This window comes from Amblyomma americanum, chromosome 3, assembly GCF_052857255.1.
Source record: "Amblyomma americanum isolate KBUSLIRL-KWMA chromosome 3, ASM5285725v1, whole genome shotgun sequence".
NCBI classification, from domain to species: Eukaryota; Metazoa; Arthropoda; class Arachnida; order Ixodida; family Ixodidae; genus Amblyomma; species Amblyomma americanum.
In genome coordinates, this window is record NC_135499.1 from 201,615,336 (window position 1) to 201,676,581 (window position 61,246).

At 48.6% G+C, this 61,246-nt stretch overlaps 2 protein-coding genes across 2 annotated transcripts; both read left to right on the top strand.

Moving 5' to 3' along the window:
- The first annotated feature begins 14,075 nt into the window (after window positions 1–14,075).
- On the top strand, window positions 14,076–25,353 carry LOC144123581 (uncharacterized). The gene is made up of 3 exons (XM_077656393.1): window positions 14,076–14,412; window positions 21,513–21,817; window positions 25,145–25,353. The coding sequence occupies exons 1-3, from the start codon at window positions 14,149–14,151 to the stop codon at window positions 25,254–25,256; spliced, it is 681 nt and encodes a 226-aa protein (XP_077512519.1). The 5' UTR covers window positions 14,076–14,148; the 3' UTR covers window positions 25,257–25,353.
- Window positions 25,354–28,147: 2,794 nt separating this feature from the next.
- On the top strand, window positions 28,148–45,896 carry LOC144124341 (cholinesterase-like). The gene is made up of 10 exons (XM_077656975.1): window positions 28,148–28,312; window positions 30,555–30,709; window positions 32,139–32,524; window positions 33,526–33,659; window positions 35,782–36,121; window positions 37,886–38,098; window positions 39,809–39,986; window positions 41,822–41,934; window positions 44,744–44,919; window positions 45,698–45,896. The coding sequence occupies exons 1-10, from the start codon at window positions 28,248–28,250 to the stop codon at window positions 45,870–45,872; spliced, it is 1,935 nt and encodes a 644-aa protein (XP_077513101.1). The 5' UTR covers window positions 28,148–28,247; the 3' UTR covers window positions 45,873–45,896.
- Window positions 45,897–61,246: the final 15,350 nt, after the last annotated feature.

Sequence of the window (61,246 nt, forward strand, 5' to 3'; positions counted from 1 at the left end):
AGAGTCTAATGTTTACCTAGATTTGTAAATACCTTAGGCCAGCAGGCACAATGTCGCAATAAAAAAAAAGAGTGTGTGTAGCAGTTTAACACTAGGCGTGATTGGCTGCGGCGATAGCATAGTGCTCTCCTGCAGTGGCCAGGGAAGCTGATCTGTTCCAGCCGCCACGGATTGGAATTTGCAGTCACGGCCCTATTTATTTATTCAAGGTTAAGGTCAAGGCTTCAGCGATGGCCCGGCTTTTGCAGCATTGGTCCTAAAGCTGAGCTTCTGCTCTTAAAATGAAAGGTACTTGCAGAGGTGGCGTCGTGGATATGCATTCTGAGACTCACCCAATTCGATTCCGTGTTACGAGACCGCGAGTTCGATTCCGGTCGCAGCGGCCGCGTTTCGATGGAAGTGAAAAGGAAAAATATTCTTGTATTGCAATTACGTGCACTGGGATAGAACCACGAGTGGCCCAAAGTTTTCTTGATCTATAAACTGCGGGACCCCTCAAGGGCGGCCTTATGCTTTGGGACCTAATATACAAATAGTGAATCGCAAGAACAAAGTGCCTGCAAAGACGCATCCGCCGATTACGCTTGCGCACTTAGCAAAATGTCGAAGTCTTTTCCCCTCTCCCTGAACCAGGGACTGGTGCGGCACCTGACTTGGATGTTTAAGAGCGACAGCTCTACTAGGTTCAAAAGTCGATCTCCGTATCGGTGCGATCCTTGGCATTGACTTACGTTGATAAGCCAGCATAGCAACAGGATCACTTTAACTACGCATAACAGGCGGGTATACCATGGCCATTACCATTCACCAGAATGGCCATGTCCACTATGGTGGCATCACCTTTGATCTTGACCTTAGGCCTTTGACTTTGATTATATGCTTGCAGTCACTGTTAGTAAAATTGTGCAATAAAGAGTTTAACCCTTCAAAACTGTGCCTAGCCAGGCCAGAGCTATTGCTCGACCTTTGGGTGTAACCGTGGTTAAACCGCTGCTACTTTTTGCAGACAACGGGAGACTGTCTCGTGCACCGAGAGCAGGTGACTCAGCAGTTTCAGACGTCGAATGAAGGGCACAGGTGTGATTGTCCTCCCGCATCCGCGGACTGTTGCGCAGGCAGTGCTGTCGGCCTGAGGGATGAGAAAGAAATGGGCCTGACAGAAAACGCGCCCGATAAATCGTCACGGTAAAGAAAGCGACAGCCAATATTTTGACTGCGCTCTGCCAGGAGCCCTGATGGAAACCATGCCGTAGCAGACGCCTGCGCAGGAGACACGAACTAGGGGCGCTCAGACAACGCTTGCGAGCGAAGGCTCTCCGGCCGCATTGTCCCCACGCAGTCCCACTGAAGTGAATTCCAGGTCATACTGGGACCTCAGAGGGCGAAGTTGGCCGTTGCCCCCGCAAGAAGAAGGAACAGATATTAATTTGGTGTGACGTCAGAGGATCTGTCCACACCCTTTTCGTTCCTGCTGGTAAATTTGTCATAATCGCCTACTTCGCGTTTTGCGTCAATCAACCTCAACACACTTCTCATCCTGCCTGTTCCTTACTTACTCTTTCTGTCTCCGCCATATCCTCACTGCCCCCCCCCCCCCCCCCCCCCCCCCACCGGGAAAAAAAAAAACTATGCACATTTTCTGGAGGATTCCTTTTCTCTTATTGTCCCGTTGTTCTTCACCTTTCCATTATCCTTCTATGTGCAACCACTGGCCCAAAAAAAAAAGCAGCTCTGTTGAACCTTTTCATTTAAATGTTTTATGTTTTAAATGTTTTAAAAGTTTTATGCGATTGTACAAGAGCCTCATTGCAGCGGAAAGCCAGTGTCGTCCAGTAACCGGTGTAACACCTGGGGAAAAAATAAAGAAATGAAAGCTTCATAGCCCGGGGGAGCGGGACTGCAACCTGCGGAGGAGTGAGCAGATTAGTTCCGCTGGCCAGTACTTCAGACCACTACGCCATCGCCGCTTTTTATTCTTTATTGCCAAAGCGGGAAACGAAAGACAGAACGACATATCGAAAAGACGCTTAGACCCAAAGCGTTACGCAACCTTTGTAAGAGAAATTAAAATTTGTGTTACGTCTATAAGGCTTCCATTCTTGAACGCCATTCTGCTTGAGGTCGCTGTATCTTAAACAACTCGATAACGTTGCTGATGGATTTTTAAAAATATAATTTTAAAGACCTGGCTCCCTCATCAGCGTATCTAGCTCATATACTACATCGCCAAATGCTGTAAAGGCCCCGCAAAGTCACCATTTCTAGGCCCATGCCATCATCATATTCAACTGGCAAAAACCTGATTCCATAGCGCCTGTTGGAGAGTTTTTAAAAACATGCTCAATAATTTCAGGCTTCCGGCAAATAAAACAGCGCGTTCCCCACGGTAAAAAAAAAAGCTCTTTGCTTCGAGATAATTAGTCTTCACTTATAACGAATTTGTGTGTAACTTAAAGAAAAAACTTTTGATTCCACCTGAAACACACATATTTTTCATGCATTTTAGAAAATTCTGGCTTGGGCCTTCACACCACCGATACCCGTACAACGGTACTGGCAGAACAACATCACACAGACCTTTTTTTCCTAGAGACACCGCTAAGATACTAAGATACTGAAGAGAGAAGCGGGCTTCAAGGAAATGGCAGACTGAATACAGTTCTCTGGAGTAACCAAAACAGCCACTTGACATTTGCGTTGTTGATCCAATCTAGTTGAGACATCTGCAGAGCCGCCGCGGTGGCTCAGTGGTTATGGCGCTTGGCTGCTGACCCGAAAGACGCGGGTTGGATTCCGGCCGCAGCGGTCGAACTTCGATGGAGGCGAAACTCTAGAGGCCCGTGTGCTGTGCGATGTCAGTGCACGTTAAAGAACCTCAGGTGGTCGAAATATCCGGAGCCCTTTACTACGGTGTCAATCATAGCCTAAGTTTCTTTGGGACGTTAAATTCCCATAAACCAAACCGAAACATCTGCCCATCCTGGATTCACATGCAGTTCACAAGAAGGGGTCCGAAACGTCTCGGAAGCAGAAATATCTGCTTAACAACTGTCGCAAGTACAAGTGAGCCAAACTCAGTCCAGCACAGCGGACTCGCAGAAAAAAGCCTCGTTCTCTGCACTAGCTCTTTCTCATGCAGACCCCCAAACGAATACTGCAAGTATGAGCTGTAGTTTCTCCACGTTAACTCGCCACCAGTGAATGACCTGAAACACTTACCACAGCTTGCTGAGCAGGAAAAGGCGAGCTTAAATCTAGCGTGTTAAACTGTAAGTATCTTGCGCTGTGTTTTGGAAGCCGTCGCCTTGATCACCTTCCATCCGTGCGCGTGGAAGCGCCATCATACGAGCATGCTGCAAGTCGCACCAAACGGCGGAAGATTAGAAGCATTGAAATTCAGCTAAGTGCTGTCGCAATGTCATCGGACAGTTGTAATTAAGCGACAAAATTAAGAAAATCTGGTGTCGGCGTCGGCGCTGTGAGCGAGAAATCACGAGCATAACTCAGGCAGGTGGTGCCCAGAGTACAAGCTAGGAAGCATGTGGGCCACCAAGTCACGTGACCTTGCTGCGTCATCACAACCTGCACACCGTATAGTGAGCAAACTGCCCACAGTGGCAAGTGGCAGTTAGATTAATGGTTGGTCGCTCGGGAAGAGCAACCTGTAACCTGGGCAGCACAAGGCCCACCGCTGGGAGCACCTGCCATCGCAGGGCAGTGGCGCATCGCTTAACCGCCGCACCAGTGCGTCAGGAGGCGTGTGATTACTCCCAGTGATTTGTGAATGTAAAGTAGAAAATGAGCTTCTGGCTATATGGGACGCATTACGCTATCGTGTCATACCCTTAAGGTGGAGCTTAAGTGTCCGCTCCAATTTTTGCCGCATATTTAAATCTTCCATTTCCTTTAGAGCAACCGGAATTGGAAACTTACTGCGAAGCATGAACTAAACTCCCATAGAGCATACCTCGTTTTTTGCTTTCCTGAGCCATTCTTCTGTTTCTCTGCCGCTGGTCACACCCACCTTCGAAGCCAAGCCCGGCGATTCGCGTTGTTTGCGCACGAACAGCTTTCACGTCACAGGCGGGCGTTGTTGCAAAATATCGAACTTGGAAAAGAACTGATGAGAATACAAGCCTCGCGGAGGGACCGCCTTTTGGAACTTTTTATGCGAGGATTTTACATACTAAAACCACAGTACCAAGAACGCTTCGACACTAAGGCATTACCATAAGAACTTTCCGAGAAAGAAAAACATAGGTTCTTTGATGTCAACTTTTCATTCAACAAAAGTCGCCTGCGTTGTATGCTCCCGCCATGAAACGAGAAACAATTGTTGGTTCTCATTCGAGCACAAGCTGGGTATGCGAAACGCAGCATTGTGAAATTGTGTTTCGTGAGCGCGCTGAGGAAATTCTGCCCACTCAAGAGTGATGAAAGCTTCGCGAACCGTCGGTGTGGTTGGCAGGTGCTGGCCAACTTTTGAGCTATTTACAGTTACCGACGCCTCGCTGAAAAAAAAACGGTGTGGAAGGAAGTCTGAGTGCCTAGCGTCGTTGCCGCCAACTTTCCTAAGCTCTTAAGAAGGTTGCACCATGGGGAGTTGTCAGAGCTATATTACACCTGTTGTTTAAGAGACTTTCTTCTTTTGGACACCATTTTGGACATCATCCTAATATACTCTCACTGGCTGGAGGAAAGTGGCGTCACCAAATCAGAAATAATGTCAGTTCCGGTAAAGGAATGAAAAATCTTCTAATGCTGTCTTATTGTTGAAACATAAGGTAAGTATCCCTCTGATTTTTTTTTCCTCCTGGCTACGAACAGGTTGGGTATAGCCATGTGAAATGACTGAGTCGGGACAAGCCAAGAAGCAGCGTGCGCGAAAAACATGCAGGAGCCATTTTCTCATGTGCAAAGATGTATACCGTATGCTACTTTCGGGCGGTAAACACGTTATAGGGCAAATAGAGCACTGTATCGGAATTCCACTCCTGGAATACAATGTTATTCAGGGTTGGTTTTTCAGCTCACTGCAATACCTGCGGCCGTTTCGGTTTGTTAAAGGTGCATATCATGGTGACCAGATAACGCAGTCATTTAATGCTCGAAATAAAAATGGCAAAAGAAAAACTGCCGGCATTGGTGATGTGTGGGTCAGCAAAAACGTTCTTTGTGGTTTTTCCAGAAAAGGTTCAACTATTCTCAATTTTAACGCCAATAAATCATATTTTTCAGCGCATGTTAGTTGTACTCTGCATGGTAGACAAAGTTATGTACTGGGTGCACATTTAAAAGTACATGTCGGATGCCCTTCTATTAGGTTGCCTTTGGCACATGAGCAACTCGTCTCAAGATGAAAAAATAAAAGACCGACAAGCGAAATCATCTATACCCCCTGCTTAAATCTTACGCTGGTTACGCGTTCGTCTGCGATATCTCCAAAGATAAAAGTGAGCAACTTTTTCTTCGTTTCATGCGGCAAGGAGTAGTCGGGGGCATTTTCACGCCTCAAAGTTTGTTACTTGTACAAGCAAATTAGTCAGAAAGTCAGCGACTGGAAATGGGAGGTATTGCGAAATCAAGCAAGGCTCGCGGCTAGAAAACAAAAACAGACAATGAGAGCGTGACAGAAGGCACAGCGAACAAAGAGAGTCAGATAGACAGAGGGGACAAAAAACGTAAAAACAAACAGGCGCTAGTGTTCGCAGCGACCGAGTAGGTCGCCTTCTTCAGGAACAGCGACCAAGCGCCGGAGCAGGTGCAGAGAGCGAGCGATGCGCACGCACAATGGGGACGCGGAGGCCCGGGAGACAGAATCTCGCAGGGGAAAGAGGCACAGCCATTGTGCGGCCGGGCCGGAATTGGTTTCGGAAGCACCTGTCGACAGCACGAGTCGTTGGAGAGAGCACAAGCGCCCCCTCTCGGTGGCCGGGCGAAAAGGAGTGCGCAATGAGTCGCACTTGGGGCCGTTTGCACACATGCAGCGACTGCCGCTCCTGTTTGCAGGATGCCTGTTCACGCACGCATCGCCCTTCAGCAGGCGATGGCACACGTGATGCAAAGCATTGGGTGCATAGGCAACAGCATTCGCTTTTCAAACCTGGAAGGCAAATGGGCGCTGAAGAGTCTCTCTTGATTCCAATAGATTGCTGCACTCCCTGTCTGTGCTAAATGACGCCCTGCAGCCGCGTCTATTGAGAGGCCACTGAACGGTTCATGCGCTGCGCTCGCCATTTTGGCGAGAAATATCCGCAGCTTTGGCAACAGGCATATGTTCGTTCCAGTAACGACGCATGGTTTTCGGTGCTGAGGAAATGGCAGATTGCGCCGGAGTTGCAACATGAGACGTTCGGAGCGTCGACGCGGTGCCATTGAATCGGGTGGATTGCTCTCTTTTGTAGCTATCTGTATGCAGTGTTCAGTACGACCGATGGACTCATGGCGCGAAATTAACAGAATGGGGCGGGCGTACATAGCCGCTGTTTCTGACTCCGTCAAGCAATCGCGGCGCAGAGGCAGTGCGCTCTTTTCTGACGTGCATTTACGTAAAATAGAAATGAAAACAGTCGTCTTTCCTTTTCACTTTTAAAGATGACATTAATGATTTGGAAGCGTTGCGTTTCGAAAAACAGTGTGGAGGCCAATACCTAATACTAAAGGACCATGACTATTTCACTGCTTTTGATACCGATTTTGGTATAAAGGCAGTGAACATAAGTTCCTGGCACTCTTGTTGGCTTTGTTAGTTTGTAAATCAGAAAGAACATGTTATGTTCCGAGAAAAATGTGCCGGTCGCCGTTTCCCACGTAACCGTTCTGAACTGAATTTTAGCCAGGTTACTTCCCCCTTGTTTTTTTCATCACTCAGCACCGCACTTACGAACAGTCTTTCTGTACCGTTTAAGACAAGTTATCAAGGCGTACTGGAAGAAAATTGGGTTAAATTGAAACACTTAAATATATTTTAGTGTAAAACGCGCCCCATGCAGACGAAACAAGTTCAGCAATGCCATGGACGAGGCTTCTTCATGACTTTTGTTTTGCTATTCCCCCAACAAAAAGGCCTCGAGCCTCCATTTCTAAATAAACAGCTCATTCATTCATTCATTCATTCATTTCTCAGTTAGAAATGTTTTTAGGCGTAACGATCAGCGAAGGCACGCACAAAAAGAAGGCTACGTTTGGCACAGAAATTAACGTGGAAAAAGTTATGAGACAGAAACAGATCAATAGCGCCGTTACGACTGACGTGCTTTGGTGTCTTTTCATCTCATCGAGTTATGTATGTATGCAGTTTTCCAAGGGCTAGGAAGGAAGAGCAAATCCGGCGTATCAACTTTCGCTTTCCCGATAATCGTCATTACACTTCTGAATGAGACATTCCCGCAGAAGACGCTGCCAAAAGAGACAAGAAAGCGTAACCTTATGCTTGTACCTTCTGACCTTTCAGTCTTCAGAATCGGTAACCAGAGATTTTCTTGCATTGCTCTATAGCTTGCTGTCTGCAAAATTATCTTTGGCTCACATAAAATTTTGCATCATTGTTGTTATTGGCCTCTGTTGGATTGTAGTTGCTATATATTAGCCTTTCCTTTCTATAACGTCTCTTCTTTTCTTCTCCAGATTAGGTTGCGCTGTAGCTGCTTCAATTTTCAGAAATGATTTTCTACTCACGGTCTGCCTTTTGCCCCCTGTATAAAATGAGATAGCTTAAAGCCTAGCCCAATGCTCTTCCTCTTTTTATGCGCGCACTCTACGAAGAAAAATCTTTTACGGATAGGTCATCACCGTCGATGCTGGGTTTCTTTTTTTCCTTCATAAAAATTGACAAATAGTTGTTTATTCGCATCCTGTACCATTTTCTCCTGTTATCACGCGAAAACAGTAAGAGTGCTAGAATTTTTCTTATTTACGTCTTGAGCAAGGTGGCGCTAGCGTAGGCGTCATAATCCGGTGGCGCCACAGCTCAGAAGACCGCTTTAATCATCAGCATCTCCCAACATTTTGACTTTTTTTTTATCATGTCCAACTCGGAGTATTGCCACGATGCGGCGCAGGCGGAGGCGGCACAGGAAATGGCGAGACATGAACGCTATGGAAAATTGACGCCGAATTCCGAACGAGGGTGAACTGAGTGAATGGACTTCATTCCGTCAAGACATGCTTACGGGGTGAAGTGAGATTTAAATTCAAAGCCCGCTACTGCTTTGCAGTTATTCCATTTATCGCTTCATAGAACTGCTGTGTCATTGCCAACACGTATCGTGGCTCGGGACGCCGCACATGGTTAATTGGAGATATATGGGAAAACTTTTGTCCTGCTGCAGACGTTGTTAGGCTAATGATGATGATCACTAATCTCCGACAACAGATCCAAAGAGTGTGGGGTAATTGTGCGGCACAGATAGAAATAATGAAATAAAAGAACGGACACACCGGATTGACCTTGGAATACGCATTTTCTTTACCCATCACCCAACATCGCCCAGCATTCCTGGCCTCGAAGACTGTCTCCGTATTCCCTTTCCTACTGCTATGCTGCCGACGTTCACCGGGTAAAGATGACTGCAGCAAACATTTTTGCTTCCTTTTTTTCTAAATTTAGGCCTGTGTCTCAACTTATTTTTCCTTCTGCGTATACTCAGTGTTCTAAGAACAATTTACCCGTACCTCCACTGGTTCAGCTATACTTTGTGGGACACTATCATCATTCTTCCTTTCTTCGTCTCGTCTCGGCTATACTCCAGCAAGCCAAAGGTCTTCACTCCTTAGCAAAGAACGAAGCGGTCGTCGAGGAGACCTTACTGCGTTGTTCAGTCCACTGAGCCCACGTTTTTCCACTGCCCTGAAAGACAGTACCGACGCCGTGATGACGAAGACTGCGACTTCCCCGGTGTCCTCCTCTCCCTCGACGTCGGACGCGGTGAGCAGGCGCCTTCTGGAGCTGCTGTCCCGCGTCAGGCCACGACGACCGCAAGGCGACGCGGCGGCGAGGCGCGGCTCCGCAGGGGGTCGCCTGAGCGGCGGCTGTCGCTGGCACCTGTTCGCCATCATGGCCACGGGCGCCGGCTGCATGGTCATCGTGGCCATCCTCATGTACCAGGAGGCCCAGAAGGCCCACTGGCTGGCCGGCTCCCTGGCTATCCAGAACTGAGTCTGACACGAAGCCGAAAATCCACTCCGTTTTCGCCTGCGGTTAGCCAGAGACGAAGCCTTCACCACGACGGAGAGCCGTAGGACATCGTTCGGTCGGTCTTCTGACAACCCGATTGGGAGCTACGCACATTGCTGAACGTGTGAACACTGCCTGCGTGATGAACGGCTTCAAGAAAGACGGCAGCTGAGTGTAAATGCGACAAAACTTTATTAAACGGCGATATTCTGGATGACAGTGTGCGTGAAAATCCCTGCATATGGTCGCAATGATGGTATCCCTGAGGTGTTCTGAAGTGCTTGGCGCATGAACTTTGTGTGAATGCCCCGTTCCTTGATAGCCCCAGTTAAGTTGTATTGCACTCTGGCACAGATCTGCCCGCTCGAAATCCTAAATAGAAATGTTTAAAAACTAGCGTGAGCATACTGTTAGGTGCCGGTGCATTTTGGGGTTAAGTCTAAGCTACCGTGTGAGCCTGACACGACTGTAATTTGCTCGGCGTCTTCATAAATTCAGCTGATTGTCACAATCAATCCATATTCGACGTTGCAGGAGGGTATGGGTGTTACTCATTTTATTTTCCAGCTTGCTGAAAAATCGGAACGTACCTTCTGCAATAATTTTTTCCTGAATCGATGAATTCGGCGTTTGGTTCTAAGTGCTAAACCGACAATTTATGTTGAAAACGTCAGAAACAAGTGGAGAGGGCAGATAGCAAGATGCCTTAGCATGCCTTTTTTCCTGCACCATATTTTTTTTTTTTTTTGCAGCGATAGCTACATTACGGTAGCATTTCGAGCCTTCAGCGTGGCGACGCGCCGCCCTGTGGCTGCGCCGCCACGCTGTCACGTGGTTGGTCACGTGGTGCGGAGCAGCTGCCGGCGCCGCGGCTGATCCCGTGGTTCGTCACGTGGTTGGTCACGTGACCAAGTTCCACTCTGCCAGCTGTAGCTATTGCGTCACTCCAGGTTTAACCAGAGCTAAACCCCCGCCGATTTTCTTCTTATTAGTGTAAGTTTATATTTTCTCCCATGCAGAATAGCCGACCAGTGGGGATAATTATCGCTTGATCCAGTGTTCCATCAAAAGTGAAAAAAGGATATGTATCTGAAAAAGGGTACACCGGCGAGTTCCATGGAATTGAATGATCAGAAAACTGTAGCCTTTTGGTCTTTAGAAGTTATTGCCCGTACTTAAAAAAGCCTTTCGAACCGCACCTCAAACCGCAGTATATGCCCATGCATGCCTGCTTGAAACTGGCAAGGAGGGCGTCTCGGAGGCGTTATTTAGCGCTTACCTTAAGGTGTACCATTTCAGACGTCAATGTTTAGATGATTTGCATATTTCGTTAGTTTTTACCAGCGCCTTGCAATTGCAGGCATTACTACCAGACATTTCAATACAAACGCACAGAAACAGTTTGTTTCTTTCATTCTGGAGTAACGTGGCACCGAAAAAAAAATTACTTGACCAAAGACATTTCCTGTCGAGAGCATGGAGGCGCCACAAACTACGCTCTGTGGGTTTCTTTCATTTCGAACAAGTTTTGCCTGCGAATATTTATCACTGCTATTCGTCTATAACCAGCACACTGTTTATCACCCTCCTTTTTTTCGTTTACGGCACGGTTCAGGTGTCTATCCTTAGTGACACAGTTACCACGCATTTCCTCATAACCTCTTCTCCTCCTCCTTGTGAAACCTGAAAGCCGGGTGCCTAGCTGTAATGCTTTTCGCCAAACGGTGCTCGGCTACTGAGTCGGAGTGGCAGGGTTCAAACCCGACCGCGGCGGCTGCGTTTCGATGGAGGCGAAACGAAAAAGGCGCCCGTGTGCTGTGCGATGTCAGTGCACGTTAAAGATCCCCAGGTGGTAGAAATTATATCGGAGCCTTCCACTACGGCACCCCGTTCTCTCTTCCTTCTTTCCATCCCCCCCCCCCCTTCACCCACGGCGCGGTTGATGTGTCGATCAAGAAGTGAGCCAGATACTGCACCATTTCCTTTCCTGAGCATCTTTAACGTACACAGACATCGCACAGCACAGAGTGCCTTTGTATTTCGCATCCATCGAAACGCGGCGTCTGCGTTTGCGTTTCGATGAAGGCGAATATATAACGCGAAGGCGCCCGAGTGCTGTGCGATGTCAGTGGACGTTAGAGATGAAATGAAAAAAAATGAAAATTGGTTTTTGGGGAAAGGAAATGGCGCAGTATCTGTCGCATATATCGACGGACACCTGAACCACGCCGTAAGGGAAGGAATAAAGGACGGACTGAAAGAAGAAAGGAAGAAAGAGGTGCCGTAGTGGAGGGCTGCGGAATAATTTCGAGCATCTGGGGATCTTTAACGTGCACTGACATCGCACAGCACACGGACGCGTTAGCGTTTCGCCTCCATCGAAACGTGGCCGCCGCGGTCGGGTTCGAACCCGGGTACTCTTGATCAGCAGCCGAGCGCCCTAACCACTGAGCCACCGCAGCGGGGTGGTCGAAATAATTCCGGCGCCCTCCACTACGGTAGCTCTTTCTTCCTTTCTTCTTTCACTCCCTCCTTTATCCCTTGTCTTACGGCGCGGTTCAGATGTCAGCCGAGATGCGAGACAGATACTGCGCCATTTCCTTTCCTCAACAACCAATTTACGCCATTTCCTTTCCTCTAATATCACTTATTATTGTTGTATTACCAAGCGGCGCTGCACGACTCAGATGTTTGTGCTTCATTACGGTAACGCTGTTCAACATATCGTTACGCAGAGGACAGACGCCGTCACTAAACGGTACTGACAAAGAGACCGAACTTACGTTAGCGGAGTTCTTGCTTCTAAGGAAGTAATAATAGACTTGCATGTTACACATTTGGGGCTCTTTATGAGAGTTCTGAAGAAAGCGCCTAATTGCACGTGGGAACTTTTTACTAAGATGCGCCTAAAGTGCTAGCATAACAGGTAGCGGCACTTTTCATAGCCCACTCTGCACGCAAGTGTTTAAACGATAGCCGCACACCGCAGTCTTGTCAGACAGAGACAGATGAGCCATGCATTTTACGACGTTCCGTCATCCACAATGGGGCTCGAACAACGTACGTATCTGCATGCCTGCTGTACCGTGTTAGGCAAGGAGCTAATTCACTAAAGGAGGGCACTGACGCCAACAAGTCAGCTGTTCAAAAAACAGTGAAACACATTAAAACACTTCTAATCAACCGACGAGGCATCGCATGCGAATATGTTAACCTTTCAGTATGCACTTAAGTACTGGAGGCCTGCAGTCTTCGATAATCAGATATTCGAGTGTGAGTAACCTTTGAGCATATTGGTCATACTAGGCGAGGCGCTATCAGGCGGAGTCCAGATGGCGGCATGACCTTTCGCACAGTGTAACAGTGATGTGACGAAACTGCCTGTCTGGCGTTTGGGAAACAATGCGAGTCGGGTTATCGTCGGACGTCCCCAATATTGTGGGGTAACAAAAATTTCGTCCTTACTATTATTAGCACTGAGCAGAGTCCACCCCTCATCCCGTCGCTCACGGTTGAGAGCCTCTTGGCGGTTATGCCGTATTTACTATAGGTACTCTTGCCTGCAATCGTGTACGCGCACGTGGTGAAATTGAACGAACTGTACCAAAACCGTACGAGAAAAAAAGAATCTGCTCTTCGGGCTTGACTCGAACGATGACTTCCATTCGCAGCCACTGCTTTCAACCGCTCAAAACACACCTTCCTATTTTATTAACATAAAAAAAAAAACACTGCTCATTTAACCATTAAACTGGATGTGCTCGTATAATGTCGATGCTGCTGCAAATATTCTTCAATATAGCCTGTACATCAGCGCCAGCTCATCTTGAAGGCCATGATTGCTGTCTCTCAGTGGAATGTTTTCGCATCACGCATGACAGAGTCCGCCAGAAGTAACTTTAGGTGTGAAATGTCTAGTACATTAACGTAAACAAACCTGAAAATAGAAATGATTGCTGCGAGAAGGAATTATAGCCTATTGGCTTGCCAAAATTATTCCATAACCTACTGTGTACAGTCTTCAGGGAGAAAGACGTGCCTGAGCCCTTCCTCGTCGTCCAATCTCTGAGGCCATGTGTGAGGATTAAGAACATCGCCACGCGAATGGATCGCACCCTGGCGCTGAACCCTCCATAAAGCGGCGTGTACGGTCCCTGTTTTCGGAATAGTCATGGGAAAAAAAAAATCGGCAGGCCTTGTTCGAACATCGCACCAATTATAGGAAAAGTATTATAAAACTGTAAGGTATATTCCCCTTATGGCGCGGTTCAGGTGTCCAAAGATATATGAGACAGATACTGCGCCATTTCCTTTCCCCCAAAACCAATTATTATTAAGGTATATTCCATTCGTTTCGATTCATGTTTAACATATGCTATTCGAATCGTTCGAATAATCAAATACGAGGATATTGGTTCAGTATTCGAAATTTCAGAATATTCGCGCATCCCTACTAAAAGCTAAATAGAACCAATGTGCTCAATTTTTTTTCTAAAATATTATGGTATTTATAGGGTGCGTAATATGCTCATTTGTATATCGTGTTATTTGTCCAGCCTTGCTGTTTGTCCAGCTCCAGTCCTGTTCTTTGCCAGACAGAACACGTTGGTCATTTTATTATGTGAACAAGCCTAAGCATGGCGACGCAGGGAACAGGCGTAATCATATGGCCGTTTACCTTTTTTTTTTTACCTTGTAAAGATGGGATGGTATCCCCAACACGTCTGTTACGTAAGCGCTCCTGTGATTGCGTCGGCCTTGTTGGCTCTTATAACTAAGCCATCGCTCCGTCGGCTGTCGGTGGACGGCCCTTGATTAGCGGTGTACGGTTGCATCCTTTCAAAGACGAGGACGAGGATAACGGCCGCCAGGTGGCCAACCGCAGCGACGCGCGCCCAGCCATCGCCCACGTCAGTCGCCGCGTGCCAGCGTTCTCCTCGACGACCAACAACAGCCCGACCTGTGGCTTCGCGATGGTGGCAGGCCTTCCGAGCAGCGACAAGAAGCCGGCAGCGGCGGTGGCATACGCGGCGCCAGCCGCCCACAGGCCGGCCGCGGCTCCCGCGGCGGCGGCGCCTGTTCCGAGCAGGCCGCCAGCCGCTGTGGCACCGGCGGCGATGGCCAGGGCTCCTGCGCCGGCACCCGTGGCGGCGGCTCCCGTGTCAGCATTGACCTACGCGGCACCCTCGAAGACGGCGCCGAACCAGGAAATGTCCAAGATGTACAGCGACACACAGGTGCGCCGCGCGAAAACGCTGCAGTGGCCCGCTGCAGTTGCCAATGGTCCGTTGCATGAAACAAGCGCCAACGTGAACCAGCGGAGAAGTAGCTACTTTCAGCCAGTTGTTTGATGCTTGCACCTCTTCCAAATTGCGCGCTGTACCGTCGGCTCTGTCACGACTTCTCTTTTGAAACAGCGTTGCTTTGGCGGAATTTCAAAGGGAGGGACCCTGATGAAAATTCTATCGATTTTTGCTGCGTTATCACAAAAGTCTGCACTCGCCGATGTTTTCGATCTTTGTATGAAACCTGCTTGACCGTGAAGAAACATAGGTGGGCCACCTAAGTGGCGCCCCTAGGTGGCGGGAGGACCGCCTAGGTCACGTGACCTTGCGACATCATCACACAAGTCGGCTCACAGGATTATGAGCAAACTGCTCACTGTAGCAGGTTGCAGTTTGCTGACTGTTGCGAGAGGTTGCAGGGGGAGAGCAACCTGGGTCTCACGAGCCCCACCGGGGACAGCAGCTGCCATCGTAGGGCAGTGGCACATCGCTTAATTTCTGCACCGCTCCACCTTTCATCTTTTCTTCTTTCTTTAGTGCGAGAGCTCTCACACGCTCACCTACACCGACCAACTATCTTGTCACAGTACGTAGTACGTGCGTAGGTAGGATCTTGTGCCGTTGCCTAGCAACCCGAGTTGCTCCGATCTTACCCGAGTGACTCGGGTAAGTTCGGACGAGCGTCGCGCCAGTTGCGTGAGAGGTTGCTCGGGAATAGCGCGCAACGTGTGTTGCACAATCCCTATCGGTGGCTTTGATAGAAACAGCCAGCTGCCACAACAGTGGTGCATCGCTTAACCGCTGCGCCACTGCGCTGTTAGTAGTACGAGTACTCCCAGGGATCTATGAATGTTAAGTAGAAAATGACCAATTCCGCATATATGGGCACTAACCCACCAAAGGTAACGCGTCGTACCATTAAGACACAGCTTAAGAGTTCCCTCCAATTGAAGAATGAACGCCTGCTTCCGCGCGTCTACTCGGTTTAACTACGTTAAATCCCTACCATTTTTCCTTTCCTCTTCCATCTTCTTCACCCTTTTCCTTCCGCTCATCTAGTGTAGCACGCCAGGATAACTACCGGGTACACCTCTCCTGTAATAATTGTCTCTCTCTCGCACTCCACCAGGGGTGGTATGAGGACTCCTTGGGATTTATGAATGCAAAGTAGAGAATGACCACTTTCTCATACATGGGCATTATCCTATAAACGCTATCGCATCATAAACACCCTTTAGATGGAGCTTACGAGTCCTCTCCCGTTTTAGTGCGCTTGCATTAAGGCCCCTACTCGCCTATTTCGCCTATCTTTGTCTGAAGCCTACTTGACCTTTAAAAGTGAACCTCGAACCAAAACCGCTGTGAAAACCAAACTGCTAGCATACCAAATTCTCACCGCCTAGCCAAGTTAAATCTTCCGTCACTTTTTCTTCGTAAAATTTGATTACGTAGATCTTGATGTTTTATTGCCTATAAAATTGAAGTTAAATATTTTACCGCCATTGGATTAAAGTTAATTCGGTTTAACTTGAACTTGGATCTAGCGGCTGCGAAATTTTTAAATTGAATAAGAGGTACAAACTGAAGGTGGTACAGGACTACGCGCCTACATGCAGCAATGGTATCCAGTTCGCCATAAGCTTTTATGGAGACGCGGAATCGGCAATGAACAAAGTAAAATCAGAGTTCACTGTGCTGATGGGCGACTTCAGTGCCAAGGTAAGCCGGAAGCAGGCTGAAGACCATGCGGTGGGCGACTATGGCATAGGCTCCAGGAATAGCACGGGTAGTTATTAGCAGAGTTCGCGGAGAGGAATAATTTATGAATTTTGAGCACCTTCTTACGCCAAGGAGAAAACAGAGTGTACCCGGAAAAGCCTTAATGGCGAGACTAGAACTGAAATCGATTACGTACTTTGTGCGCTGGGGTGAAATTGAGAGGAACGGAAACGAGGCTCACTGGTCGAGGGGAACGATGAACAACATTTATTTCACGAGGACACACTACATATACTAACTGGTCACATGAAACTTAGTAACCAATTACAAAGTACACATGAGCAAATCTATACTAAACTGAAACCAGAACAAAACATTTATACAACACTGTGCTGTTGCGTTGTGTCTGCTCCGTTAGCGGACCCAACGGGTAGCGAAGAGCCGATCGTCAGAAGTCGGGCAGCAGGCACTCGGGCATCGCGTTTGACGACGATGCAGAGACGAGTCGAGCAATAGAGAAAACTAACAGAGATTTATTTACATGGTGATCGAAGTGATTTCGGTCCCACACTGAGCACTGCGGCTCGTTTTAAAGGGTCCCGTCTCCCCAGGTCCCTAGTTGGGGAACTTGGTTTAATGAAAAGCGTCCAATCACTACCCTTTTGGGTCACGTGCACTTTCTTCGGGAACCACCCACCGAGACGTCCCCGACACACCCTCGCCACTTCCTGCAGCAGCGATGACAAACACGAAAGGCGACCCAGGTGGAAGGAGCGAAAACAAGGCACAAGTCGAAGCAGCACTTGCGAACAGAGTTCCGCACAATGGAAGAGAAGGCGTCTTCAGAACGGCTGGTACACAGGTGGTGGGGCTCGCTGTAAACAACAGCAGCCGCGCCCGCGGCCGGGCACGGGCCACCCAACAGGACATTCAGACACTCTCGCCGCCTCCGGCAACTGGTTGTAATGGGCTTTGCCACTTAGCGCACAACCCTCTCGGCGCCGCTCTCCCGATGCACACAATTGAAAACATACGCGCGCCGGGAACCCGAGGAAGCAGCTTGGAGCAGTTTGGCCAGACCAGCGGATGTCCGTCCGAAACCCACTGTCCCGAGGCTCGGGATATTTCGAAACGTAACAGCTTCTCCGGCGGCGTCCGAGATCCCGATGGACAAAGGTCGACAATCATTGTTCAGAGGGATAACTGGGGCGGATGGTGTTCACCATGTGCTTCACTGATGCTGGTACTCTGTTTCTTCAGGAAGTCTCTGCAGCTGCCCCTTTTTTTTTCTCAAAATGACGGCTTCTTGTTCTCTGCAGGCCAGTTTACTTCCTAGGAAGGCAGCATCAGTTAAACAACACAGAAACCACAAATGCAAAGCAAGCAAGTGCCATGACTCTCTCCCTGAAATTTACCAGGCTTCTTTTCAACCAAAACGGTTTTAATCCTTGCAAAATTACGGCAGCAATTGAAGCAACCTGAGCATTCTTCAAACATACAAACAAAAGTTGAAGATGCCCGATAAAAAAAAAAGGGATAGTACGCATAAGTCAGGAAAAAAAAATGCACACAAGCCAGAATCTCCGAGACTATCAGTTAAACTAAAAGCAGCGACTTAAGCCATCGGCATTGCCGTTCAATTTACCTCTTTTGTACCGAACGTCAAAAGAGTATTGCTGCAGTGCGAGGCTCCAGCGGAGCAGTCGGCCGTTTTTAGGGGACATACTCTGCAACCACGTGATACCTACGATAGAGTACCCCGGACCTTTCTTGAAATAGAACATTTTTCTTTGCAACACCTTCTTCCTCCCGGCACCTAAGACTCTGCAGTGTGGAGTCTGCCCTTTGTTCAGCTATCAAGGACGATCGGTCAACCCCTAGCAATCTTTGCAGGCTATCAAATGCCGGTGTTATCAGAAGCTCACCACAGGCCTCTTTAAGCTCCATACAATTTTTGCTACTTTCAGGCCTGCCCAGAATGTTTACTTCTTCAGTCGCCGTTGCGGGGACCTCTCCTGACGCGTCAGGAGGCTCACTTTCCATTGTACCAACGCTACTTGACGCTTCCAGCGGCATGGCCTCAGCGGCAATTTTTCGTTCTTTCGAGCGAGTTAGCGCGTAGACAGTCCCCTCCCCGAACACGAGGTCCTTCTGCCGCAGCAGTTGATCTGATCTGTTTGAAAACAGATAGGGGTACTGCATCGGCAGGCTGGCTGACACGGCAGCCTCCGTACGAAGTACTCCAAAGGGGCCTTCAATGCTTATGTTAGCAATAGGAAGGCACACGCTATTGGCTTCCACCGCCTGTTTAATCCAGGCACACTCCCCGGTGAATTGCCCTGGCTCTACATACGATGGGTGGACTACGTCCATTGTAGCTGCCGAATCTCGCAGCACGCGACACGGCTTTCCATTCACTACAAGATCTCGGATGTAGGGCTCTAGAAGCTTCAAATTTTCCTCGTTGCTGTCCACTGACAAGCAAACAATTTTTGGGTTTTTGCACACCGCCGCCATATGTCCCGGCTTTTGGCAGTTATAGCACACCGGCGCCCGTCTCTTTTCAAATGCTTTCTTTTGGCGCTCTTCTGCTTCAGGTGCTTCCTCTTTTATCCCCGCGCCCTTTTCTGAAGATTCTACACTCCGTGCCTGCTCCTTCACTATGAAAAGTTGCCCCCTCTCTCCAGATGCTTTCCTGTTCTGGTATTCGTTCTTGGGGCTTTCCCTTCTGTCGAGTGCACGGCGTGAGACGAACTCTTCTGCCAGGTCAGCTGCCTTCGAGACAGTCGTAACGTCTTGCCTGTCTTGCACCCAGTGCCTTATGTCTTCAGGCAACCGACGGTAGAACTGCTCGAGGCCGAAGCATTGCATCATTTTCTCGCTTTCGTCATACGCCTTAGCTTCTTTTAGCCATTCTCCCAGGTTAGCCATCAGCTTGTACGCGAAGTCTGGGTATGACTCATCCCTCTGCTTCTCGGCGTTGCGAAATTTTTGACGGAATGCCTCAGCTGACATTCTGTACTTTTTCAGCAGACTAGACTTCACTTTGTCGTAGTTGTCTGAATCTTCCTTACACAAGCGGGCAATCACATTGGCAGCCTCACCTGACAATAGAGTCAGCAAGCACTGTGGCCACGTTGCCCTGGTAAACCCTGCCTTCTCGCACGTGCGCTCGAAGTTTACCAGAAACAGACCTATGTCCTCTCCTTTCCTATAAGGTTGCATGAGGTCTTTCATTCTGACCGACTTGGGCTCTCCTACGCTAGGTGCTATGCTCTCACCGCTTTCGTTTCGAGCCTTTAGCACCTCCAGTTCAAGACGCTTAAGCTCAAGCGTTTTCTCTAAGCGTTTATCATTTCTCTGTTCTGCTTCCCGCTCTGATTTCTCTCTTTCCGCAATTAGCTCCAGACATTCTGAGAGCTCATCGTCGTCTGCCTGAAGTGCCTCGATAGCCGCGATGATGGCTGGCTTTCTTGTTTGGTCCCGGACATCCAAACCCAAATTTTTGGCCAACTCCAGCAAAAGCGGCTTTTTTAATGCTTTCAGGTCCATGGCTGCCTCTAGAGCTGCAAGATTTTCACTTTACCAGGAAATATTTCAACTTATTTGAAACAATATGTCAAAGATAGCCACAATATACAAAACCTTTGTAAGCTAACTAAGTACAAAGCCTGGTGAAACCTCAGTGAAGAAAATCCCAGCACTCACCGAACTGTGCAACCATGATCCCAGCGGAGTCGATCCCGACGCTGCCAACCAGTTGTTGCGTTGTGTCTGCTCCGTTAGCGGACCCAACGGGTAGCGAAGAGCCGATCGTCAGAAGTCGGGCAGCAGGCACTCGGGCATCGCGTTTGACGACGATGCAGAGACGAGTCGAGCAATAGAGAAAACTAACAGAGATTTATTTACATGGTGATCGAAGTGATTTCGGTCCCACACTGAGCACTGCGGCTCGTTTTAAAGGGTCCCGTCTCCCCAGGTCCCTAGTTGGGGAACTTGGTTTAATGAAAAGCGTCCAATCACTACCCTTTTGGGTCACGTGCACTTTCTTCGGGAACCACCCACCGAGACGTCCCCGACACACCCTCGCCACTTCCTGCATCAGCGATGACAAACACGAAAGGCGACCCAGGTGGAAGGAGCGAAAACAAGGCACAAGTCGAAGCAGCACTTGCGAACAGAGTTCCGCACAATGGAAGAGAAGGCGTCTTCAGAACGGCTGGTACACAGGTGGTGGGGCTCGCTGTAAACAACAGCAGCCGCGCCCGCGGCCGGGCACGGGCCACCCAACAGGACATTCAGACACTCTCGCCGCCTCCGGCAACTGGTTGTAATGGGCTTTGCCACTTAGCGCACAACCCTCTCGGCGCCGCTCTCCCGATGCACACAATTGAAAACATACGCGCGCCGGGAACCCGAGGAAGCAGCTTGGAGCAGTTTGGCCAGACCAGCGGATGTCCGTCCGAAACCCACTGTCCCGAGGCTCGGGATATTTCGAAACGTAACAGTGCGCGTACCCTAGCATCGTGCAAGAAGTGTAGGTCCTCGGAAAAGTGCGATGAAGCGACCACAGAATGATAAGGACTAAAATAAGTCTAGAATTAATAGGCAGTGGAAGACACAGTGAAGACGAAGCGCGTCAACAAGGTAAATAGTAAGAGGGAAAGTAGAAGAATTCAGGACCTCGCTGCAGAACACATATGCGGTGTTAATCGAGGACGACGACCTTAATGTTCAAGCAATGAACGATGATCTCACGCCTATCATTGCGTAGCGCGCAATAGAAGTAAGTGGTAGGATGGTTAGTATAGCGGCAAGCTCTCTCAGGAGACGAAATATCTCATTGAAATGCCAAATCATGAAAGCCACTAATTCCACAGACTGAACGTGAGTGGCAGAGCTATCAAAGCTAATCAATAACCGTAAGGTAATAGAAATAAGGGAGTATAATATGGAGAGAATCCGAGCTTGATCTAAATCCTGTCACGAACTTGTCACATTGGTCTGACGTAGCCTCTAATCCGTTTTCCCCTCATAATGTTGTGCAGTGCTGTACGGTCCGCGTCACCTTTGCGTAGAGCGCTAGAGCAGTGCCTACCTGGCAACAAAAAGTGAAATCGGAGAGCAGCCCCTGATTTCTGAGCAAACTGCTCTTGTCTACTTTGTTAGTGGATCTATCTGGCGTACTTCCGCGCAAGTGTGGCCCCTAGAACCTAGAGGCTGCAATGAGATCTCGATTTGTTTGCACGGAAGTGCAACGCCCGAGCGCTCTTTACAAAGGTGACGCAGGCTTTACTTATTTTCTATGAAATAAACTCGAAGTATCAACGCAGGTGTTCCTGGTGGAACGGGAAGGCGATGACCCGGGCCTGTTCAGCGCGCTGAACATTTGCTGCAACCTCTTCATGGGCGCGTGCATCGGGGCCACGGCCGTGCTGCTGGCCATGTTCTTCTTCACCGACTGCCGCTTCGTGCTGTCGGTGAAGAACGTCACCAGGAACCGGTCCCGCGCGGCGCTCGAAGACTGGGACGGCGGCGAGGCCAGGCGCGCCACCGAGCTCGAGCCGGCCACCAGCACCGGCACGGTGCTCGCGCTGGAAGGCACGGGCGAGGCGCTGATATCCGACGGAGAGGAGAGGTGCGCCGTTGGGGCCCGTCCCTTACAGAAGTTTCTTTAGAATGTCTATAGACTGTCCATAGACTTCTGTTTATAAAGTCTATAGACCCTCCATAGACAAACCCTAGAGAACAGTCTATAGGTAATGCAGATCCTATGCCAGCCTATAGACAATCTATAGATTTATGGCCATACACATTTAGTTGACTTTTGTCTACAGACAGTCTATAGACTATGAATAGACAAAAAGAAATATCTATAGGAAGGCAATAGAGTCTATAAGAAGTCTGTAGACTGTCTGTAGACAATTTTTGTAGGGGCACAACGCGAAATCATACAGCGAAAGCTGTCAGGGCCACGTTTCCCGTTTACACGGTGTCGTTGCTGTTCACGTCGTAACACATACGACCTCATGATACTGCGTTACGCTGATTGATCACATTGAGTGACGTCACACATGCTGTAATAACAATGCGCCGCGCTGATTGACCAGAATGCCAATCTGATTTGCGCAAACACTGTGACGGCACTTATGACGTAAGGAGCTCCGCTCTTCCTCCTTCCACCCGTTGTCTCCATCCCAGTCTGCGTCACGCCGGACGCCCGCCTTATATGGATGGATGCGGATGGATGAATAAGCGAGCACGCGTAACCACGCGGTCACGTTTATGACGCGCCGTCGGCTGTGACTCAAGCTCCTTTTACCTTTTTATTGGTCCTCTCATAAAAAATACAAAAAAACACGAATGAAAGAGGGGGAGCCCGGACCAGCGACGCTTTACCGGGCTTAAATCCAATAAAAAAACAGAAAAGGAGCTAAACGCTAAAAAAAACGTAATTTAAAGAGAAAAGCAGGAAAATAGAAACAACAAACAAAAAAAAAACATGAAACCCCAAAAGCACAGAACAGACAGAAGCACAGATAATGTCACAGAGAATGTCATCGCAGATAGTCACAGGCACAGTTGGTCCAGACCCCACAGACAGTCAGAAGCGCAGATAATGTCCCATATAATGTCAGCACAGATAAAGTCACAGGCACAGTTGGTCCAAACACAGTGTCAGGCCACAGAGAGATGCATACTTGTCGAGCAAAGGAACACAGAGCACTTCTCTGTACAGAGCTTATGCAAGAGAAATGAGAGTGACGAAGGAACTCATCGGGAATGTGTAGGAATTGTGCTGCGGATGAGATGAACCTTACCCGGAGTAGTAAACACATCGCCTGGCATCGGCACTGCGCACCAACGGCTATCTCCAAAATTCGCGGTACCACCAGGCTAAACACCAACGGCTATCTCCAAAATTCGCGGTACCACCAGGCTAAACGTCCGGTGATTTTTTTATGTATAAGTGTATTTAAGGGCTGCTGCCATAGGGTCTCTGTCGGGAAGGTCTGAGCGGCATTCTCATAAAACGCGAAAAGTGTCGTTTCTGCTTTCTTCACCTGGCGTCCAGATAAAATGTTGCCCAAGGATGGCTGGACGATATGGGATGCGGTGACTAGGGACTGAGCGCGCTCACGGTAATGTGCCGCTGTGGTGGCGTAGTCCACGGATAAGTGTTATGTAACAATTTATTTCGTTTCCATTCCATGTTCGACGATTCCGCTGGCGTAGACTGTAGGATAAGACGTCATACTGGCCATGGTAGAATCACGCCCGGAAAGATGCCACTTACTCGCATAAAAGCGTCCCACACCCGTGTACCACGGACGAGCTGTCGCCGACGCCGACGAATGACAGAGCACGAAGTCACGTTTGACATGCCTAATGAGTTTCATGGGCGCTAACCTCTTCCCGTGCGACGATTGGCAAGTTTCGTGAGATTCGGCCGGGCTGGATACGACGGCAGTACCGGGGCGAGTGGCGTTGCCGAGACCATAGCGGTTGTGTCTTTGATTGGTAGTTTGTTTCTCCGTATTATGTTGATTTCGTCACGATTTATGTCACGGCCAAATGAAAGCAACACTAAATGAGTCATTGCATAACGGGGGCCTAGGTAGGTTAGCCTGGAAGAATGTGCAGTCACGATGTGGGGTAGTGATAGGAATCGTAATTAAGACGAGGTGGTAACAACAAAAATGCGCGATTCGAACCTCTTTGGAAAGTGACTCAGTCATCTATCAGGTAGTAATCTGCAGTCAACAGCATTTGGACTACAGAGAGCCTGAAAAGCATCACCAACAGGCGAGAATTTTCAGCAGAATTCCTAAGGTCCCGAAATCTGGGACGTTAGCGAGCCCCTTGATATCATGCGCGACAGATTTCGGTTTCGCACGAATACCACCGTTAAATAAACGCGGGCTCCTCCACTGCGCGGGCCCAGTGCGGATGTAGCTGGTCTGCTAGCCATAAGCGGTTGCACCGGGTTGTACAGAAATCTCTCATTCAGTAGGGTAGCTGCAGTTGAACTGGTAGATAAATATTCATCTGAGCTAACTGGGAAAAGCAAGCACAACTTGCGTGCAGTGCGTGAGCCTCTTGAGAGCGCGTAACACCCAGAAAGTTACTGCGTGGCTATGACGAGAAGAAGGGAGCTAAGAAACTGACGCGACACCACGGGCGTAGACACAACTGTTTACCCATGAGAGCGAAATCACAGGCCTATAAGAAACAGACACAACAACGCAACCAACCTTTGTCTCTTGCATCTTTGACCGAGTGGCGAAGGTAGTTGCGCTTTTTCGTTTCTTTGTTTATATAATCTTAACTTCTTTGGGAATGAACCTAACAGCCCGCACTGACGTTTTACTAAGGTGTAAAACCCTTCGATCCTTTTTCCGGAACGTCCTGCAGTCATTGTGACAGTGCACGGAAGGCATGCACCTCTAACCAAAGAAATGTCCGTGGCAATATTATGAGTTTCTTTGTTTTGTTTGTGAAATAAGCCCAGTTACAGAGATGTGTGTTATTTTGTTCTCGTTTTTTCTTCACTTCACTTTCGTGCCGTGCATTTTTTTTCTATTCTTAGCCACTTTTGTGCACTACATTTTTCATCATCCGTACACCTCAAGTTTCTGTTTGCCTTTCGTTATCTGCATTTTTTGTTTTTGTTTTATTTTGTACGCCTTTCTGCCTTGTGGGCAGCTGCGTTTTCTGCGTTTTCTGCGTTTTCTCCGTTTTCTGCTGATATCACTGCCTGTATTTTCAACATTCCGCGTATTCCACTGTATGCCTTGTACGGGGCACGGACCTCGTCAAGCCACCTTTGGCTTTTTGTCCGTGCCCTAAGCATCTCAGGATGTTTGAATAAATTGATTTCATTTGATTTGATTTGATTTGAGTGCCGTCGAAGCATCGGTGTATTGCTTAATTTGCGTTAAGTCATTGTACTTCCACCGCGCAGGGCTTCTCCGGAGAGCACGGCGACGCCCGGATCGCGGGCCCTGAGGAAGGCCATCAGAACGCGGCCGGCCACCAAGTTCGCGTCCAGGCGAACAGAGGCCGTTGTCCACTGAGCCGAGCGCAGCGCCGGGCGGCCCAAGTGCGAGCTCGCACCAGGCCTGCAGTGGCACGGCCCGTGCAGAAATAAAGATTGCTCCGAAGGCCTTCGAAGCGGCGATGTGTAAATAGGGACAATGTCTATAGCGATGAATAAAGTGCACGGATGACGCTCCGGACACTTTAGGTTACCTTTCTGCTCCAGCGAGTAACTGCCCTCGATAGCTGCTCCCGAGGTCAAGTTCCAACTTCGCCGAATACTGTCGATGGTGGGCTGAATTTCGGAAGCAGTGCCCTCTGTGAGCGCAGACCAAACTCGCTAAACCGTTTGGATGCTGTTTAGTAGTAGTAGTAGTAGTAGTAGAAAACATTTATTCCAAAAAGGTAGGATAGAGAGGCGAAAATACAGATTTTGGGTGGAATCTTTATTTCAGGACTCCAATGTCCACCGCAGTTGCTCTTGCTTGGGATATCAGCTTTCGCTGCGTCGCCAAGTCAGAGCTGAGCAGGGCAGACTCCCACACCCTAGGAGTAGCGGCAATCTCTGCCCGACTACGGGACCTTATGCCCTACAGAAAATGGATTCATATAAACGACCGCGTTTATATGAATCCATTTTCTGTCGGGCAGAAGGTCCCTTAGTCGGGCAAAGATATGTTTCTTGGGATATACGAATTTCTCCTCGGTTCATGATGGTTTCTGCTGTTCCCGGCTCGACCTGCACAGTGCCTTTCTCGGTACAGTCCATGCCTCCAGGCAGCAGAAAAATTGGGCTTCTCCACTTCTTTGTTTCAAAAACTTCTGCCAGAACCTACGCATTTCACGCGGGTTGCATTCTGGTTGCCGGAGGTTCTGATAGCATCATTCGTCACAAATTGAGCTTGAATGAAAGCAAAAGGAATAGTTGTAAGAGCTTAAAGGCAGAAGCGATCTGGTGAGCCATGGCACGGGGACACGGGAATGTACACGGGAACTGCAAGAATATGACCTTTTTGGTGGCTATGGGGATTTGAGCCGGCTACCGTGAATCGCCAAATCGTTCCTGCTACCAAAATTACTTGCCTTACATCCATTGATCCAAACTGCAAGCAGTATAAGCAATTAAACTGTTGCGAGTCGGCGATAGATTGGGTAATATTGCGAATTAAACTTTCAGAGGTGTTTTACAGCTGTAAATGCGGCGTCTTCTGAGGCAAGGGATTTAACATTGTAGGACGTCGCGATCGAAAACCTATGGAGCCACTTAAGCTCTTCTTAAGACAAAATGCGATAGCGTTAGACTTAACAACTGCACGCTCTTTGTGTGCATCAGTTCTTTTGCATTCAGCACATCATCCGACACTATTCGGACTCTGAGCTGCAGTAGGATGTTTCAACTGTGCGGTTTTGTGCTGACAATGGATCTATCACATAGATTTTGTTCTGGGTTTGACACTCTTTATTCCGCGCACTTAATTAATCCTTCTTAATCCATCTACAATCCATCTAAATACACCTCTTCAATTTTCGTAATTCACTTTGCATTTGGTGGTTTGAATTTGCAGTCGGTTGGTCATTTGTATGACGTGATACCTGTGAAGTCAGCGCCGTCTCGACCAATCAGAGAATTTTGTGACACCGGACATCTGCGGGCTTTTGGAGCAACACACAACTGTAATGATATTACATTATAACGCGCTTTAACCTGCCAGCCAATTATATTTTTCTGGGACCTATATGGACATCCCCCATCCCGAGGATGTATGTCCAGGATGAGAGTTATCCGGGTGAAGTTTGGTCTAAAGGCCACGCAAACCGGTGCGTACGCGGTCATGTGAAATCAAGTTCTTCTTCTTCTTCTTCTTCTTCTTCTTCTTCTTCTTCTTCTTTTCCTTTTTTCTTTTTCTTTTTCTTTTCCTTTTTCTTGTCCTTTTTCTTTTTCTTCTTTTTCTTTTTCTTTTTCTTTTCCTTACCCTTTTTCTTTTCCTCCTCCTCCTCCTTCTTCTTCTTCTTCTTCTTCTTCTTCTTCTTCTTCTTCTTCTTCTTCTTCTTCTTCTTCTTCTTCTTCTTCTTCTTCTTCTTCTTCTTCTTCTTCTTCTATTTTTCTTTTTCTTTTTCCTTTTCTTCTCCTTCTTCTTCTTCTTCTTCTTCTTCTGTTCAAGCGTCAGCGCATAAAAAAAAGTTCATGCCTATTTAAACGTTTGCCTCGAAGACTAGTTGTTAGTGTATGATTGCATCAGAACGAACAAGGTTATTCAGAATTTAAGCATTTATGAATATTGAGCATGAATTTCATGTAGTTGACCAAGTCTGCAATGTAAATTTTATAGAACATGGGGTTTAGAGGCAGGCAATGAGCAAGGTTAAATGTTACGTATAGTGTCAATCGATGAATTAACACGAGAATCGCTGTCAAACGAATGGTTACTTTACATCAAATATGCAGCAGTACACGAAGTGGTTGACTCCTAGCTAAGATAAGCTTTTTTATACCTTATGTTAACATTGAAAAACACAGCAACGCTTCATTGTCAAACAAAATTAAGTACAGGAAAAATTCTTCACGTGACGCGTGTTGCCTCTTGCTTTCTTAGAAAACGGAAATTTATTTTTCGTATAAAAACTTTGCTGTTTCATGCACATCTTCGTCATTTAATGCCAGTATAACGACATTTGGGAGCGCGGTCATGCTATTAACGACAGTATCATTTTTATGTTATTGTTGTTGTTAGCCTATCAAAAGATGGCGCATACCCACACTGGGGGATCGGCCAAGGATCGGGCATCTGTCAGTCGCCGCCTGTGCCTTGGCCAATCCCTCGCAGTGGGTACGCGCAATTCATCCGTTAAGGACAACAACAACGATGACAGTATCACGTGCGGCGTGGCACGTTCAGCCGTTGATCGTGCTGCAAGAGCCAACCATCAGCCGCCAACGCGCTACCCGGTGTTTGGATCGCGGAGTAGAACAGCGCAGCAGGGGCCTAAACGCCAGAAGTGGACGACCAGCGTTCATTCTCAAGCGCCCCATGGACAGGTTCCTGCTGGCCGAGAGGTCCACATACCTGGGAAACACGGGCGCCGAGAGATTCGAGTAAGTTTCGTGGTGCGGGAAGCCGTGCATCCCTGTGACGCCCCCTGGCAGCTAGTTGCAACGGCATCGCAGGTTCCTGCCGAGAAAAGTTATAGCGCGGCCGCTCAATGGAGACGCACTAGCATTGAACGGATTCCCACAGCCATTGTCAACCGTTCAATGCTCACTAATACCAGGGCACTTAACTGCACTACCGTTGTAAATGATTATACAAAATGGCGCCGTTCTGACTGGGCAGAAATATGAAGGACGTTCAAAAATGAGCACGGCCTGGATGTCGCTTCTGCCTGCAGGCCCACGTAGGTAGCTTCGTGCCAGGAAAACACACAGCACTGAAGATCGCAGAAGAAAGAGCGATAGGGTGAATTAAGCGCATAGCCACAATTTTATCGCGATTCTGTTACTCCGCGTGAGACACTGATTTAAGAGGTTTCGTCTCTACCACTGGCCCAGAAGACCAGTGCCCCCTGTAAGGCTAGTCCCGCCTGTATATTTACACCGCCATCACCAGGAGTGCTTTGGGGTATAGTGGGTGCCATCAACTGCACCATATCAGCTATACGTACCATGTATTAATACAACAGCGTGTCAGGCTATCATTTTTTTTTGTCGCTCTAGTGTGTAGTAGATTGATATACGCAAGTACGAAACAAAATCACATCCGTGTAGACAAAAAGCAGGAATATGGATTCTTGACAACACAAAACAAAACGAACAACAGGATGGGAGGGATGACTCAGTCCGCTGGAGAACGTTTCGACAAGACGACTTGAGTTCGTCTGGCCCAACTCGTGTTTTGTCCAACCATTGGCTAGCGCAATTAGGCTCTCCTCCAGGCAGCTTGATTACTTTGCTTTGTGTTGTTAAAAACCACTCTCGGGTACGTCGTCGAAGTAAATGTGATATGCAGACCACCGCATTCTTTTAAAATGACATTTTTTGTCCACCTCTTCCAGCCTATATACAGCTAGTGCACGAAAATTGACTAAACGACACACTCTGATGCTGGTCAGTGTTATATGTGCTGCCGTGAGCATCTATATTGCAACTCTGCGGGCCATCGCATCGCCACACTGTGGGCGTAGCCGGTCTCATGTCCATTTTTTTTCTTTTTTTTGTTTTCACTGCAGCTTCCGGTAGAACAGGAACAGGGCGGACCCCATTGTAATTGCGGTAGAAATGCTAGCAGTGTTACTAAGTGCTCCTAAGCAAACCTCCGCAGAAAAGAAAAGCTTGACCTCAGTACTCAACGTGATTTTCTTATGGACTGAAGTGTTAAGATGCGGTTTGTAAAACTTCACCGAACTCTGACAAGAGGGACACTGGCTTGCTGCATCACAATCATGCTGTCGTGTTCTCTCTAAAGTCGGAATGTCTCACATGGTGTAAGTTAAGAGGCAAGGTTCGCTTCACGAAATTACTCTCTCGGACTACATTCCGTTATCTATAGCTCACGTTGCGTGGGCGAAGAGTGGCAAAGGTTTAGAGTATTAGAGGATGTCATAGTCACGTATCATTTCTTACCCCAAGTGATGGGCGACAGGACGTGCCATGGTAGCTTAGGGGCTACAGCATTCGGCTGCTGAGCCCAATGTCGAGGGTTCGAAACCCGACCGCTGCGTTCGCATTTCGATTGAGCCAACATGCAAAAAAATGTCCATGTGCTATGCGGTGTCAGTGAACATTAAAGAACTTCAGATGCTTGAAATTAAACCGAAAGCCTCCACTACGGCGTCTCTCAAAGCCTGTGCGCAGCTTTAGGACTTTAAACCTCACGTACCACACAGCACATACCACATACTGCATACCACGTACTACGTACCACGTACCCCATACCGTATACATACCACATGTAACATGCCACATACTACACAGTCCATACCGCACAGCACATAGCGGGCACCCTATGCAACATACCATATGCCACATATCACAAACCACAAACAAAATGAACGACAAGGATTCTGCCACAGCCGTGTACTGTCGGACGCGTAGGCTCTACAAAATTAATGACGAAGCTAATGACTTGTCTCCTCAGCTTTCTAATCACTGCAATTGCATTATGTGCCCGGAGCATTACATTCGGCGTCATCGTGTGTCCGTTTCCTTTTCAACTGTTTCGCACTAATTAAGTCATAAATGTTGGCGCGGTGTAGTGTTTCATCGATTCTTAGTCGCCGACACGTATACAATGTACGCAGCAATCAAAGTGTCCCCATTACGCGTCGCACTTCCCCTGCAGCAAGCTGCTGAAGCTTCTGCCCATCGTGACGCTTGTGGTGACTCTGGTGACGTTCGTGGCGTTCGTGGTCGCGTACAAGAATCGCCAGGAGCGGCCCGCCTACGTTGTGCAAACACACGGCTCGCAGGTCGAAGGCAGGGCTTTGCTGGTGGAAGGTAAGGCCGCCTACAGGCGCCGCTGGTCTTTAATTGCGCTGTTGGTAATGAGTGAAATGTGCGCGCACTATTTTTCGTTCAATGTTTGCATACATACGTACGTACCAATTTTTTTTCCGGTGCTAAAGTCGCTTAGTCCGCAACAAATATGAGTTGCAGCGTAGAAGACTTCTTCGGCTAGCTAAGCTGATGGACAATCTAAATAAGAATATGCATATATGGGAGTAAAAAGCGTGTAAGCTGTCCTCTGGCGGACACCCTTTTACAAAAGGGTGTGCACAAGAGGACAGATTACTCCCTTTTTTACTCCTTTTTGTTCAGAGTGTATTTGTTGCAGCCTTCTTGCGAAAATAAGTGCTGTTAGAGTAGTTTATTTGAATTAGGTTTAGCCTGAAGGGGTAACCTTCAAATCGCATAAGACTCTGTATAGTACTGAATCTCAATCCGTATCCACTCAACAGTCCGTCCGAAGCTAATTGCTCATTAATACAACTAATGAAGCAGTCAGGTGAACCACAGAAACCTAAGGAAAATTTTAATTCTTTGATGGTTGTGAAGATTTTTGTTTAAATTTGCTTCTTGTGTATGATTTGTAGGAAACGGCAAGAAATGCATACCACCATTAGAGACCAGACGCAGGGCCTCCGAGCGCACACACGCATGCTTCATCAATATATTGCTGGCTCTTAATCAAACGCAAGATGAGCTGTCTCCTTCCATGCAAATAAAAATTACATTTGTAGTGTTGTAGCCTCAAGCAAAAGCAGATAAGAAATAATGTGGGTGACACACTCACGCATCGCTGTACCGCGTTCGCTCCGCCCCGCGCAATGTTGCAGAACTCCGATCAAAAACTATCAAAAACTGGGCTTAGCTGTAGGCAGTGCGGTGCCGCGAATACTTTGTCAAACGAGCTAAAACTCCCACTGCAGCGCTTCTCAGTTCCTCTATGAAGAGTAACTTGCCACCAAGCTGCTCTCTTCTGGACGGTCTTCAGCATATAGGAATACAACACAGCGCAACTTAAGACGAGACAATGAAGAGACTGGACACGACCGTGCGGTGGTGTCCAGTTTTTTCTTTACCCACTAGCCACCAACTACCAAGCAACCAACTGGCCCGATCAGCCATGCTCGTACTTCAACGTCTGCAGGCTGCCATCGCAGCGTGAGGACCTGGATGTCATCCGTTCTGCTCAGTGCGTGTAGCGCTTTGTGGACAGTGACCGTATACAGTGCTGCCTCAAATTCGCAGCTTCCACCGGTCTCTTTCTTCTTCTTTCCTCTCCTTCCTTCCGCCCCACTCAAACAAGTGCTACCGACCCGGTGTCTTGACTGAAGTGCAGGCTTCACACTTGCTAACTGTGGTGTGGCTCTGCGGGTCTTCCTTTTATAGTCCATACACCTTTTCCTACGTGCGTGGCACGCAGGTGTGCTCGTTGTGGAGTTTCTGGGCGTTCCGTTCGCGGAAAGCACGGCGGGCTCGAACCGGTTCCGCCGGCCCGTGGCGCGTACACTGCCCCGCAGGCTCAGCGCCCGCCGGTGGGGCCCTCCGTGCGTCCAGAGAAGAGACGCCAACGCGACAGCCGCACCCTCGGCGCCGCTGCCGACGTCTCGCGTTCCAACTGCAGTCGCTGGCCACCAGCACCTAACGATGTCCGGCTACGGGACTCATCCCCTGTCCTTCGCACCAGCCGGTACCTCAGGTGCTGGGGACAACAGCGCCAATGGGGATGCGGCGGTGGCGGCGGCTTTAGACGCCCGCGAACCACCCTCTGAGGACTGCCTTCACCTCAACATCTGGGTGCCCCACACAGTAGGCACTAAAGCCGAGCTTTGAAAAGTTTTCTCGAAAACTTGCGCGGTGCACTGCACCTGTGGAGTAGTGATAAAAGGCTGAACCCGAAAGCTGCACACACATACCTTCCCTAGGGGTCACTTCAGATTTGTGACGTTCACTAGGGTCAGAGCTGTGAGTTCTAAAACAACCCCCCCCCCCTTCCACCGAAGAAAAAAATCGGTATGGTATGGTTACTATGTGAGGTTTACCGTGCGAAGCCGTAAGTGGACAAAAATTTTGATGGAGGCGAAATTTTAAAGGCCCGTGTACTGTGCGTTGTCAGTGCACGTTAAAGAACCCCAGGTGGTCGAAATCTCCGGAGCCCTCCACTACGGCGTCTCTCACAGCCTGAGTCGCTTTGGGACGCTAAACCCTCACAAATCACAAATCACTTCCGGTAAAACTCAGACACAGTGGTACCACCGGTTACACACATTAAACGCGAGTACGCCTACATGGGAGTAAATATGAAGTAAGATGACCTCCATTTTATAAAAGGGTGCGCGCTAGAGGGCAGCTTACACCCGTTTTACTCTTTTCTGTTTAGAGTGTGTATAAGGCGTCAACATGAAAACGTCATTCCCTCTTTCCTCCTCGTGAAATGAAGGCGCAGCTTTGCAGACACCGAGTGAGCAGATTGTCGGCTCACAGCAGTCGGACGCCTCAGTAACTCGCGAAAGCGTTTTAAAAGCTACGCCCGTGAGGTGCCGTTTCACATCAAGGTAGTGTGAAGAAAAGCCAAGAGTGGCATTTGTAGAGTAATTTTCCTGTTCGCGCCAGTTATATCAGACGGCCCTGGAGGGTAATCGTGATTTAATCTGCATACGTAGCTAGCAACCATGCGCAGTCAAAAAACCCTGCCTAGTGGTTTCGCGTCTTCTCAAGAACTCCGGTTGCCACTGCGACTACAGCCTTTTGAACGCGCACTGAGTACGGTGAATACCTGCTGCATCTTGGGCGCTTCTCTCATCGTTCAGGTGTCTGGCAACGCCACTTCAGCTTCTGACTCGGACGAGCCCAAGAGCGGCGCATCTAAGAGACCCGTTATCGTGTTCTTTCACGGCGGAGGCTTCCAGGAGGGATCCAACAGCGACCCAAGATACGACGGCAGGTAAGCGACACGCAATCGACAGGCAGGGGTAATGAACAGAATCGAAGGCGCAAAGACAGCCTTGGACACAGAGCTGTGAAAATATTATGATGACGATGACTTTTTATGGCTCAAGGGCATCTGTGACCAAAGAGCGCCATGGCACAATGTGTTTCACTCAAGCATTTCACTCCAAATAACCGGCGCACGAGGCCAGGGGAAAGCTTGTACCCATTGTGTCAGCGGCGGGTAGTGGTAGCAAAGGGGATCGAACCCCTCTCCTCCCGCATGCGAGCCGGATACTCGAACCATTAGGTCACCGCTTCGTCTGTGAAAATAGTAATGCTATCTTTCTTTCGTTCTAAAGCTGAACTTCAGAGTCTTCTTTCGATATGTAGACAGCCTATGAATGTTCGAACATCGATTTCGGGGCCTTCGTGCTCCAGTCGGTCGGATGTTCTCTATGTGCATTCCCCCCCCCCCCCCCCCCCCCCCCCCCTGACGCCCTCACTACGGACTTGTGTCCTCAAGTGTTGGCATCGATTTTATGCAAGCCACACTGTTTAGTCTTGCGTAGGTTTTTCGCTCCATTCGCTATGCTTGCAATGTGCTAGGTTGTAGCAGGTCCTGTTCAACACACTAGTCTAGGCATGGGAATGATGAGCTCTTGCGCACAGCCACAAAAAAGTTACGTGCAACGAACGGAGAAAGCTTGTTGGATGGTTGTACCTGCACGAAGCGAAAAACAAGCTATATATATATATATATATATATATATATATATATATATATATATATATATATATATATATATATATATATATATATATATATATATATATATATATATATATATATATATATATATATATATATATATATATATATATATATATATATATATATAGGACAGTGGCTAGAAGCGCGCCCGTACTAACTCGTCGGAGGCGACGCGTGACAAGGTAGGCTCGTGGATGTAGTCGAGGCATAAGTGACGCGCGTCACCGCCAGCTGCGTCCGCGCAAGATGAGACTGCTGGCGTGTTTATTTCAGGAGCGCCTTGGCTGACGAGCCGGTGGCAGGCCGATTACGACACGCGCCTCTTCAGGATCTAAGTCCGACGACCCCTTCGCGTGAATTCTGTGGGACGGTCAGTGCGTTCCCCTCTACTTTCTACTGGGTGCTGCCACCGCGAACCAGTTGACCGTGCGCCGCCCATTACAAACTCAGCTCACGGGCTTGGCGTCCCAAGCTGCAGCGCATCTCATTTCATATACACTGCACGGGCGGTGGTCAACGCGGCTTGACGCGTGTGGGCCGATCACTTTTCGGCGCCGGTTCACGCTGCCTGGCGAGTTATCGGTTGGGTGGGTCTATAAAGAGGTAGTACGCTGTCCTTTAGTGCACATCCTTCTAGGGGCAGGGTATGTTGCCCAAGTTCCGGAACAGATTTCTGTCACTAAATATACGGAATGCTTACTGCTGGCAACGGAGGCATATTCCCACTGAAAAGCACAGTAACCTGATGAAATTAGCAATGGGAGGAGGCTTTTAAACGCGGCACTGGAGTCCTTGAGGTTAGCAATTAGATGAGGTTGGTACCTCGGTTAAAATCTTCGTAACTTCAAGAACTTTGCATCTTTCGAAGAGGGAAATTTTTTCCGTTACAACCGTTTATTCGCATTTCTAATGCACGAAATCTACTCCACGACAAAGGCAGCATACCCTGCCCCGTAAAGTGTTTGCGCCAGTGGACAGCGTACTCCCCTTTTTTTTTTCTAGAGTTCACCGGAAAGCGAGAGTAAGGAAAAGGAAAAAAAGAACAGCGCGAACATAGACGACGGACGAAGAAGAGGTGCACAACACAAGCTTTTTACACAAGCACAACACAAGTTTTTTAGTTGCGAGACAGCGCTTGTGTTGTGCACCTCTTCTTCGTCCGTCGTCTATGTTCGCGCTGTATTTTTTCCTGTAAAATGTACGTAACCCAACTAGCCCAACTTTCCATCCTATTAAAGCGAGAGTAAGTTTCTTTCCAGTTCTCAGCCTCGAAGTCACATACCATAGCTATACCTCTCGTAAGGGGACGACCTCAAGAAGCGGCAAAGGGGTCACAGCCCAAAGTACGGCTGTCCCCACGCAGGTACCTGTCGGCGCTGGGCGGTGTGGTGGTGGTGGTGCCGAACTACCGCGTCGGGTCGTTCGCGTTCGTTGCGGGATCGGTAGACGGCGGGGACGAGGAGCCGGGCAACCTGGCACTCCTCGACCAGCGGATGGCGCTCGAGTGGGTGCGTTCGTACATCGACGACTTCGGCGGGGACCCGGCGTGCATCGCGGTCGCCGGCGCCGGGGCGGGCGCCTCTTCGCTGGCGCTGCACCTGCTCAGCCCAGAGGCACTGGGAACCACGATGGACCTGCGGCGCTTCGTGCTGCACAGTGGCTCGCCCGTCGGCCCCTTCTCGGACCAGAGGGCGCCTCGGCAGGTGAGGCGGCTGTTCCTGAACACGCGCACAATACTTAGGACTGCGAAACACGGGGCCAGGAAAGGGCAATTAATGAACTGCTCGAAGACTGCTTATTACGAGTCTCTTGACACATGTGCCATACATTCAAGTCACTAACGGAATTATAAAGTAAAGGTTACACATGAAAAATTAAGGATACGTAACCCTTTTACAGGTTGTGTATAAGGAAGATGACTGCGTAACCGTTTTAGATAGATTATTGATATTGCGGAAAGTAGGAGGACAGTCAACCACATGCCGCCGGTGGGATTTTAACCCACGACCTCTGCGTCGTTCGTGTATATATCCAAACAAGCTCCTCCTCTCAGTTCTTTATTTGCGCATGTATGCATTGATACTCGTGGTCAAGATGCTTGTTAGAGACAGTTTTCATTTCGTGCCCTGCGTTGTCTGTCGTCGCGTCCTGTCCCGCGTTTAGCCGCAGCGGTGGCCGAGTGGTTACGGCGCTCGGCTTCTGACCCGAAAGACGCGGGTTCGATCCCCCGAACGCAGCGGTCGAATTTCGATGGAGGCGAAATTCTAGAGGCGCGTGCACTGTGCGATGGCAGTGCTCGTTAAAGAACCCCAGGTGGTCGAAATTTCTGGAGCCCTTCACTACGACCTCTCAGATAGCCTGAGTCGCTTTGGGACGTTAAACCCAATAAACCAACCAATGAAACTGTCCCGCGTTTCGTAATTACAGGAAGCGCGCACATTCAGGGTGACTGGCCCCAGTTCTAACCCTAATAACTAATATATTCGCTGTAACCCGCCGGTGGGCTTGATCCTAAATAACGAATAGCAGTTACGTCACAACACGTATTAAACTTCGACAGTTAGAAGAGTTGCGCAGCAGTTCTTCGTAACACACACGATGCGGGATCGGAAAGTAATCATATATTGTCGGTTAGCGTTAAGGAACGTTTATGCGGGCGGGCCGTTTCGTGTCCTAAGCTGTCCTACAAATTTCAAGCGAAGTGAGCGTATAATGCCTCAGTTTTGAAATGATAAATATAAGTCGGCGAGAGAATTGTTTGACGTCTGTTTTGGCCACCACTAACTGTCTTGTTAATTAAGGCGAAATGGCATGGAGTTGTTGTGGCAGAGCATCCGGTTCGAATTCAGGAGGTGCTGGGTTTGATCCCCAGTGCTGCCGGGTACCCAGGGGTTTTATCCTGGCCTGATGCTCGGCTTTTCAGAGATGACATGCTTGGGGAAAGGTTAAAAAAGAATACCGCTGTGGCGGCTTTGTAGTAGAGTATCCCCCTAGCATTCGGGAGGTGCTGGGTTCGATTCCCAGTGCCGCTTAGTACCCACTGGTTTTGTAATGGATACAAGATTTTCCCGGCCTGATCCTCGGCTCTTTTTGGGTGAAATGCTCTCTCGTCAGGGCACAGCGCGAAGCACAGTCACGAACAAAAGTTTGTACGATGCTGCCTGCGAAAAAACAAACGCTTCTTTCTGCTTTTCCATCGCTACGCAGCCCGCTTGTATTCATTATAACTGGTGGGGCATGCGTGTGCGCTCATATCTTTAGGCTTTTCGGTAAACTTGCTTTTCTTAGTGAAGAGAAATAAATTATTTTCCGCGAGTTTCCTTCCCGTAATCTTTCGTCCACCACTGTATACAGGTGAACGAAGGATGAGGAGACGTCACAAACGCTGGTGGCGTGCCCTCTTCCGTCGCCTTCGAGCGGTTTGCGCTTCATCACCACTCTGTTTTATCCACCGGCGCCTCTCGCAGTCCCAGCAGGACCTGGCGCCCGTAGCTCGTCGCGTGGGCTGCGTCGGCGGCAGTGCAGCAGAGCTCATCCGCTGCCTGCGCACAGTCTCCTCAGACCTTCTGGCGAGGCTGGAGCCAGGCGCGGGCGTGGCGTTCGAGCCGACCTTCGAGAGCCTGTACCTGCCCGACAGTCCCTCCGGCCTGCTGCTCAAGACGCCACCCTTTAGGAAGCAGGCACGTGGGGCTCCCGAGGCTCACAACGTCTTCTTTTTAGTCTGCTGCACTCGAGACGGCGTGCCATTCCCTGCCACGCATATAGCTCCGAGTTTTTTGACCCCATGAAACATGCTGTGGAGGGGAAGTATGCTCGACTTAATGCCCGATAACAATTAGAGGACGGCTAGCACTAACCTTCAGTTCTAACCACCCGAAGAGATGGTTAAGCGGTTGTCTCGCCTTGCAGCAGAGCACGAGCTTTACTCTCGCTAACTGCAGCTGCGTTTTTATAAGAATAAATTATAAGATTTTCTTCGACTTTAAATAATGGCAAATTAGCCTACCTGATTCCAATTCTTCACCACGGCTTGGAACAAGGTCTGGGTGCATATTTGTTATATATGTTGAAATGCATCGCATATGCTTTTCTTAGTTCTCTCGGAAGCATTTACGTCCAAATAGATTTTCATGTTTTCGAACAGATACGCAAGTAACTCATCTTCCCTACCTCCCCATGCCCGCATTTGCCTCTTCATTACACGACGAGACTTGCACCTGCGCACAAAGCGCTATGATTGTAGCGCGCATTGTTTCTAGGACCGTAGATCCGCTTAAAAAATAATGCGCTTGACAGCGTGAACATTTTTTATTGGCGCCACTGACACTTTGAAATTCGCCTTCTTTTCCTGTGTTTCCCGAAACCAAAACTTCAGACCACTCATATGCGGCACCGATGGGGTTTCTTTGTTAACGTTGACTCAAACTACGAGCTCCGCTGTGTGCGCTCAAAGTGATGTACGCCGGTGAGACATTACTTTAGCTAGAAGTGCACTTAGGTGTAGTAACTGCGCAACCCTTTTCACCTTTACTAAGGCGAAGGAGTGTAGTCGACACCTCCGCCCTTGCCCCATGAGGTCGGGCGCACAAATCGCAAATTTTCGAGCCCAAATGCACGTTGCACAATGCACAATGGACGGCAGATTGCACATTCGCGAGATCGACCGCTCCTAGGTCCACACGTACCTACCTTATGACTTAGGCATGTGTGCAACCTTTTCCATTGCCAACAGCTACGGCGAGAAAGCCAGTGGCCATGAAGTTAACTCCGAAGAAAGTTCCTCATACAGCTGCGGATATGAATAAAAATAGAGTGGTGACGCCGCATTTGCGCAACGACCCGGACCACTGCTCAGTGCCACCGAAATCACGTGTCCAGCTTTGATACAGACACTGGGGCTCAGTAAGCGTGACCACTCTACAGCTGGAACACTTCTCGCAACCTGCATCCCTGCTGCTCGCTACAAGAACGCTTGCACTCAGTTTGTGAGGGCATGGCCATTTCGACTTCGGCACGCCTCGTGCATTGCGGGCCGCCCTTTGCGCTTTGGAGTGTTGATACCGGTAGGCGCCGCAGACCAACGACAATGACGTTTTCATCTGAAAAGACTGGTCTTTACTGCGTTTAGAGTAATGGGCATTCTTCACACAATTACAAAGCGACTCTTATCCTTTCTGCTCACAACTATGTTTTTGCTTGTATTTTATGATACTTATGATAGGCATTTACGATAACTGCTTATACGCACATACCATCGTACACAGCCGGCCCCACCGGTAGGCGGACTGGCTAAACGCATGAATGCGTTTTCGCCAGCGCGGCACCCCCTCCACTGTAACCAGCATCGTCGTCATCGTTATCATTTGTTCCTCACTTGTGTAACTTCTCAGGTGCTCATCGGCAACGTGGCTGACGAGGGCCTTCAGGCACTCGGTGCCTTCAGGAGGACCTTGCCAGCAGGGCTGTCTCCGAACAAAGCTGTGCGCCAGTTCCTGCCTCGGCAGCTCGCAAAATATGGCGTGCGTGACGCCAAGCCGGTGCTGGGCATCTACCTCAACGACGCTACAGGCAAGGAGGCGTCTCATACGCACACTCTGCCGTGGCACTTGCTTCGTCTAATTTTTTCAGTTTCTTTACCAAGCTGTTTATTCACTGCTATCTGGTATATTCATTTCTCACTGTTCTAATACAAACTTTGGGCCTTTTTCACGGACGCGTAATGGCTTGTAGCCAAAACGCTAAGATATAACAGACCGTCGCATGACCAATGTTGCACGTTAAAACAACGAATTCTGTTCAGCCACTAAGGTGACTCCTTTAAAGCCTAGCTAATAAAATTGTTAAACTGCTTATCCTCGACAAGATTTGTATCGCTGGCCCCTGTGGCAATGAGAGCGGCCCCGTATAATTATTACAAAAATATAACAAGAACCATGGCCGCTCTGCACAACAACATCCCGGGAGTATCCCCGCTATAAAAGCGCCATATTCCAGAAACGTATTTTGGCATCACAACGACCACTGAATAACGCCTCCCCCTGACCTGAATCTAAATTTCAGCTGCATGGCGCAGTCGCCGACGTCGTCGCTTTCGGGCGGCGACAATCGAGCGTGGATCATCCGCGGCTCGCTGCCCTTAGCACGTTCGCCCGTCGCTCAGTTGACTGAGCGCAGAGAAATTGCGCTGCTCCTACTCTATCGCGGCCATTCCACGACCACCAAAAGCCACGCGACGCCGCCCAAACCAATCCCAAAACCAAAGAAAAAAAATCGAAAACAAGGCCACTCGGCTTCTCCGCTCTTTCTCGACGCTGCAGCGCTTCCTCCAGCAGACTCCCGAGAGGGTGCGTGCGTGTGAGTGACTCTGTAGGCGGCGCAACGTTTCTCATACACCTCTGGGGTGTTTTTTCTTGCACGGCACCGCGGAGATGTCAACAAGCTCTGGAGGAGTGCAACCAGGTTAAAGGGAAACAGCGAAGGACCCTTCAGCGATCCTTTGTCGGGCTGCGTTACGGCGTCGGCCAGAAGTATAGGGTGTGTTGTCGGTATATCGACGAGCGCTGTTGTTACTGTGCCTGCGGAATCTTAAAGCTTTCTGGTATCAGTGAACTGAAGACAGGTCGGTGTCCGAGAGATACAGATGTAAAGAAAAACCAGGATAAAGAAGTAATTGAACTGTCAGAGAAAAAAATGCATTCCATATCCTCTTTTTTTTGTGTGTGTGTATGCGCGTATGTCAGTTAACATTTGAGCCTTGATGGATAAATTTCTGGCAGAAAAATATTTCCATTGCACTGCAGTTACGCTCAGATCGCATGACATGTATTTTGTGATGATGATTAATACTCCCTGCGTACTTTTCCCAGAGAATTGGCATTCCTGATGTTCAATTTTTACATTTAATTATGCATATTGCTCTGGGTACGAATGAAAGCCACGCTGCGAGCCACGCTGGAGCTCGCTGCGAGCTGTCAAACTAGGCGCTCATTCGCAGTGATTTGTATTCAACATGCAGCAGGAACATTGCGATTCGTTTTCACTTTAATGCCAGAGGAGTACTTCAGATATGATGATAATTAACTTTAGCACTTGCTACTTCTGTTATGTTCAGTTTTTGCAGCAGTTTATTTAATGCGGAGTGGCAGTTAGGTCATGTTTGGTTAATTTTTTTATTATTGTAATGACCTCGAAGCGATTTTCTTATGAACTATATTGAGTGTGGCGGATGTTTAACAGTAAGTTTCAGAATTGCCGTTCGGTGCTGGAAACGATATAACGCAGAAGTCTATAAATTTGGCCTTTGATCACATGACTGTTGGCAGGAGGATTGAACCAGAGGTGCTGCATCGAGCTAACTAAATACGTTCTCAATTTATCTAATCTTTAGGTGGCTTCTTTTTCAGATGCAGCCAAGGAAGAAGTGTGGAAGAGCGTCTCTCACCTGCTTGGCGACCTGCTGTACGTGTGTCCCACCGCCTACATGGCACAGTACCTCAGCAGGGGCCCAGAAAATCAGGTTAAACGCACGTGCAATGTTACTTCCTCTTGCCGCAGTCTATTTATTGGTCGTTGATTTGGCTGTCTGTTCACAGAGATCCTTGATGCGAAAACGTTGAGTGAAATCTGCTACACTTTTTTTTTGGTAGTATTTGCGAAGCGTGAGATATTTTACTGAAGGGAAGAATGTTTTTATTACATTGATTAGTGCGCATTTTTTTATTTAGCATACCGTATCTTAAAGTTAAGCAAAAGGTACATGTGGAGAATTAAAATTCCGAAATCTAGCACGCTTGTGATCGCGCATTAGTTTCGTGCAATATTCACAGGCTCCGTGTGAAAGGAATCCTCTACAGTAGAGCCCATTATTTTCTGCCCGTGCTTACTTTCCGGTCAACGCCATACTGAGATGTAGTCAACTGGATGTTGCTCTTGGCTTAAATGCGGGCTTCAATTCGCTTCTTCCTTTTGCAAGAATGAAACGCTAGAAGTGCTCCTGACGGTCACCATGTGAGCCCGAAAATGTTGTTTTGTTTCCTAACTATTTATTTAATGTTGCCTAAGCTTTGAACTTCTGGAACTGAACAATTAATTAGAAAGTCGCAGAGGATATGCATTACTCAGCGCACTTTCTGAATTGACATATCCTTGTATCAGATCTTTTTAGATGCGTTCACTTGGTGCAGAAAACCCCGTAAGTAACTTAGTCTATGGCCACTCGAACACGCTGAGAGACTGTGCAGCTGCGTCAATTTGACCGCTGCACAGAACCATGCGCACCGCCAAGTACGCTGGTTTGAAAAAGGACATTCAAGTCAAACACGTTTTAGTTTTTAGATGCATTGTTCTACACATTTTCTTCGCCCTCCGAATAATGCCGCCGTCGCTAAAATTCCACCACTGGGGACTTCCCGTACGGCCACCCCTTTCTAAAAGGCACTTTTCTCGACCGCGGCATAAAATACCAATAAATTAAACTGAATGTGTTATAAATTATAGAGTAAATGCACTAACCGCGGCAGGAAACCACTCAAAACACTGCTTCAGTTTTATGCTTTAAAATGACCCACTTTTTCTAAGAGAATAAAATAAAACTGGCACCCTGTTACGTGGAACGCGGGGACTATTCCCGTGAAATGCGGCAGTGAAATCAATTAAGCCAGAAGCAGTTTTACAGAGCATACGTGGTCAGGGTTTCTTCACGCGGCTCTCACTGACTGCCACGTTCGCCGAAAGCGTAGGAGCGCACGCTGCAAGCAATTGAGTACAAAAAAAAAAAATGCGGCGCCACAATGTTATGTAAAGCACAATCTGCGTTAATAATTGTCTTTGTGTGGCTAAGCAAACTCTGGCTAAGTAATGACAAAATTTGAAAAATTTCCATATATGTGCTGTCGGGCGATGAATTTCTGGAATCTCGCAAAAGCGGACAGCTATAATAAGTGTTTGCAGGCACACGTGGCGTTTGCACGTAGGCGACATTTGTTGCTGACTGCTAAAGTGTGTAAACCAAGCTCGGCCTCAATTAGAGCGCTTATGTGGCAAAGTAATCTTTCTCTAAGGAATGACAGAAGTTAATTTCGCAGGAAGAATTTACACTTGAGTGCAGCCTGGCTGTGTATGTCTAGTGCCCGCTTAACGCGGGAACAGCCGCAGCTGATCGGTGCTTCGAAGCGGGCAAAGGGCCACGTGCCGTTTTTCAAGTGTCGTCAACTGCGGCCCGTGCATGGCGCCATGGTTCAGCTAGGGCTACCTTCCTTGTAAAAACACTTTTGTCCGTTCGGGAATATCCCTCTCTAAACGAAGCCGGCACCGACACACAAGCCAGGCGGGGTGTGTGGACTGCGCACAATAATGTTGCATACATGGCCCGGAGAATAAGTAGTTTGAAAATATCGCTGTTCACAAGTTCGCCCTACTGGCATCAATGGACCGCTATGGGGCGGATGACAAAAGCCCTGAAATTTTGTTTTGAGCGCATTCGGTTTATACTCACAACAGTCCTAATTTTTATTCTGGGCCGCGGACTCCATCTGACATGACACATCGCAATTGAGTTTATTGCGTAGAGTATGGCAAAATAAATGTTCCTGTGGCATCGCCCGTGATATGAGCTTTCATTCCGTGATAGTCTTCAGCGCGAATAGAAAAAAACAGTACAGTGACATGGGACGAAGGAGTAAGGACAAGCGCTAGGACATAGAACAGGGCTCAGTATACAAGAAATAAACTGCAGAAAAACGGACAGTTGAGCTAGTTTGTGCATCTTAGAATACAAAACAGCGCTGTTCCTCTGCTAACTTGAGAGTGGAAAATAAAATTATGCTTTGATTATACCTCAGCGGCGCTCATTTCGCCTGTTCAATTTTTTGCCCCTCCGTGGTGGCTCAGTGGTTAGGGCGCTCGACTACTGATCAAGAGTTCCCGGGTTCGAACCCGACCGCGGCGGCTGCGTTTTTATGGAGGAAAAACGCTCAGGCGCCCGTGTGCTGTGCGATGTCAGTGCACGTTAAAGATCCCCAGGTGGTCGAAATTATTCCGGAGCCCTCCACTACGGCACCTCTTCTTCCTTTCTTCTTTCACTCCCTCCTTTATTCATTCCCTTACGGCGCGGTTCAGGTGTCCAACGATATACGAGACAGATACTGCGCCATTTCCTTTCCCCCAAAAAACCAATTATTATTATTATGCTCATTGTGCTGCTGTACAAGGCCCACCGTATGGGAGCGCTTGGGTGGATGCCAAAGAGTAATTACTCCCTTATTATAGATGATAGTGAAACTGTTCTGATCAGCAACTTGAAGAAATTTGCTCGGGTTTATGCGCAGGTGTACACGTTTCGAATGAGCCAGCGTCTGTCATACAGTAAAGCTGAAGTCATGACTCGCTACGAAGACGTGGATCTCGTGTTCGGGCAGCCACTGCGACAACCGGGTGCCACCGAGGTTGAGAAAAATCTCAGCCGGGAGGTTATTCGCGCCTGGAGCAACTTCGCCAAATTCGGGTGAGCGCTTTGCTGTCTTTATTCAAGGAAAGAAAATCCAGGCAAAAAGAGACAGCGTTACTTTATCGCAGTGGAGAAATTCAGCTCTCAGCACAGTGCTGTGAGATCCGCGCAACAAACAATATAAAGTACATAAAACAAAGAATGGTATGAAACCTGATAGTGCACCTAATGGCAATCGGTGAGGGCACACTCAGTATTGCGAAGGATGTCCGACGGTGTAATTATACACAAGGCTGTGTTATTTACACAAGGGCAAGATGGCCCATATACGTAGACTTCTTGAAACACACAGAAGTCTTAGAACAGCTGAGCTATTCTATACCAAAGGATTGACGTATTCCTAAATAAACCACTATTTCGAAGAAGTTACTTGGCATATGTACACAGAATGGCGAGTTGGCGGGCTAGTTTGTTCTTTTGCGTGTGGGGGAACAGTGCAAAGACGAGTCACAAGGAACATTGAAAGACACAGTTTACAGAGCCCGAAGAACAAGAAATGAAGCTTAGAAGAGTGGGTTGACGGGCTAGTTTTGTGTGTGTCAACATTCCTTGTGCCTCGTCCATGCGCTGTTCTCTCACCGTGATATGCGGACAGTTTTTATCAATCGTGCAAGTGTAACACTCCAGCCCCTTTCTGCAACTTCAGAGAAGAGTGAGTCTGTCGCGCGCTCTCTGATGTGCATTCGCGGTTGCTATGAAGTTGCTCTCCGAAGTTGCTCTCGGTTTAGGACAACAAATTTGCTCGTTCTCCAAAGACAAGTGCCTCTATTTGCAGGAGCCTGCCGCTGGTGAGCGACAATTCGTCCGGCTCCACGATAGAGTGGCCGACGCATGCCGACAGCGAAGAAGCCGTTGTCGACATCAGCGCCGCGGGGTTCAGCCTGGTTCCCGACGAGCACCGGAGCCACTGCGCTGAGCTGCTGACTCTGGCGGCCGACGAAGTGGTGTAAAAAGCACCACGACGTCACCTCGACCGCCAACGATCTGCTTAGCGCGAGGCGCTCTCCGGGTTAACCAGTGCGAGGCGAAGAAACCGAGCACAGCCCTCAATATGCAGCAGACGACACAGCGCGCGTTTTGCTTTTGTTCTTCTTCGAATTATTTTTTCTACTGTGCGTCCTCGCTATGCATATCGCCGACGGTGAGGCTGTCCCGATTTCCTAGTCGCAACACACGCGATACTGGCGCCATCATCTGAGCGCTTCAGGTGATGAAAGGGGTGCGCCTCTGAGCGATCAATATTGTGCTTCGCCTGGGGAGCCGAACCCAAGCGCTACTTTTGAATTATTTATACTCGCATAATGGACCAGTTCGCAAGAAAAAAGCAATGGTTTCCAGAGGTGACCGAGAGTAAATGTTGTGAATTCATGTTCCCACTGCTTATAGACTACTTGTGCTTGTAGAAATGGCGATAATAAAACAAGACTGAATTATTGCGCGAAAACTGTCAAAATAAACGTGTCGCCTTCGTATAACAGGTTGTTTCGTGGTGCAAAGGCGCTTTCGCACTTCCCACAGTGAGAATAGTTCGTTGAGTTAAGTTGAGCCATGGAAAGAAACTGTGTAAACGCAGCCACTGGAAACCTACAAGCTGTGTTTCGAAGGAGCCCGCTCCGTACAGTATGCGGAAAGTATTGCTTTCAGATGATTTCAACTGTCCTTCGACTGTCATTCCTATCTAGAAAGCCTGAAACGTGCTAGAAAACGAGCGGTAGCAACAAGGGCCGCAGTGTGCGATTACCGTTCATGCAATGTTATTTCCGTCCAGAGAAATGTCACGGTGTTTCAGTGGGGTGTTGGTAGTGGTGGTGGTGGTGAAAACATTAATGACAGAGAAAGGTGTTGGGGTCGTTGACCTGAAGGGTCACGCCCTTACAACCACTAGGTGGGATGCCTAGTCAGGCACCCCATTGGCGGTTGCCGGAGCCCGGGCGCGCTGCGTTAAGGCCCTTTGGGCCTCGAGGGTGCTGCAGCCGGACAGGGTCACCTCCCAGTCCTCTCGGGTGGGGTTTGGGATAGGGGGTAGGGATGGGTTCTGCTGGCAGGCCTACACCATGTGGTAGGTGTCAGACACCTCCCCACCATGTGAGCACCGCCCGTCGAATTGAGGATCGAAATGCTTTAGAGTTGCCGGGCACAGCATCGTGTTAGTGAGCAGGAGCAGGAGTACCCGCTCGTTGGCCTTCCCCAGCCCTTTGCACGGGGTGGGAAGAGTTTGGTGCGTGGATTTGTAATAATCGCATATTTACTTAAAAGTGTAAACCGGATTGAAATCGGAGTCCTCGTCAGCGTTGGGTTCTGTGGGAAATGCCCGGAGAGAGAGCGCGCGGGCGGCGGCGTCAGCTGCTTCGTTTCCGCGGAGGCCTTGGTGACCTGGAGCCCAAACGAGAGACCGGTGCGCAGGATCCGAGTCTCGGCTACAATTTTGATAGACTCGATAAGCCAGGGGAGTTGCCCACCCTTGCTCGACGTTTCGACAAGCCCCTCGCGAGTCTGTGGTTATGTATTTGGAGGAGGAAAGCATTCACGGATGGCATAATAAAATGATTTGTGTCATCCGATTCTATACTCTGTTTTTACTAAGGTTTTAGCAGCAACTTGGCTTCGTGCAGTCCTATAATTAAAAAAAAGCACAATAGAATCTTAGAGCAGCTGTACGTTATCCCGGCCGTGTGGTCGCATGTCCAACACGCTAAGGTGTTCTGGAGATATAAGCAATTGACAATCGCCCTGCCCTTGCCTGCCCTCATTGCCACTGCGAAGAGAGGGGAAGTCCACCTGGCACCTATCCGTGGTCTCTGCTGCTTGAGCGAGCTGCAGTGACGGGTCTGGAGGCGTTCAGGCTGGGTTCCATGTGAATCCGGCTCCCAAAACGCGGCGAAATTTCAGTCTAAAAAGCAAGCATTGACTGACTGGTTGAACAGCTTTTGTTTCCATCAGGAAAGAAAAGAAAGCAAACATGCCGCACGATCTCAGTCGCTGTGCGAAAAGCGTACCATCCCGCTGCTGCGTGAGATGGCAAGGCCTGCACTGGAGAAACTGGGGAAAGCCCCGCGGTCCGCATCATGGAGCGGATATTACGCTTGGCGGATAACTCGCTAGATAATTAGCCTGTTTAACAATCTGCGGGCACCTGCGCCTTTGTAAGCGTGGGCAAGGACAAGTGAGGACAACAGAGGAAGCTAGCTGTTGGGGTATGAAAGAAGCTTCTTGACATACTGCGCCCGGTTAGAAAACCGTGAACGGGTTCCTGTCTGAGTACAAGTACCTTTTATGGCTTGCTGGAGGCGACCCTAGATTGGGACCGCCGATAGGATTCCCCACCTCGATGGGCCGGAGATCCCGGCAAACATCGTGGGGAGAATAGTGCACTTGGAAAAGAGCGGAGGCTCGTTTTCTACGGAGGCCCGAGGAGGATATTCTGGAGGTAGTGATGCAGGCGAACGCGCCCACATTTATTGAAGACTTGCCGTTGTAGCGATGGGCGGAACGGCGTCGGCTGTGTCCAGCTGAGGCGAAGGTCCCAACAGGTTCTCAGTCGCTCACGCTGGCCACGCGGGTTGCTACAGCCTGGACTCATGGAGAACAATTACCACCATTCCCATGCTTTCCCCATTTCCCAATCTAATTTCCATAAGAGATTCATTCCCGACATCTCAATTCCTTTTTCCTACATACCTTCCCAACCCGCTACGTTCCAGGGGACATTAGGTTAGTTAGTAAGTTATATTGATTTTAATGGCGCAAAAGCAACTGAGGCTATGATGCGCCAAACACACGGTTAGAGCTTTTCTTAAAGGTTACACTTTTTATATCTGAAGTTTGTTTAAAACATTGGCTTCTCTGAGAAACCTAAAAATGCTTGAAACATCAACCAGTGCTTGATCTCCTAAAAGTAACATGGGGTGTAGTGGGATGTATTCATCGTAGAATGTTGTAAAATACTTTTTCCTCAGTTGTTCCAGTTTTGTGCATACAATTAAAATGTGGTTTACCGTGAGTTCATCGCCACACATTTCGCAGAGAGGTTTGTCTTTTTTTTTGTCAGTAAGAAGTTGTGTGTAAGGTGTGTGTGTCCAATGCGTAGTGGACACAAAATAACTTCTGTAAAACGCTCCTGATGTTTACATGGTCTCCATTCTCCCAAAACAGGCTTTATAAAATGTAGTTTGTTGTCTGTCTGTTCGTCCCATGCAACCTGCCACTTATTTCTGAGTTTACTGTTCAGTAATTTAGAAAAATCCCTCTGTGGTATGCTAACTTGTTTTATACGACCAATTCTAGCTTGTGCTGCGCAAGCATCTGCTCTCTCATTACCTAAAATTCCAACATGGCTAGGGACCCAGCAGAATATAATTTTCTGTTTTTGCTTTGTGATTTTAACTATGTTATGTATGATTTTTCCTATTATGGGTTCAGCAGCATTTGTAGAGTGCAGCGCTTCAAGCATACTCAGTGAATCGGTGTAAATGATGCTATTTTTTATGTTTTGTTTTACTATTTGTTCTACGGCTACGAGGATGGCATAACACTCCGCAGTAAATACCGATGCATACTGTGGTAATCGTATTTTTTCGTTTTTTTCTTGAATTACTGCGCTTTCGACATGACTTTCTGTTTTTGAGCCATCAGTGTAAAATTCAGTGTAGGTGTCATATTTTTCTTGTAAGGCAAAGAACTCTTGCAGTATGTGCTCGTGTAGCATTTGCTCTTTGTTTACGTGTGTTAGTGTGAAGTCACACACCGTAGGAAGGCTGTACCATGGTGGCAGATATTCATGTCTTTGTGCAATATTCGGTAGAGCGTCCAGCACTGCTAACTCTTCACATTTATCTTCAAAGCGCATTATTAGTGGCCTTATGAAATGTGGTTTATTATTTAATAATCTTCTCGATGGGCACTTGGTAACAATGGGATAGCAGAGATGTTTAGGAAGAGAACGGGTTTTAAGGATGTACTTGCATGTAAGTGTGACTCTTCTATCCTCTAGTGTGGGCTCATTAGCTTCAACATAAATACTATTTACCGGGGATGTTCTATATGCTCCAGTTGATAGGCGCAAACCAAGATTATGAACAGGTTCCAGTCGTTTCAAGTAGGATGCTCTTGCCGAACCATATACCACACACCCGTAGTCCGACTTGGAGCGCACCAAAGAGCGATATATTTGCAATAGGCATGCTCTATCGGACCCCCACCGTTTTCGCGAGAGTACCTTTAATACATTGAGGGCTTGGGATGCTTTCTTTTTAAGGTTGTTAATGTGTGGTAGAAATGTAAGTTTCTTGTCAAAAGTGACGCCTAAAAATTTATGTTCCTGTTTGACTGGCAGTGTGGTTTGATTCAAGCACAGATTGCTATCGACCTGTAGGCCTCGTCATAATGAGAACAGAACAGCTACTGTTTTCTGAGGAGAGAACTTGAATCCATTTTTCTCTGCCCAAGCAGCCAGTTTATTTAGTGTGATTTCTATTTGTCTCTCGCAGGACAGTATGCTGGAAGAAGTGTATGCTATCTGTAGGTCATCTACATAAACTGAATACATTACAGACTTTGGTATTACTTTGGCTAAAGAAATCATTTTTACTATGAAGAGTGTCGTGCTTAAAATGCATCCCTGGGGTACGCCCTTCTCTTGGGTGAATGTCATTGACAGAGTTGCTCCTACACGGACTCTGAATGTGCGGTTAGTCAAGAAGTCGTTCAAACAGTTCAGCATCCTGCCGCGGATCCCTAGCTCTGCTAGGTCATGTAGGATGCCGAACTTCCACGGGGTATCATAGGCCTTCTCCAAATCGAAGAAGACCCCGATACAGTGCTGTTTGTGGATGAACGCCTCCCGGATGGTGTTTTCTAGGCGGAGAAGGTGATCAGTGGTCGAGCATGCTTTTTTAAATCCACATTGATGTACATCTAAGAGTCGACGAGATTCGAGTGTGAAGGTCAGTCTAATGTTTGTTATGCTTTCGAAAGATTTAGCAATGCAGCTGGTGAGGGCTATCGGTCTGTAATTGTTACGACTTGTTGGTTGTTTTCCGGGTTTTAGAAAACGTACTATTATTGCTTTCTTCCACTCCTCAGGTATATTCCCAGCTGCCCATATTTTGTTAAAGAATTTCAACAATGCCTGCACGGCAGCCTCAGAGAGATGGGCAAGCATAGTGTAATGCACATTATCTGGCCCTGGTGCTGTCTTTTTACCAGAAGATAATACCCTAATCAATTCCTGGAGTGCGATGGGTTGATTGTAGTCCTCGTGCATACCTGCTGCAAATGGAAGTTTTTGTTTTTCTGCTATTGCTTTGTACTTCTGGAACGTGTTTGTGTAATTGAACGAACTGGAAACTTCAGCAAAATGCTCACCCAGTATGTTGGCCTGTTCTTCTAATGATGTTTGTGTCCCAGGTGTAGTCAATAGAGGAAGTGTGAAAGGGGTATGGTCACTACTGAATCTACGAACCTTTTCCCACATTTTTTTTTGAGTTTATTTAGCTGTTTATTGAGCACACATATTTCTGCCACGAGGATTTCTCGGCATTTCTTCGAACGAATCGCGCTCTGGCATTGGCCCTCTTAAAGGCAATCAAGTTCTCCTCTGTGTGATACCGACGCAGAGAGCCCCAAGCTTTATTTTGTTGTTTTTTTTGCCAATGTGCATTCTTGTGTCCACCAAATTTTTTTTTTTTGTGTACGAGTCCTGTTGTTTGTGGTACGGCTAGTGTAGCGGCCGATATTATGCATGTAGTAAACTTTTCATTAACTTCGTCTATGCTGAGATCTTCACAAAATTCTTTTTCTAGTGTGGCACTTGCTGTAAAAAGTGACCATTCGGCGAGGTGAAGTTTCCAGCGCCGTGGTCTTGTGGGGATGACTGGAGTAGACGATGAGAGGCTGATGATAGTAGGTAGGTGATCACTTCCCAGAAGGTCATTTAAAACATCCCATTTAAAATCGTTAAAAAGCGATGGTGATGCGAAAGCTAAATTGAGGAAGCTCATTTTTGCCGAGCTTGGGCAACAATAAGTGGCTTTTCCCGTATTTAAAAGACAGATAATATTTGAGAGGATAAAATCTTCGATTATTTGTCCCCTTGAGTCGCATCGTTCGCTTCCCCAGAAAGGGGAGTGAGCGTTAAAATCTTCAACTACCAGATATGGCTCTGGAAGTTCATCTATCAGTTCTTGTAGGTCATGGACGTTTAAAGTAAAGTGTGGAGGAATGTACACGGAACAGATTGTTAGTGTTTTGTAGCTGGCAATGCTGACTGCTACAGCCTCAAGTTTTGTTTTGAGCTTGATTTCTTGAGCAGGGATGCCACGTTGGACAACAATCGCGACGCCTCCCGAGAGTCGATTTGTCTGCTCTCGATCACGTCTAAAAGTTTTGCAATGTTTTAGGACGTGCACATGTTGTGGACCAAGATTGGTCTCCTGAAGACATAAAACTGTAGGTAACAGTGACCCTAAAATATGTTATGTCACTGTAGTTCCTCATAAGTCCTCTGCAATTCCACTGAATTAAAAAAGCCATGTTTATTTTTTTGAGATGAAATGAAGCGGGGTTTACTTATGTGGTGGGCCCGTTATGAGGGGCCTGTCTTTTTTCCGCTCAAGAGAGCAGTTCCGCCTCTGTAGTGGAGGCGGAGTGGGTGCTGTATCCATCACCTCAACCGAGGTGCTGGAGGACCGCGGAGGGGCCGCGGTTGTGTTAGTTTCAGGCCTCTCCCGACGGTGGGAGGTCCTGCGGGATGCCGACCCATGGACCGGCGCTCCCTGCTTTGACGGTGGCAGAGCAGCCTTCGCTGTCCCTTCCTGGGTCGTGGATGGCCCTGCCACTGGCTCTGTGAAAGCAGCCTCGGCAGGTGCCATAGTGCTGTGGGGTGCTACGCCCCCGCGCACCACATCAGCGAAGTTGGGTTTTGCTGTGAAAGAGAATGTGTTCGTAAGCGCAAAACGCCTCCTTGCTTCTTTGAATGAAATGTTTTCTTTTGTCTTTATGGTAATTATTTCCATTTCTTTTTTCCAGGATGGACATGCCCTAGAGTACGCTGCATGGTCTCCTTCGCAGTTTGCGCAGCGCAGTGCTGCGTCACATTCCTCAGAATGCTGGTCTTTCGAAGCGCATTTCGCTCAGGTTTTGCGGCCGCGGCAACTTTGTGAGCCGTGGCCAAACTTTTGACAGTTGAAACATCGGCGGGGATTGGGTATATAATGTCTGACGTTGACTTTCAAGTATCCAACTTCGATTGTTTCGGGCAAGGTACTGGTGTGAAATGTGAGGACCATGTGTTTGGTATCTATTTCTTTGTTATCCCTGCGGATCTTGATTCGGTGAACGTCGATTACATTCTGGTCGGTAAGCCCTTCAAGCATTCCAGCTTCTGTGATATGGATAAAGTCTGATTCCGAGATTACACCTCGGACTGTGTTTAGAGATCGGTGGGTGATTACTGAGACAGAGATGTCCCCTATAGACGCAATGTTGGAGAGTTTGGAACACTGGATGGTGTCGCGCAGCTCAAGAAGTAAGTCGCCGCTGGACATTTTTGAGACCTTGTAGCCAGGGCCCAACGTATCGGTTAAGCATTTTGACACAAGGAATGGGGATATTATTCTTGCCTGTATTCCGTCACTTTCACTGTGGATTACGTGGAACTTTGAAAATGTTTGTCTCTTTTTTGAGAAAAAATCAGCTGCTTCGTTCCGCCCTCTTTTTAGAGAGCGATCAGGTTTGGATAAGGGTGGAGCCATGAAAAAATTTAGTTTTTCGGTCATGGTGCCAGCCACCCACCACGGAGTCGAACAAGGGGACGGGACAGGAACTTGAAAGCAAGTCCTGCCCACGCCAGCTGTACACCTCAACTATAACCAAATATGACTCAACTCAGGGTAGTTGGTCACACAAGGTTAACCCTCGCCGCCAGGAAAACAGGAAAAACCAAGAAGTGAGTAGGATATAGGAGAGTTGTGAGACAGAGATAGGATAGTGAAAGATGGAGAGGAGGATAGGAAAAGGCGACTGCCGATTCCCCCCGGTCGGGTCAGGCCGGAGGTGCCGTCTGCAGGAAGCTGGGGCCAAAGTGGTGTGTTGCCTCCGCCAAGGGGCCTTAAGGGTCCAAACGCTCGGCATCGGCTCAACCAGCAGGATCCCCTTTTCCCCGGACACGGCGATGCCACGCACGGCGAGGCGCGGGTGCTCGGGTCCGTGTTGATGCACAGTTCACCATCATCCCCTTGCGGGGATGTCCCTGCGGATGCTCGGGAACCCGCGGTGTCGCAACTCACCGTCGCGACGCCTGCAAGCTGCAGGTGCCCCCCTGCGGTGTCAGGGGACATTAGGGGAGACCCCGCTGGGACGCCGCAACATACAAATAGCAAATAGCTGAACACTGCCAAAACGCCAGAGAGAACAGCACAATTTTACTCCAAACTCACCTGTCGCTGAACACGGAGCACAAGTAAACGTCCTTCGTAAAGTTAAATCTAACTTTCCTCATCTCACTAATGTTCTGTAACTTCTGATGGCATGACACAGCTCACTGCCCCAGCTGTGGTACACAGCTATGATGGGTGTACCACAGCTATGGGATACCAACCAGCCCCACTTGTCGCCTTATAAGTCACTGCCTTAACTGCTCTGATCAGGGAAGAGACATAGCGCATTCTGTACTCGTCTAACACTGCCATTACCTCTTATTATTACCCTCTCCTCTTTTTTTTCTCCTGGAGTTCTTGGCTTCAGTCGCGCTCGGCAGATTATCAGCGGACCTTAGCAGACCAAGCGATCTTTTTCACGGGGCCTTAATGGTGGCTTTTAATAAATAAACTTTTCTCTCCTCCTCCTCCTCCTCCTCCTCCTCCTCCTCCTCCTCCTCCTCCTCCTCCTCCTCCTCCTCCTCCTCCTCCTCCTCCTCCTCCAGCTGAGGTGCCTTGAAGTAGCACCTTCCCGAGTGTTTAATATGTCTTCCTTTGGCTTTTCCAAAACAATCATCCACTCTCCGATAGATTTACTTAGTATAATTGGCGTCAAGCATATTATTCGTGACGGTTGGGGGTGAGGCGACAAAATTTTTTATTAATTTACGAAGCTTCTAATATATTTTCTGTGGCCACCAAAGAGCTACGGCAACCAGCCGAGTCAAGAGTACCTGCGTGAGTGCGCCACAGTGTGTCCATAGCATCAGTCAATGCACCCGCACCTGTGGTTGTGAGTGGCCCGGCCTCCACCCCACCCATCGTTGAACATCCCACCCTACACTCTGAGCACGCGACATCGCAGCCAGCAGCCTCTCAAGTACAGATGCTGACATAATTAAACGAAACACGCTATTCCGTGCACTAGCGTTTACTACCAGCCTGCACATATCACAGCTGCCAGTTTCAATTAGGCAACGCGTGAAAAATGTTACGGTGAAACAGCATGCTCCGTTTACTTTTCTCCGCACCTGTACATTCTGTAAAACAGGACATGCGGGCAATTATCACATACATCATCTTGCAAATATTAGTCCAGCTATTGGAACAACTACTGCAACCCCTACTCCGATGCGCCCTAAATCCTCTTATGCAAACGCAAGAAGGCTTCTCCACCCGTCTCTCAGCCCTTGAGGCAATGAACGCTGCCCGCATCTCTGCTCTGGAAGAAACGAATCGCCCGTATAAACGCTTTTCGGAGTAACAAGAGGCTATGTGCCACGAATAATTCTCCCCTCGGCCTTCGAACTAATCCCAGCCTTCACCGTTGTTAACAGTACGGCGATGGAATTGCAGAGGACTCTGAAAAAAATGCTGCCTTCTACTTCAGCACATGAAGCTAACTCAGGCGCAGCCTGACATCACTGTTCTCCAAGGAACTAACGGAGGATTTTCATTGTGTTGTTACGATCATCATCATCATCCTGGCTACACCCACTGCAGGGCAAAGACCTCTCCCACGTATCTCCAATTAACCCTGTCCTTTGCCAGCTGCGCCCACCCTACACCTGCAAACTTCTGAATCTCATCTGCCCACCTAACTTTTTGCCGCCCCCTGCTACGCTTCCTTTCTCTTGGAATCCACTCCGCTACCAGCCAGTGGTTATCTTGCCTTCGCATTACATGCCCTGCCTAAGCCCATTTCTTCCTCTTGATTTCGATTTGGATGTCATTAACCCGCGTTTGTTCCCCCCCCCCCCCCCCCCGCTCTGCCCGCTTCCGGCCTTTTAACCTTACACCTATCATTTTTCCTTCCATAGTTCGCTGCGTTGTCCTTAAATTAAGCTGAACAATTTTCGTTGCGCAAAAACATCGCGGTGACGCAATAAAACACGTCCACCTCCACTATGACCCCCACATAAGCCCGTATAAATCTTCCCGCTGTATAATGTAACACATCCCACATGAATACGTCAACACAGGGGTGCGAATTCACCTCTGCCCTCCTCAGATCCGTAAACCTACACGCCCTTAACACATACGGGATACCCCAACTCATTTCTTCCCTGCACTGGACACTCTTTCCTCACTTTCCAAGAACAATGAAACTACTGTTTTGCTCGGTTACTTCAGCAGCCCCTATCAATACTGAGGCGGTAATATTTATACACCACTCATCCGGTAGCTTATGTTATTCACTAACAATCATCGCTTTTGAACGAGCCCGATACTCCCACGTGACTCGGAAAGGCCCGAGAAGTAGACACACTCCCAGACCTTACCTGGAAAAGAGGACCACCACGCAGGACCGACTGGGAAGCTACCACTACATCCTCGAAATACATCTGGCACTATGGAAGCGACTCCGTCAACCTAAAGCAACATGCGCTCAGACTATAGAACCACTGACTGGCCCCGCGCTAGAAAAGGCCTGGAAGCAGTATCCTCTGAAAAGCTCGATCTTATCCCCGACGTTGTCCAACTTGGCAACGAAAAATCTCCCGGCTAAACTTGACGCCGTTCTCTAGTTCCAAGATGCCATCTATGCGGATTGCATCACGCTCTGGTGTGCCCATGGTGACCCATGATGCGAAGAAGGTACCGTTCAAAAAGGTCTGGACATTATTCAAGCTAGCCTACGCTGTTCGCGTGGAGCTCGAATGCTCACCAAAAATAGCCTACACTGTTGTTCACAACAACAGGAGGAGGGACGATAATGCCTACCACTCTCTCGTTACTTTGAAGATTAATAACCTCCCTATGCCACGTCAGGCACACATTCGTATACTTGGCTTCATCTGGCAACAGGATACAAAAGCATAGTGTGGACATCAACTATCCTACGACAAATAAATAACCTCCACCACATGCACAGACGCATTAGCCATACCAGCCATGGACTCAATGAACACGCGCGCCACAAGATTGTGGAACCAACCGTATTCTCACGAGTCAGGTATGATTCCCCATACCTTCACCTAACGAAAAATCAACTATGCAAAATTTAATCAGCCATCCGGAAGTGCTTACGCACAGAGCTACTGGGTGTGCCGCAAGACACAGCTATCTCCTTCAACGAACCCCCCTGCACAACACGCTAGAGGAGAAGGCTACCGTACATCATAAACCGCCTCCCGTCAAGGCTGTGCTATACTAGAAACACTTGGACACAGCACGTCGCCCCTCCCACCAATCCGTGATTTCTGACCACCGTGAAACCAATCACCCCGCGTCGCCATACTGCCTATACCACGGTACATGGACCCGGAGAGGGATTCGGCACGCCGGGAAGCAAGAACATGCCACCTCGAGACCACATCACAGGACATCTGCTACACAGACGCAACCTACGCTGGCTCCGACGCCACAGCTGCGTCAGTAGGCCCCCGCTGTCAGGAAGCCCGTCTTCACAATGGCGTTCCTGATCCGATATCAGCTGAAGCACAAGCAATAGCAGAAGGGATCCTTAACCACCTTCACAAAACTGACACCGTATCAGTGCGCATGGACGGCCAGAACGCCCTCCGTGACTTCGCCACCAACATGCTCCCAGAACATGTCGACGCCCAGCTAAACTCCTACCTTCACCACCACCCAAACCTGCACTTCCTTTGAGCCACCAGGAAATTGAAGGAAACGAACGTACGCATGCCCTCGTTCGCGACACGTCTCCGAGCAACCATTCCTCTTGGCCGGATGATTACAACCATAGGAATGGGCTGACTATGAACCGAAAACACAAAAGAGAAAGTCTGAAAGAACTGCGACACTCCGGCCGCTTCCTTCCTCCCTCTTCTCCGCATGTTACTGTCCGCACGTCCACTTTTATTAGACAAGCACAAATTCTCTACCATGTTACCTGTGAAACACCACATACTCAACCGCTCTGGCCGCTCACGCCCCCCTCAATAGTTCAGAGGGGCTGTATCCATTTTTCAATGACAAGAGGGTCAGGTACGAATCTTGGGTCTTCTTCATTGAAGTTTTGATGATTTTTACCGCAGCCTCAGCGAGTCCGTTGCTCTGAGGGTATTGTGGGCTTGATGTGGCGTGTTTAAACCCGTATCCTTGAGCAAACTTTGCGAAGTCGGAGGGCGAGAACTGCGGACCATTATCGGAGACTACCACCTCTGAAATGCCGTGCCGGGCGAAAATTGATTTGCAGTGATTGATCAGTGTACTAGATGACAGCTTCTCTAGACGAGTCAGTTCCGCATATCTGGAGTAATATTCAGTCACGATTAACCACCAGTGGCTGTTGAAGAAGAACAGGTCCATTGCAACTCTCTCCCATGATCTTGAAGGAAACTCGGCGCTTCAAAGGGGCATTTTTCGATTGCTGGACGTCTTGACACATTCCGGACAATGTTTTATCGTGGTTGCGATGTCTTTGGCCACTGTAGGCCACCAAACGGTGTTCTTTGCGCGAGCTTGCGTCTTCGTAATGCCGAAGTGGTCATCGTGCAGAAGACGCAGAATTTCTTTCCTGCACGTGAGTGGGACAACCACCCGGGCTGCGTAGAGTAGCAGATCGTCCTCCACGGTGAGTTGGCCACGATGCTCATAGAAAGGCCTAACCTCAAGGGGCAAATCTCGTCTAGAATGCAGTTTTTCTTGCAGAGTTCTCGGAGATACAAGCTCACGCGATCTGATTTTTGGGACTCTTTCAGCCACTCAACGCAGTCCTGCTTAATGGGATGAGTTGTCCGCACACAGTTGACGGAAGCTTCGATGTCACCTCTAGCTCGGTGTCACCGGTCTGTTGAAGCGGCGCTCTGGAAAGCGTGTCAGCGGCGAGGAGGTCTTCCCCAGGGACGTATACGCCACCTTGTACTGGTACCGCATCATCCTCGTTTTGAGCCTCTGTAGTCGAGATGTAAGATGATTAAGACTCTTTGACATAAAGATTGGTACCAGCGGCTTGTGGTCGGTCTCGAGTGCGAAGAACTTGCTCGCGAGATAGTCGCTGAACTTACCGCAAGCCCAAACCAAGGCAAGATCCTCTTTCTCTATTTGCGCATAGCGTTTCTCTATGTCAGATAGAAGCCGGGAGGCATAACGATGACTGAAAACTTGCCAATGGCCTGCTTCTGTCGAATCACCGCCCCCAATCTATAGGAAGAAGCGTCTGCCCTGACTACTGTATCCTTTGCAGGGTCGTACACGCCTAGCACTGGGCGAGACGAAAGTAGTCGCTTCCACTTGTCAAACGCTTGCTGCTGAGGAATGTCCCAAACAAATACCTGCTTTTTTGACAGCAAGCAAGTGAGCGGTTGAAGCACATCATGGAGGTTGGGGACAAAGCGGGAAAGATAGGTTGCCATCCCAAGCACCCTTTGCAGCTCGCTTCTGTTGGTCGGGCTGTTCATCTTTAAGATGGCCTCAACCTTTTTGTCGTCCGGTTTGATTCCTTGCCGGTCAAGCTTGTGACCTAGGAACGTGAGCTGGTCGACGTTAAACAGGTACTTGTTCTCGTTTAGTGTGACACCTTCCTCAGTTAGTCGTTGAAGAACGGTGCGCAGTGTCTCGTTGTGCTCTGTTTCGTCTTAGCCCCAGATAAGGATGTCGTCCATATGACACACAACTCTGTTGACACATTCCAGAATATTTGACATCTGCTTTTGGAGGTACTCGGGAGTTGTCGCGATGCCAAATGGAAGCCTGTTGAAGGAAAACATCCCGAATGGCGTGAAGGAAGTAGTGAGCTTCTTGCTGCCTTCACTGAGTGGTATCTGCCAGAACTCTGAGTTGGCATCCAGCTTCGAAAACACCTTGGCTCCATGGAGCAGCCCGAGTGTATGCTTAACAGAGGGAATTGGATGTCACTCTCGTAGGACGTGACGGTTGAGCTCGGTGAAGTCGACGCAAATTATAACATCACTGTTTGGTTTTGGACTACCACCATTGGTGCACACCATTCAGTTGGCTCATCAACAGGTGAAATGACGCCAATATTTTCCATTCGCTGCAGTTCAAGCCTTGTTTTTGTGTAGAGCGGAATTGGTATACGGCGAGGGGTGCTCAAAGCAAATGGTTTCGCACCTTCGCGCAGGCGAATGTGGTGTTCTCTTAGTAGCTTGCCGAGGCCTTGAAACAACGAAGGAAATTCGTCACTTGGGCTCACCTTCTTTGCAACGGCGCTGACGAAGGTTTGAGAGGTTGGCCTTGCACGAGGATGGTTGTCTCCCATGCCGACGTATCGAAGGACGAGACGGTTCCGAGAAATCCCCCTTGGCTGTCGGGTTCTGATGCTTCAACAATTTCAACCCGGCGTGGCACGCAGACAGACGCGTAGTGGCCCTTTTTGTGGCAGCCCCTGCATACCTGCGTCCGTGCTGGGCACAGTGAATGCGGGTGTCGTTCTTTCCCGCACCAATGACACGATGACGGAACGCTGTCAGCTGGACGCGGATGTGGTCTTGATTCAAAGTGCTGTCGGCCGTCGTCGTTGACGTGAGCAGCGTTCGTGGGGTGCCTGAATTGCTGTTTGCCTGATGCAACTTTGTTGACGGTGAGCGTTTAGCGGTGAAGCTCCACTTGCTGCTGATGAACGCTTTCGACCTGCCTGATGCTCTCAAGCGCCTTCTGTAGAGTAAGATCTGCGTCTAGTTGCAGTCTCGCTGTCAATTTCTGGTCTTGAATGCCGACGACCAGTCTGTCTCGAACCAGTTCCTCTCGGAGGGTGCAGTACTCACAATGGTTGGAAAGCGTGTGAAGCGAAGTTACGAAGTTTTCCACGAATTCGCCGTCGTTTTGGACCCTCGTGTTGAAGCGTGCCCGTTCAAAAATTACGTTGCGCCCCGGTATGAAGTAGCTGTCGAACTGCTTTAGGACGACTTCCAAGTTCTGAGCGTTCTCATCAGAGAGTTTGAAGGTTGTGAAGACGTCCTCGGCCTGGTTGCCCATCGAGT

What these genes read in the sequence shown, in the direction of transcription:
- LOC144123581 (XM_077656393.1), top strand. Translation starts at nt 14,149, where the DNA reads ATGGTGGCAGGCCTTCCGAGCAGCGACAAGAAGCCGGCAGCGGCGGTG. An exon ending in AGATGTACAGCGACACACAG is followed by an intron (nt 14,413 to 21,512) that starts GTGCGCCGCGCG and finishes GTATCAACGCAG; the next exon opens with GTGTTCCTGGTGGAACGGGA. An exon ending in ATATCCGACGGAGAGGAGAG is followed by an intron (nt 21,818 to 25,144) that starts GTGCGCCGTTGG and finishes TCCACCGCGCAG; the next exon opens with GGCTTCTCCGGAGAGCACGG.
- LOC144124341 (XM_077656975.1), top strand. Translation starts at nt 28,248, where the DNA reads ATGGACAGGTTCCTGCTGGCCGAGAGGTCCACATACCTGGGAAACACG. An exon ending in CGCCACCCTTTAGGAAGCAG is followed by an intron (nt 38,099 to 39,808) that starts GCACGTGGGGCT and finishes GTAACTTCTCAG; the next exon opens with GTGCTCATCGGCAACGTGGC. An exon ending in AGCAACTTCGCCAAATTCGG is followed by an intron (nt 44,920 to 45,697) that starts GTGAGCGCTTTG and finishes CTCTATTTGCAG; the next exon opens with GAGCCTGCCGCTGGTGAGCG.